The sequence below is a fragment of the Triticum aestivum genome, chromosome 6A, assembly GCF_018294505.1.
Source record: "Triticum aestivum cultivar Chinese Spring chromosome 6A, IWGSC CS RefSeq v2.1, whole genome shotgun sequence".
Lineage (NCBI taxonomy): Eukaryota > Viridiplantae > Streptophyta > Magnoliopsida > Poales > Poaceae > Triticum > Triticum aestivum.
Window position 1 is genome coordinate 12785946 of NC_057809.1, and position 72089 is coordinate 12858034.

The 72089-nt window shown below is 45.0% G+C and overlaps 4 pseudogenes; 1 reads left to right on the forward strand and 3 right to left on the reverse strand.

The window, feature by feature from the left end:
- The first annotated feature begins 29275 nt into the window (after positions 1-29275).
- On the forward strand, positions 29276-30339 carry LOC123129296 (putrescine hydroxycinnamoyltransferase 1-like; annotated as a pseudogene).
- A 1692-nt stretch (positions 30340-32031) lies between these two features.
- LOC123129297 (putrescine hydroxycinnamoyltransferase 1-like) lies at positions 32032-34051 on the reverse strand (annotated as a pseudogene).
- Positions 34052-35402: 1351 nt separating this feature from the next.
- Positions 35403-52813, reverse strand: LOC123129298 (putrescine hydroxycinnamoyltransferase 1-like; annotated as a pseudogene).
- Positions 52814-57108: 4295 nt separating this feature from the next.
- LOC123132794 (uncharacterized) lies at positions 57109-57247 on the reverse strand (annotated as a pseudogene).
- Between the last annotated feature and the right edge of the window lie 14842 nt (positions 57248-72089).

A 72089-nucleotide genomic window follows, 5' to 3' on the forward strand; every position in this document is an offset into this window, starting at 1 on the left:
GAAAGGACACATATTATGGTTACATAGTGGACATATGGGAACTTGACTACGGACCTGATTTTAAGGTCCCTTTGTTTAAGTGCAAATGGGTCAATCTGTCAGGCGGCGGGGTACAGGTAGACCCACAGTACGGAATGACAACAGTGGATCTGAAAAATCTTGGGTACACTGACGAACCGTTCGTCCTAGCCAATGATGTGGCACAGGTTATCTATGTGAAGGACATGTCTACCAAACCGAGAAAAAGAAAAGATAAGGAAGCGAATACATCATATGATGAGCCAAAGCGCCACATAGTTCTTTCAGGAAAAAGGGACATCCTGGGAGTGGACGGCAAGACAGACATGTCTGAAGATTATTAAAAGTTTCACGAAATTCCTCACTTCAATGTCAAGGCTGACCCAAGCATCCTGATAAACAATGAAGATTATCCATGGTTACGGCGCAATAAGCAAATGACACAAGCGGAGAAAAAGTGAAGACTTTCTCCCACAACTATTATGATGATACCATGCCATCTTTGTAACACACGAACATGCTACCATTGTCCATTTTGTACATGCACATGCTATGTGGGTGAAATTATGATACCATGCCAACTTTCAACTTTTTCAGAGTTCATTTGAAATACTTTCATGTCTTATGGTTCGGCCCTCGTAATACCATGACCATTAGTCCCTGGCCCATGCCAACTTTCAACTTTCAACTTTCTAAAACTAATGGCAATAACAGAAAGTTTATAATTTTGCTCCTCGCCCCTGGCCCATGACCATTAGTCCCAGTTTGTGCCACAAACCGGGACTAAAGGGTTGATCCTCGTTGCGGGAAGAGTTTAGTCCCACCTCGCCAACCGAAGGGGGCTCACACCGGTTTATAAGCCCTTCCCTCTCTGCCTTGTTGAGCTCCTCTCAAAGTGAAAATAGATGCCCTAATAGAGAAAAGTTTAACCTAAATTCATAGTGAATTTCTCTGAAATTCATAGAAATTTACTAGGAATTTAGGTTGAATTTTCTCTATAAGCGCATCTATTCTCATTTTTTTAGTAAGTTAATCACAAACTTGTGATTCAAACAATTTTCAAAGAACTGAAATTTTAACTATTCAAATTTGAAAACTAATGGCACTAACAGAAAGTTTATCAGTTTTCTAACACTAATGGCACTAACAGAAAGTTTATAATTTTGCCAACCTAAAAGGAAACAGAATTAAAAATTAAAGCAAAAAACAAAAGAAAATAAATAATGCAAAAAACAAATCAAAAAAACAGGAAAAAACTATTTTTATAGTAAAGTTAATCATAAAATAAAATGGCACTAACAGAAAGTTTATAATTTTTCTAAAACTAAAAGCAAAAAGAATAAAAAAATAAAGCAAAAAACAAAAGAAAATAAATAATGCAGAAAACAAAACAAAAAAACTAGAGAAAAATAGCAACAATAAGTATTTTGTTGTAAGTAGAAACAAAATAAAATAAATAAAGCAACAAAGAAAACAAAAAAACCAAAAAAGGGTTTTCAAATTTGAAAACTAATGGCCTTAACAAAAAGTTTATAATTTTTCTAAAACTAAAAGCATAAAGAATTAAAAAATAAAGCGAAAAACAAAAGAAAATAAAATAAATAAAGCAACAAAAAAACAAAAAAATGCCACCTACTGGGCCCCCATGGCCTGAATACGACTAGAAACCCAACAAAGGGCCAGGATTCAGGCCCGCAGGAGGCCCAGTAGGCCCACAGGCATAGCAGTGACAATTAGGCCCGTAAGCCTGCAATGGAGAGAAGCTCGACAGGGGTGCGGCAGTGGGGCTTATAAACCACTGCGCACCCCTCTCAACTAGCGAGGTGGGACTAAACTTTCGATGCAGCAGCCGCACAAGGCCTTTGATCCTGGTTGGTGGCACCAACCGGGACTAAAGGGAGCCATTGGTCATGGTTCGTGGCACAAACCGTGACCAATGCCCCCTTTTAGTCCGGGTTGGTGCCACCAACCGAGACCAAAGGCCGCCGCTTCCCGCCCTTTGGGCTGCTGAAAAGAGGCCTTTGGTCTCGGTTGGTGGCACCAACCGGGACTAAAGGGGGGCATTGGTCACGGTTTGTGCCACGAACCGTGACCAATGCCTTTGCTATATAAGCCAGCACTTAGGAAAATTTCACATTTCCCTCGCAGTTTCCCCCCGATGACGCCGAGCACATCGACGCCGCCAGGCTGCCCCAACGCCGCCCCCCGCCCCAGCCGTCGTCGTCGCCCGCGCCCTTGCCGGTCGTCGCTCGCGCCCTCGCCCGACGCCGTCGCCCGCTCCCTCGGCCGACACCGTCACCGCGTGCCGCCATCCCCTGCCCCGACGAGCGCCGCCCCTGCCCCGTCGCCGTCGCCGTGCCGTCGTCCCCTGCCCCAAACGTCGCCACCTCTGTGAGCACCACACGTCTGCCGCCCCCGCCGCCGCCGTGCATTTTTTTATTATACATGCTATTTTTTACATGTTTTTAGATTTTCATATATATGTGTATGTATGTATTTTTTAGATATACGTATTTTTGATGTATGTTCATATATGTATGTATGTATTTTTTACATGTTTTTTGTATGTATGTATGTATGTATTTTTTTCAATTGTAATGATGTTTTAAAAATACATATATGCAAAAGTTAGATTTTTAATTAGAAATTTTTATCTATATACATTCTCTCATTTAGTACATTTTAGGTTAGTTTCATTTTAAAAAAAGTTTTATATATTTAGGAACAAGGAATAGAAGGAAGAAAATGTTTTATATATGAGGGTCGAGAGGGGGTCGATGGTCGAGAGGGGGTCGTCGAACATGAGAGGAAGAAAAGGATAAAAAAAGAAGAGGAAGAAGAAAAAAAGAGGTCTCCTCTATTCTTTTTTCTTCTTCTTCCTATATGTATTAGTTTTTTTTATTTAGGTTGTTAATTAGTAGATATTAATTTTGTTCATATATGTATGGATGCATGTGATATGTATGTATGTATGTATGTATGTATCGGGTATGTCGTTGTCGATATACCCCCTACCCGATAACTTCGACATGAGGGGGTCGAGAGGGGGTCTAGGGTCGCCGAGGGGTCGAGGGTCATCGAACATGAGAGGAAGAAGAGGATAAAAAAAGAAGAGGAAGAAGAAAAAAAGAGGAGAAGAAAGAATAGAGGAGTTCTTCTCCTCTATTCTTTCTTCTCCTCTTTTTTTTCTTCTTCTTCCTCTTTATTTTATCGGGAACGAGGGTTGTCGAGGGTCACCGAGCGGTAGAGGAGAAACCCTAAATAGAAAGTATCGTCGGTGTGAGATACATGTACCGTCGGTGTCGGACACTACATCCACGTCCCACAAGTGGCGCGGGCTTCGACGCCCACGTCACTTGTGGGACGTGGATGTAGTGCCCGACACCGACGGCCACATGTATCTCACACCCACGATACTTGCTATTTAGGGTTTCCTCTACCGCTCGGTGACCCTCGACGACCCTCGTTCCTGATAAAAAAAGAGGAAGAAGAAGAAGAAAAAAGAGGAGAAGAAAGAATAGAGGAGTTCTTACTCCTCTATTCTTTCTTCTCCTCTTTTTTTCTTCTTCCTCTTCTTTTTTTATCCTTGAAGCGTTGTCAAGGCCACCCCAAACCCTAGAGAAGCAGCGTTGAGGCCACCCCAAACCCTAGAGAAGCAGCGTCGAGGCCACTATTTAATATTAGTTCTACGTTTGCCACTAATATATCCATCTGTCATGTTTGAATAATAATTGCCATGTTGTAAATATTTGTAGAAACTATGGACACCGCCCGAGACGAAGTACAAGAAGAGTTGTTGGGGGACATAATCGCATGAGGAAGTGATGCCGTCTGCTCGTTGTTTCTCAACGACACCCTCTGAAAGCAGCTGGCTATGATTATGATGGCTCCGGTGACCTAATGCCGGTGCAAGAAGGAGACCGTGAGGACGGCTCCGGTGACCCAATGTCGGTGCAAGAAGGAGACCGTGATGACATCTCCGGTGACCGAACTGAGTCCGGCCAGGTATATATATTTGTTAAGCTTCTGTTGACTACCTAATTGATGCATTCATTGTTTTGGTATGTACACATATTAATTAAGTCTTTGTTCTTTTTTCTAGCCCTCCGGATCGAGCACAACTTCGGTAAAGAGACGAGGCCCGAAGAAAAAGTTGAGCTCGGATGAAAAGTTTGAGATCATAGCAATCACGCCCGACGGCCAACCGATTGAACCCCTCCGGACAAAGAGCGCATTTGTTGCTCAGTGTGGGGTTTTGGTTAGGGACAAGATCCTGATCAGCATCCAGCAATGGTTAAAGCCGGCTACAGAAGACCCTGAGGTGTCTTATGTCAATGATATGCAGAAAACTGATCTTTGGACTGAGCTGAAGTCAAATTTCACCCTACCGCCAGAGGATGATCTAGAGAAGCCAGTTAAAGAGAAATTAATCAAGTCTTTTGCTCTTAAGAGGATGGCAGAACTATTCAGGAGGTGGAAGAAAGAGCTGAATAAGTTTGTCAAAAATAAAGAGACACCAGAATTCAAGGGCAGATATGAGAAGATCAGAGATCACTGGCCTGCATTTGTGGCCCACAAGACATCGGAAAAGAGTAAGAAGATGTCAGCGACAAACAAGCAAAATGCTGCGAAGAAGAAGCATCACCATCGCATGGGGTCAGGTGGCTACCTCGTAGCCCGGCCTAAGTGGGCCAAGACTGAGAATGATCTAGTTGATAAAGGGATCGAACCAGAGACAATTAACTGGCCAGACCGTTGCCGGAATTGGTTCTTCGGGGCTGGCGGAACCTTGGACCCTGTAACAGGGAAGTGCATTTGGATGAACGATCAAATGGACATACCAGTCAGGAAGCTTTAGCAGTATATCGAAGCAGCGCAGCAAGGGACGTTCTTTCCAGATAGAGAGAACAACGAGCTCACAATGGCCCTCGGGAATCCTGAGCACCCTGGACGGACACGAGACCCGCCAGGTTGGTTTCCGGATGCAGGCGGTTACAAATCCCAGGAGAGGAGGAAAAAATTGCAGCAGACCCAAATGCAGGAGCTGCAAGCAAGGGTACAAGCGATAGAGGAACGATAAGAAAATCGCAGCAAACGTACTGCCGAAGCTTCCCCCGAAGCTACCCCGCCATCTCAGCGGAGAAGCAGCGTGGCTTCCACCGAGCTGCTTCAGCCGGAGCATGCCTTGACGGCTCCTGCCAGCTATCCCGTGGATGCTATCACGGAGTCTCAAAATTGCCACCTTATGATGCAATGGATGAATTTGAAGGTCAAGGCGGCTGTTGGCTCTGTTTATCCTACTGAACCCAGTGCAACTTTTCACTGCCGGACGATTCCAGAAGGATATGCTAGGGTGATGGTGGATGAAATAACGGAGGGATTTGAGGACCTCCAGCTTGACCACCCTACCGGTGAAGGGGAGACTAGGCTAGGGTCTGCTCTTAAGACTCCATGCCTATGGCGGAAGGAGCTCATCAACCTTCCGAACTGGACGCCTCCGCCTCCTCCTCCTCCTCTGGCAAGTCAGGGCACTCCGCCTCCTCCACCGCCTCCTCCTCCGACGAGTCAGGGAACTCCGCCTCCTCCTCCGGCGAGTGACAATCAGGGCAGTCGACCGGCTCCTTCTCCGGCGCGTGGCGGCACTCCGCCTCCTTCTCCGCTTGCGCCGACGCACCCGAGCAACCAGCCTCCTCCTTCTCCGCCTCGTCAGCAAGGGCGGAAGAGACCTGCCGCCGCTCTGTCTGCTCCGGCGCGTCGTAGTCCTTCTCCTCTGCCTCGTAAGCAAGTAAAGAAGACAGCCGCTCCGTCTGCTCGGCCGGCGTCTAGCAGTACAGCCAGAGGCGGGAGGACATACAGATTCGGTCCTTCTCTGAAGACTCCATAGAAGTTACCATACGAGAGGACCCCGGAGGAGAACGCGAAGATCGCGCGAACCGAAGTGGATGACTGGTTTCAAGGGTTGAAAGCAAAGAGACATCCACCTCCGGAGGAGAAGGTAGATCCGGTGAAAGCGAAGCGCACTCTGGCTGCCCTGACAAAACCACCCAAGTCTCCACCGAAAGGAAACTATGAGCACATTATTGGAAAGGAATTTGCCGAAGCAGAGCGGTCGGGAAGTACTGTCAGTGATCAAAGGCTGAAAGAACGACGAGCTGGGAAACAAATTGCCCAGCTCAGCGAACAAGCGAAGCAATCGTGCCCCCCGCTCAAGGTGCCTAGCGACAACGTCGCTAATGATCCGAGGATGGTGCCCGGTTATAGCAATCTTGCTGATTACCTGCCCGACAATGTACATTATGAACCCATGGAGGTGTAGATACAAAGATACGAGTCCGGGAAGCCTCTCGTCAAAGATGAAAGATCTCTATCAACGATGATGCAAAGATTGCATGATTGGTACTTGAAAATCTGCAGAGACTCTGGGGGGGGGAGTACTTTGTATGTGAAAGTTAAAAAGGAGCATGACCTCGTTGGAATTGAACTATTGCCTGTTCCATTTGAGGAGTTCTTTCAGTTTTTCAATTAATTGGCCCTCGATAAAACAACGGTCACCTGCTACTGTCTGTAAGTAGTACTACTTCTGTCATTAAGTCTCTCTATATAGCTCAGCTCTTTCATTGCATGTATTTATAATCATCCTCACTATATTATGCAGATTGAAGATCGCCGAATTGAAGAAAAGACAAGTCGGTGATATTGGGTTCATTAACACATATCTCATAGATGCAACTCAGGTTAAATTTCATGCCGTAGATACCGAGGCCAACTTGCTACGATCGTTGGTAATAAATGAAAAGAAAGATATAATACTCTTTCCTTACAAGTTCAAGTGAGTGTTACTGTCTTGTGCATATTCGGTTTCCCTTATATATATTAGTCATGGTTATAGTAATGTAATTGATGAGTTATGCATGTGTGTGCAGTTACCACTATATTCTCCTAGAGATTAAGCTTGAGCAGGGACTAGTAACTGTCTTAGACTCAAAACGAAAAGATCCCCAGGACTATGTGGACATGACTCAAATGCTCGAGAAGTAAGTTAAATCGATCATTATCCAGCATATCAGCAACTTTGTTCATTTCCTGATATATCAAGTAATTGTTTTCTTTGTCTGGCAGGGTTTGGAAAAAATTCTCCAAAAAAGCTCCAGGACTCCCGAAGAAGCTGCAATTTAGACAGCCGAAAGTAAGTTCTATAGTAGCATGTTCCGCGCATCTCCTATTGATTTGGCATTCTTGCTTATCAGTATGATTGACCTCTATTTCTTGTAAAGTGGTTGTGGCAGGAAAAAGGGAATGATTTCTATGGATACTACGTTTGCGAGTCCATCCGCCACATGACCTGTGAGTGGGGCTACACTGACGAACAATATGAAGTACGTAAATAACAACATTCACAATTTTATTTTATTACCATCATTTGTGTTGAGTTTCATTCATTCATATATATATGTATTGAGCCCCTTCTTCAAATTAGATGTTTCGGAAGGGGGATGAACTCCAAGCACCATCTCGCATGCGAGCAATTCAAGAGGTATTGGCGGCATTCTTTCTTGACCACGTGATCACTGAAGACGGAGAATACTATGTGGACCATGAGTCTGTATGATTATATTTGTAAGAGATAATTATTGTATATATGTAGCCGGTAGTGTCGGATAGATATACGAGAACTTGTTGTTCGACCAATCTCTCGGAGAAGGAGAGGTGGTCGATATCACTTCTCTCTGTATGCATATATGTTCATGACGATCTTCTGTTTCCTTTGTTTGCTTACTAGCTAGCTAGCGTGTCTAGTCCTCTCTATATGTATGTATAGTACGTAGTGTCGACCAAGCACGGACATAAGAGAGGACTCTTCTCTCTATTAATTATAGCTAGTTAACACAATATATGAAACACCTAAATTAACCCCCCAAAACCCCCAAACCCCCCCCCCCCCTTTCAAAAAAAACAAAAACCCCAGCCACAGAAATGCTGACGCGTGGATGCCTATTGGTCCCGGTTGGTGCCACCAACCGGGACTAAAGGGTCTCCTGCCTGGGCTCCGCGCACAGGCCACGTGGAGGCCCATCAGTCCCGATTCTGGATTGAACCGGGACTAAAGGGGCAGGGCATTAGTACCGACCCTTTAGTCCCGGTTCAGGCACCGGGACAAAAGGCCCTTACGAACCGGGACAACAGGCCCTTTTTCTACCAGTGATACTAGGTACTACTAGATATCAATTTCATAAAGCATTATAGGCACTAGGTAGTAGACCCTCGGTTCCAAATTACTCGTCGTGGTTTTAGTTCAAATTTGAACTAAAACCACGACGAGTAATTTGGAACCGAGGGAGTACTAGATAATAATTTCATATATACTCAACATGCATCCTCAAGCAGTACAAGGTGATATCGACGACGATCATCATATGTAGTTCTAGATAATATCGACGACGATCATCATATTTAGTTCTACATGATATCGATGATGATCATCATATGTAGTTCTAGATGATATAGCCACACACCCACACACACATGTAGTTCTAGATGATATCGACGACGATCATCATCCTCAAGCCTGGGCGGTGGGTGTTCCTGATAGTAATTAGGATGGACTGTCCAACACGAAGATTCTTTCCAACGAGGAATCTCTTCCACCCAACCGAGTTTAAGTGTGTGTGACCATCTGTGTCCATGCGGTAAGTACAGGTGGCGATGGAGCCCCTTGAGGTAAGGCGTACTCCAGCTGAGCCTTCTTCATCAGGCTCGATACCACAACTCACAGATAGGTTCTTTGGCAATTTCTGAATAAGAAAAACATATCGATTAATAAATAGCCTCGCACATACTCTTGCAAATATATTTCTATTAAGTTTAGATTTCTACGCTATCAAAAGACACAGCACTACGCATTTGTACTAACTAATCATGAATTCTACTAATAAGTATATATGGATTATCTACACTATTAATAGTTCATTGGATTCTACACTAATAAGAGCATGTGATCAGACTCTACACTAAAGCATATCATCGACTAGATTCCACAAAGCGTATCATCGACTAGATTCCACAAAGCATATCATTGGACTCTACACTAAGCATATCATCAGATTCACTAAGCATATCATCAAATAATTTGCATTTGTAAGTATAACAATAAAGCATATATGTATCATCAAATTACTACACGCAATACGTATAACATACCATTTCATGCCGATCGACCATGGTATTTGTCAGGCGGGTCACGAATGGCACCCCGACAAAGTCATCACGTGGCGGAATTATGTCCCATAGGTTGCACACCTCCTCCTCGCTTAGCCTCATTCTTTGAGCTATGATGGCTTCATGAAGTGGGTTCTCATCATCTTCATCGAGTGGGTCCTCATTATCTTCATCATCTTCGTCATCTTCTACCAGGTTGAGATAAATGACAGCCAGCTTGGGTCTTTCTGCTCTCAAGGAGAAGCTGATCAACTCACCACCAGTAAGACGCATGTGGGCAAAGAAACAGGCCCATCCATCTCCTCCAATCTGCGACATATTGCATCCTTTCTCGACCTCCATAGTGTACGGCCCCCTAGGAGTCTCAAATGTCAAAGTGTCTCATGTCAGCTTGTTGAATTTCAACCTCACATTGCATGGGACGATCTGTGTAAAAAAAAGCAAAATGACACAATGCAGAAATGCCAACACTAAAAATAAAATAGTTGTTACATTTCATGTAATTTCTTACCGCCGCATGATGAAAACTCGGCTGGAAGTAGATGCCGAGCAGCTTGCCAGTTGCAAGGCTGCTGGTGCACCTTGACTTGCACAGTCGACATAGTGGTGGTGGTGGTGGCGCCATTTTCCTAAAGCAATATGAGCAAAGGATTAACGATTCACTTCACAGGAAAGAAAAACAGTAGCATGTGATATTTTTGGTTCTTCCGCGAGAAGCAATTTTATGGACAAAGCATTTCGGTGGCACCTATTGCCGAAAAAACTTTTCACAAATATCTACCAAATAAGGGTACCAGCTACCAAGACATTTCATCTCATTTGGCTCCTATTGCCTAAGATAATTGATTAAAAAAACAAGTGGCAAATTTAACTAAATTGGCACCTACATTTTGCCAAAAAATAACTTATTACAAAAAAACAAAAGCATCTATCTATCCATGTATAGAAAAATAACAATAAAATGGTGCATACTAAATCAACTAAATCAACTAGCCTACTAAATCCACTAGCATACTAAATCAACTAAATCAAAATGTTCTAAATCAACTAAATCAACTAGCCTACTAAATCAACTAAATCAAGATGTTCTAAATCAAGTAAATCAACTACATACTAAATCAACTAAATTAAAATGTTCTAAATCAACTAAACCAACTAGCCTACTAAATCAAATGTAGCAGGGAGGAGGGGTTGTGGATGGAGGATGGAGGAGGGAGGAGGGAGAAGGAGGGGCGACTCGAGGAAGGAGAAGAGAGTAGGACGGAGGAGGAAGACGGAGCGAGGAGGGGCCAGCCGGCAGCGAGTGGAGGGAGGACGGAGAAGGAATGCAGAGCGAGGAGGGGCCGGCCAGCGGCGACTAGAGGGAGGACGGAGGAGGAGGCTGTTACCGAGTCCAGCGAGAGGAGGAGGTGGCGGCGGCGCAGATCGGAGGAGGGGCAACGGGGGAGGAACGGCGTGGGGGTTGAGGGGGAGATCGAGTGAGTGTGAGCGGATCGGATAGGTCAGAGAGTGGGGGAGATGGAATGGCTTAGCAGTAGTGCGCTATAGCAAAAGGCGCTACTGCTAAACGACCTAGCAGTAGCGCCTTTCACAAAGAGCGCGCTACTGCTATGTGTCAGCATGTAAAAATAGACATCAAAAATACATTGATCATCAATGATATTTTTGTGTACAATCTGATTTGTCAATATGAGTCCTCACCAGTTTAGGAACTGTTGAAGACTCATATTGCGACCACAAATTTTACACATAGAGTTCAATGAAGACCAAGTGGTTATGAAAGTTTGAGAAGTAACATATTTAAGGTGGTACAAACTCTCTTCACGAAGCGAGGTGGGACTAATTTTTTTAGTAAACTTAGCAGTAGCGGTTATTGTGTAAATGCGCTACTACTATGGTCCGTAGCAGTAGCGCTCTTCATACAAGCGCGCTGCTGCTAGAACTAGCCTCGCAGCGGCGTTGTGGCAATTATAGAAGTAGCGCGTCTTAGAGTGGGCGCGCTACTGATACATTCATTTCAGCAGCAAGGTTTGTGCGCGAGCGCTACTGCTAGTTAGCAGCAGTGCCTTATTTTAAAGCGCGCTGGTGGTAAGATTCTGTGTATAGGATTTTCCCTAGTAGCGGTCTGTTCCGAGCGTTGTTATGCATGTTCCTTTGCATCCATTTGATTAAATACTTGCATGGTAGTTTTATCTTTATGTTATTGCATGGTATTTATTGTTGATGCTAGTGGTCATGTTATGCTATGGGTAGTGTTCTAGTTGTGATATCCATGCTCGCCAGTATGCCATGCTCAGTTGGATATGATTCATTACTGATATGGTTGGTAGTTATGTTGCATCCCCATGCTTATGTTAATATCATGTTCATGCATTGTAGTTGCATCATGTTATTTTTATCATGACTCAGGATATTGCATTCAAGTTTAACCGGATTAAATTGAACTTGAACAACTGTCGGTTGAGTCATGGTGCCACCATATCGAGCTGACCAGTGCAACCATGCTTACCTTGTGGGAAGGTCCTAGCTGGGTCTATTGTCATGCCTCTCGCCGGTGCCTCCCGCAAGGGAAGGTCATGCGCGGGCGCTACCTTGGCCGGGTAGGACGGCATAAGCATTGTGTGCCAATTGTTTTCCTAAGGATCCTTGTCCCCGTTTGGGACCATTTTGCCATGACGGTGACCGTTGGTGCCTTTGGTAGGCACGGGGCCACCCAGGACTTAGCCCAAAGGGGAGTTGGTCCGAGTGACCGGGAGAGTGTCATGGCAGTAGGACGGTTTTGTCAGAACGCCGTTGGTCCACCCGAATGGGAGTGCGAGGACATGGGTTGCGTGGTGTGGGTACAGTGTGCTAACCTCTCCAGAATGTGTGTGTTAAATCTATCGATAGCCATGCCCGCGGATATGGGCCCAGTTCGTGTCGGTCACACTATGGTTCAACAGTAATAATAATAATGATGTGCTTAATAACAACCCCGGTTCGATGATGAAAGAAGTTGGTTGATATTTATGTGATCGTAAGAGGATCACTGTGGTATCGTGAATACTGACTTGTTGGATATTTGTGGTGTTATGCGAGAGTCAAGAGTAAAAGTCAAGCTCCTTGTGGTCATAAATGATTACTACGATATTGTTAATACCAAGCTTGATTGGATCCTGAGATGATCGTGTGATGTCGGTGGTGGTAAGTGATGCATGTGATGGTTATGAGGTAACCAAGCAGAGTAAGTTGGTGCATGATAATTTCATCATGTTGCATGCTAGTCTCATCATGTTCACATGTTTATGCCATGCTCATATTGTTCTAGCTGTACCATTTTGTTCATGCTATGATTGATCTAATAGTATCATGTTTATCCCTGTTAACCTATAATAGCCATGCTATTGTTTTTCTTGATTGCTTTGGTTGCTGTGAGCTTTCATGTACATTCAATGTACTAACCTGGCATGTGATGCCAGTTTGCAGGTCATGCCAGAGTTGATTGCTTGTTTGCCATGGATTCCTTGTTTGTGAGCTAGGATAAGCGTTCCAGCCAGAGTCCCTGCAGAGTGGAGTTCATCACCGCCGTCGCTGTTCTGCTGCTAGAGTTATTCTGCTGCATTGTGTTGTTCTGCTGCTTGCATGGAACAACCGTGGCAGGCGTAGTGTCTCCATGCCGATGTAACCCCTTGTACCCATATAGATTGTAATAAAGAGCTGATTTGTTCAATGGTAAGCAGTGCCGTATTCCAAAAGACTTCTCCTCGATCTCTGGGCTGGAATACAGGGCGTTCCGGTTTCTCTGAGCCAGGGTGCCACACCGGAGGCACGTGGATGAAAACGGAGCGGAAATGGACGGAACTGAGTGCTATCATATTTGTTTTCATATTTTTTTGCAGAAGCGGAAACGAATACAGAAACGCCGGAAATTAAATACGGAAACAGATACTACCATAAACGGACACAGAGCGAATACAAAGCGGATACGGAAACAGAAATAGGCATTGATCGGAACTTAAAAACCCCTTGAATCATAGAGAAATACACACAAAAATAAACAAATTTATTTAGTCGTTAACATGGCTACAAAATAATATCATTATGTTAGCAACTTAGTGTAGTATTGTAGTAGTACCGGACAATTGCGTATAGGGTCAAGCTGAGTACATGTGTGGTAGTAGAAGTTGGGCCTTAGATCCATTCTACTAATTCTTCCATTGTGTTCTCTTTGGTGATTGGGCTACAAAGCAGCTATAGGTCTATAGTAAAAACAGAAATTCCATATTCACGGAAACGGAAAGTTCCATTTCCATGCATGTTCCACCGGAAAACACCGTTCTGTTTTTTGTTTCCATTTCCGCATAAAAAATTCCATTTCCGCTTCCATTTTGAAAATTTCCGTTTCCGTTTTCATATTTCCTCTCCGTTTCCATTTTTCCTCCGGAAAAACGAAAAGTTTCCACTCCATTTTCATCCCTAATCAATGTATGCATGGAAAAGACGTCATACATCATGGTCATGCCAGCTACGCTCTTACCAAAGAAGAGAAGGAAATCTTCATTGAATGCCTTCTCAGTATTAAGGTACCATCTGGCTTCTCGTCTAATATAAAGGGAATAATAAATATGTCAGAGAAAAAGTTCCTGAACCTAAAGTCTCATGACTGCCATGTGATTATGACGCAACTACTTCCACTTGCATTGAGGGGGCTTCTACCGGAAAACATTCAATTAGCCATTGTGAAGTTATGTGCATTCCTCAATGCAATCTCTTAGAACGTAATCGGTCCAGAAATCATACCAAGGTTAGAGAATGATTTGGTGCAATGTCTTGTCAGTTTTGAGTTGGTGTTCCCACCATCCTTCTTCAACATCATGACGCACATCCTAGTTCACCTATGCGAAGAGATTAACGTTTTGGGTCCTGTATTTCTACATAATATGTTCCCCTTTGAGAGGTTCATGGGAGTCTTAAAGAAATATGTTCATAACCGTGCTAGGCCAGAAGGAAGCATCTCCAAGGGCCATGAAGTGTAATGACCTTATTCCTGACCTTAAGCCGATTGGTGTTCCTGAATCGCGGCATAAGAGCAGACTGAATGGAAAAGACATGCTAGGATGGGATCAAATAATATGTATGGACGGGCATTCTCTCACTCAAGCAAACTACACAGTTCTATAGAATTCCGCCTTGGTGGCTCAGTATATGGACGAACACAAGAATTTTCTATGCTCCAAACACCCGGAGCAGTCTGACGACTAGATTACACGTGAACAAACGGGGACTTTCGCCAGCTGGTTGTAGACACGTGCCATGCATGACGCCGCTATTGAAGATGACCTGTGCTTGCTGTCCCAGTTACCATCTTTGAATATAATGACTTTCAAAAGGTACGAGATAAATGGGAATATATACATTTTACACGATCGCCCAAGATAAGAAGAGCACCAACCAAAACAGTGGTGTCCGCTTTGATGCAGCAACCAAGACGGGAAATGAAACATATTATGGTTACATAGAGGACATATGGGAACTTGACTATGGACGTGGTTTGAAGGTCCCTTCGTTTCGGTGCAAATGGGTCCATATGAGGTGGGGTAACGGAAGATCCGCAGTATGGAATGACAACAGTGGATCTCAACAATCTTGCGTATGTAGACGAACCATTGTCCTAGCCAATGATGTGGCACAGGTTTCCTATGTGAAGGACATGTCTACCAAGCCGAGAAAAAAAGAAAAGATAAGGAAGCGAATGCATCATATGATGAGCCAAAGCGCCAGATAGTTCTTTCTCGGAAAAGAAATATCGTGGGAGTGGATGACAAGACAGACATGTCAGAAGATTATGAAAAGTTTGATGAAATTGCTCCATTCACAGTGAATATTGACCCCAGCATACAGTTAAATGATGAAGATTGTCCATGGTTATGGCACAAAGGGACACACCCGAAGAAAAAGTTTCACACCCAAAGATCTGGGATGTGATCGACTTCACTGTCATCACTTTCTTCTGTGTTTCACACCCAGGAGGGAATCTTTGTAATAGTTATGGTACTTATGTGTTTTGGCATTTGAAACATGAAGAAATTTTATGTGCAAACAAATTCTTTCATGCATTTACTAATTTTTTCAGCTAAATGACCCTGAAATTGAAAAACACTTCAAATGAACTCCGAAAAGGTTGAAAGTTGGCATAGTATCATAATTTTAACCTACATAGCATGTGCAAAAAAGTAGAGAGGGTTACGGCAAAAACTGGATGCACTTCGTGTACAAAATGGACAATCTCTTTCGAAGTATCACGGCTCCGGACGAAAACTCATCTGTTACAAAGGCATTTCATTCTTTAAATAACCTAAGTATTACCAAATCTATTATCCATTTATATATAAAAAGTAATTGACGGGTTAACCACAAAAAAGAGAAATAGATTAAATTCCCACAATAATTAGAAAGATCTAACCATCTATTTGGTGGATTAACGATTAATAGCCATTTGATTTAAGTGATTAAAATTACCCACCATTGCCATTACTTACATGGAAATTGGCCTTGGTTTAAGAAAAAAAAACTGCACCTATTCACGTCTAAAATCTCAATCTCTATTGTTGTCCTCCCCTCTTGCCCCGCATACAAGGAATTAGATAAAAAAAGATAACCATAACCGTCAGATCCACATTAAAGCGGAAGAAATTACCCACACTGCCTTCCTCTTTTCATTGCATTACAAAAATCACTTCCGCTTCGGTACAACCCCCCTAAACACATTAACGGAGGAGATCTCTTCATACCCCTTCATAATAAAGGGTATGATGGTGATGGTCTTTTTTTCAAAATACGCCAGCGACGATATTTTTTTTTGAGACAGCTCGCGAAAATAAACAGCAAGTCGGTCTATCTGAAACACTGGAAAATCCTGAAAAAATGTGCACGCGTCAGGAATTGAACATAGGACCTTGCACTGTTAGGAAAATGAGCCAACCACTAGACTGACCCAACTATAATGACAAAGGAGCAGCGCGGTATGTTAAGACTATTAACAGCGACATAGCTGAACAACTTTTTAGAATTTTGAACGTGACTTTTTTGAATGCAAAAGAAATTCAAAATTGATTTTTTTAACATGCATACAAATTTTCCGAAAAGTAGAACAGAGTTTAAACTCTGAATAAATTTTGAAAACGAAGATTTTTTTAAAATTCAGAATAATATTTGGAAACACAAACAATTTTAAAAATCTGATTTTTTTTTCTAAAAATGCGACCATTTTTTGATATTTTCGAACTTTTTGAAAAATATAAATAAATATGCTGCACATTTTGTAACATTGCGATAAATATGAATAAACATGGTCACCCTAGTACTCCATGCAAAAATTGAATGATTCGGACACTAAACATACGCTCCGTCACGTGCGGTAAGTATTTTAGGGACTTTCCACTGAGAAAACCTAGAAAATGCATAGAATAACAAAAAATAATAAAACTTGACATGGATGCTTGCCATGATGATAGAATACAACGGGAAATAAATGGATCCACTTGATGGATGTGAAAAAAATGCTACGTGACAAAAAATACGTCACAGGACAAACAATACAAGAACCAAAAAAGTTAATTTTAAAACAATACAACAGTCATCAATGCTCTCATTTTGAAGAATACGAACTGTTTGTATGAACCTTCCTAGTTCGAAACTAGTGAATATTCATGGTAGCAGTCCATATCATAAACAAAGAGTACATTGAAGACTGATGCTTATGACAAGCAGAGGAAATGGCTATTTCCTTCTCGTTCAACTTTCCTCTTGCTCGGACATAGATCACTACTAGGAAAAGGCCTACTAATGGCGCACCACTTTTGCCTACTAATGGCGCATCACTGGTGCGCCATTAGTAGCATGCCACTAGTAATTTTTATTAATGGCGCACCACTGGTGCGCCATTAGTATCTGGTATACTAATGACGCACCATCTAGTGCGCCATTAGTATACAACACCATGCGCGATTAGTGTGCCTCCCAGGGGCCATATTTAACCATGTACTTTGGCACACTAATGGCGCACTGCGGATGGATGCGCCATTAGTATACTTGGCATACTAATGGCACACTCTATAGTGATGCGCCATTAGTATGAATATTAAGTTTTTTTTTACTTTTCTGATTTTTGCACATGTTACAAAATGTATTATTTGACAGAATATAGACAGTAGCACACAGCAACAGCAAATTCATCGAATACAATAGAAGATTAGTCTCCGAATACAATTAATTATATTAGTCTCCGAATTCAAAAGACCGAACAAAGATAAAACATTACAAGTCTCGAGACCGCGAGTATCGAGTTTGTCGGAAGTAATACTAATCCTAACAAATCCTACTAATCATCATCATACAACTTCTACTCGTTATTCATAACAAGTCATACGATCATCATCTTGATAGTCATCGAACCAACCCTACTTAATTATTCTTAGCACATGATCATCAGTATTAGGCAGGACCTAAATACCCTATTTAAGCTAAAATAGTATAAAACAATATAGACCCTGACTCTCCATTATGGAGAATGGAGAACATCCTGTCTCCAATTCTTGCGCTTCGCTTCCTTTTGCTTCCAAGAAGCTCCTTACGACTGTCCATACATTTTTTCCATCCTTTGATTTTCATGTCTCCACTTCTTTTAGAAATCTCGTATGGACAGTTGAGATTCGTAGGACGACCTGGCTGTATGTTCAAAACATTAACACTACCTTTCAGATACATCATATGAGGCACACAATTCTCTGGGATTATCTGTTGAAAAACATAGTAATAACTTCATAGTTAGCAATGATGTACTAGTTTTAGAAGTATGCAAAAGATGCACGGATGTCGTAATAGTAAAAATCTTACCAGGGTATCTCCATGGTAGTTACCGTAGTTGAACACATGCACTAGTGGCACGTATTTACCATAATGTTGAGGAGTTTGATTGTGGATAGTGTAATTCTCAATGTCAGTACAAAATCCGACCAGATGATTTTTCTCCTTGTAAGTTGTTAATTCGGAGCCATCGGTGTAGTGGGTTTTGTCTACCATCTCCCGCACATTCTTTGAACAATAAAATAAGCTGTCAATGGAAATAAGCTGTCAACTATTTTGAAATAAACAATATAAATTAGCTAATAACTATGTTTGAGAAACTCACATAGCGGTAGAACTGGAGGCGTATCAACAAGGACCCAAATGTCCATATTGTCTTGGTTGATGTCAGGATTACCAAGATCCATGGTGATAAGCATACCCTCATCAAAACCATACATCTTGCAAAATGCTTCCCAATTTTTGCAACCAAAATGGGTTACGCTCTCAGAATTATATAGATTTACTTCAAAGTCCACATCGTGATGAGTCCTTAGGTGAATTTTCTTTGTTTCAGAAATTTCATGGTCTTCAAAATCCATCCTCTCCAAGACATAGCGTCTTGCATGGCATGGGATAAGCTATACTCGAATTGTAAAAGATGAAAATTACACGTTGAAATAGTTGAAGTCATGCTTAATTATGAAAATAACACTTGTCGTCGTTGTGTACCGTTTCAACTTCGAAGGTCTCCTCGAGCTTAATGCTGAAGCGCCGATCATCGTCCAGGTGAGGCATGTCGCACAGACCTCGATCGTCGTGGCACCAGTCGCACTCCGCCGGGAGACTTTCGTCGTCCGATGATGATGACGACATATCCTACATTCATAATTCAAAACTACATCATTTAGGGTTTGTCGACACCGAGGCATCCTAAAAGCTAAGCTTTTATCATTTAGGGTTTGTCGACGCCGAGGCACCCTAAAAGCCTAAGCTTTCATCATTTAGGTTCTTATCGACACCGAGGCACCCTAAAAGCCAAGGTTTTATCATTTAGGGTTTGTCGACGTCGAGGCACCCTAAAAGCCTAAGCTTTCATCATTTAGGTTTTGTCGACGCCGAGGCACCCTAAAAGCCTAAGCGTACATCATTTAGGTTCTCATCGACACCGAGGCACCCTATAGAAGCCAAGTTAAGTTTTCATCATTTAGGGTTTATCGATGCCGAGGCACCCTAGGTTGGGCCTAATCACTTGGCACTAATCACTTGGCTCTATTGCCACCTATGTTGGGTTTATCATCTAGGGTTTATCGATGCTAACGAGAATTCTAAGTTGGGCCTAATCACTTGGCTCTATTGCCACCTATGGTTTAATGCAGCAAGAATGGCGGGGCAGTTGATCCTACTTAATTAAGTACTAAGATACCCCGGCCCATGCATTAGTAGCAAGTACCCCATATGTCCGATTTTTAGCAAAGTCATGCTAAAATTCACGGAAAATTTCAGCATGACCTTTGCTGAAAATAAGACATATGGAGTACCCGAATTTTCTGGAACGGAAGTTAATCGACATTCCGGCAAACTCAAGGGCCTCTCGGGGTACCTGCAAAATCATCACGACACGATGGTCGGAGACAAAACCCAGCAAACTAGCACCACAATGTGCCTCTACTTCATATGGATGAAAGGCCACAGACCATATGGTCCTCTGCTTTCATATGGACAAAAATCAGCTCAACTTATGTGAGCTTCCATTCTAGATCTAATAGGTCACCCAATAAAAAATCATGAATAGTTTTAGCTGAAAAAAATCATGGATTGCTATTAACTGAAAATTAGTGAAAGAAACTGTTGCTGATCATGGATTACTGTTAATTAAAAATAGAGCATCTGGCTTGTCTTATCATGTTCACTAAGTCCACAAAAATGAATAGGTTCAGTAAACTTGAAGTACTCAACACTAAACATGGTTCAGAGCTCACTACACTACACTACATCGTGCAATGGTTCAGACCTCACTACACTAGAACAAGCTCACTACACTACACTACACTACACATGCTTAAACTCTGAACATAAACAAACACCAGCAATGCAATATGTAAACTACCTCTGTTTCTAGGCAACAAGAGTTATCATCAATGCTTTTGAGTTTATTAAGTACCTTCAGTTCTGAGTTTTAAATGTCAAAAGAGCTTCACAGAATCTTGAATCCTCCAAATCACTCTTAACAGTTCTGCATTGCACAAAGGCAGCAATGAGCCAATGATATCAGTAGCAATAATAGGTGCTTACATTCTCATAACGTCAGTATTAGTTAACCAAAATTCAACCTACAGAGTTCTAGTACAGTGAGTAACTCCCAATTCTTTTAATAGAAGCACAATTAACAACACAACTAGGGAGTCTAGGACAATGCCACCAGATAGAATTTGAAGGAAAAACGTTCTTCCAGAACCTTCAAGCCACAATCATACATAGAGTGGCTGATCATATAAGCTATATTTAAATAAACATCAACTAAACTTGATGACAAGAAAAACTACAATCACATTGATACAAACTAGAGCATATAGCAATAGTAAATTGCTGCTCCATATAGCAATAGTAATGCACCTAATCAACATTGTAGAGCATCCTGTTACAAACTTGTTCTGATCCTGCAAATTAATGGGGAGGAAGAACTAGGGAGGGAGGGAATGGTAATGGTTCAGAGAAGAACAATAGTAATGCTCCATATAGCAATAGTAATGCTCCATATGTTCTGATCCATATAGCAAGAAGAACTAGGGAGGGAGGGAATGGGGAGGAAGGGTGGAGAGGGAGGAAGGAGGAGAGGTACCTGGGCGGGCGTGGCCAGTCGCCGGAGGGGTCGGGGTCGGCGGCGGCGTCGAAGGGGTGGCTCGAGGGCGTCCGAGCTCGTCCGGGTCCTCGTAGTCGAAGAGGAAGACGACGGCGGTCCTCCTGGGCGCCTCGGTTGGTCGTGGGGAGGCCGGCGGCCACGTGCTTCGCGGGTCGGGGGGCGCGGGGGGCGGCGGCGCGGGGGAGCCGGAGCGGGTGTGGTGAGGGATGGAAGGGGATCTGGCGAGGGAGAGGGGAGAAGGTATCGGGCGAAGGGCCGGGTATCCAGCTATAGAGGGGGGAATGTTAGTAATGGTGCACCATCGAGGGGTGCGCCATAAAAACACTCATAGTAATGGCGCAACCTCCTCTGGTGCGCCATTAGTAACTATTTTTCTGATAGCAATGGCGCACCCTCCTCTGGTGTGCCATTAGTAACTTCTTTTTTTCATTATTTCTTGTTGCATCTAATAATTTGTTTTTTTATCAAATTTGTTATTTTCATGAGGACTAGAACAAAATATATCATCAAATATCATCAAATTTATTTTTTTAATATCATCAAATTTGTTTTTTATTTTTAATTGAAAATATCATCAAATTTGTTATTTGAAAATATCATCAAATTTGTTATTTGAAAATATTATCAAAAAGCGGGGGAGGGTGCGGGGTGTCGGCGGCCGCGGTGGAGCGGGCCGGGGGAGGGTGCAGGGGGTCGGCGGCGGCGGTGGAGCGGGGGAGGGTGCGGGGGGTCGGCGGCGGCGGTGGAGCGGGGGAGGGTGCGGTGGGTCGTCGGCGGCGGTGGAGCGGGGGAGGGTGCGGGGGTCGTCGGCGGCGGCGTGGGTCGGGGCAGCGGGGGGAATTAGCTAGGGGGCGAGGGAGAGGGATGAAGGGGATCTGGCGAGAGGGAGGGAATTAGCTAGGGGGAATCTTACTAATGGCGCACCAGCGGTCGGTGCGCCATTAGTAATCTTTTTTTTACATAGTAATGGCGCACCGGGCAGAGGTGCGCCATTAGTAATCTTTTTTTTACATAGCAATGGCGCACCAGGCAGTGGTGCGCCATTAGTAATCTTTTTTTATATATATAGCAATGGCACACCAGCCAGAGGTGCGCCATAAGTATTTTTTTTGTTGCATGTAATATTTTTTTAGAAAATGAATATGAATATGAAACAGTAATATTTTTTTATAAAAACAGTAATAATTGTTGTTTAACAACAATTGTAGTCTACACTTTTTTATTATTATTTTTTAAAAAATGAAGAGGGGAGAGGAGGCACGGGTGGGATCGAGATCGAGATGGAGGGGGAATCGAGATCGAGATGGAGGGGGATCGAGATCGAGTGTCCTCATGAATATTCAATATTTTATCATATTGAATATGAAAAAATATCATCAAATTTGAAAAAATATTCATGAATTCAAAAAGTGCCCATGAAATTTAAAAATATTCATGATATCAAAAAGTGCCCATGATATTTAAAAATATTCATAATATCAAAATATATATTAATGGCGCACTTCTACAAGGTGCGCCATTAGTAGTTTAAACTAGTAATGGCGCACTGTCAGGTGGTGCGCCATTAGTAGTTTTGCAAAACAAAAAAATCAGTACTGGCGCACTCCCAACTAGTAATGGCGCACTTCGGTAGGATACGCCATCACTATGTATGTAAAAATGAAAAAAAATTATCACTAGTAGCGCACCTGTTTTCTGGTGCGCCATTAGTGTGGAAGACACTAATGGCGCATCACCAACTGGTGCGCCATTAGTATATATAGTAGTGGCGCACTGCCTCCCTGGTGCGCCATTAGTGTCAATCCTATCTATAACCCTTTTCCTAGTAGTGGATTGTTCGCACGAGTTTTTGGAAAAAAAATCATGGGTTTTAGAAAAAGTTTGTAAAAATTAAGACAGGTTCGTGGATCTGAAAATCGTTCATGTATTTGAAAAAAATCAGTGATTTCAGAAAAAGCTCACAAGTTTAAGAAATTAGGCACGGACTTAAAACACAGTTCACGAATTTATGAAAATTTCTGGATTTTAGAAAAAAATCGTGAATTTTAGAAAGGAAAAGAAAATGAAAAAAGAGAAGAAGATCGAGAAAAAAACAGTAGAAAATTGGCTAGACAAAACCGGGAAAAAAATTAAACAAGGCGTTGCCTTTCTTGTTTACGTCACGTCCGAGGGCACGGCTGCGGCCGAGAAACATTTGTAGAACGCATGGGTACATAGGTTGTTCACGAGTTGTTTAGCATAAGAAAAAGAAAAGTCGTACTCTGTACGCCAGCATCAGCTCTACCAGTTGGTTTGTGCACTGTATGAATACAATGTGGTAATGAGTTCAAATCACACTACCCGCATCTGTTTTTGAATATTAAAAAATATATTAATGGGACAACCTGTGGGTGTTAGCACATAAATGGGCTACGGCGTGCAACGGAACATGCCTATGAAAAAGGATACGATGCGTGAAAAGACTATATTACCCTTTATACGTTTTGGTGGGGGATTGTACCGAAGCGGGACTCCCTACAAAAATATATATCCTTGAATTCTCCCGTATAGGTAAAAAAGTTTTGTTTCGTGGGCTTGGAAAACATAAACGTGGAGGCTGCCCTACGACCTTCTACTGTAGCCGCCGTTGCGATGTCAAGATCTCACGCAGCTCCCGCTCCATAGACTACAGAAGGTCGTCTGGCAAGGTAGCAGGGACTATAGAAGGAAAGAAGCATGATGCAGAGGAAGGGGGGAAGAGCAACATGACAGCGATGGGCTGCAGGATCCATGGCGGGATGGAACTTTGCAGATGATCTGACCAAGAGATTTGGGAATAGTTCTTCCTTCAATTGCCGAAGCTAGCACAGGGAACGATCATGTCATTTGGCTAAGGCTACAATTGTCCTTGCAGAAAGCTCAGGTTTTGAGCAAGTAGAGCACTCTCCAAGGCGGGTAAAAATCTTGCTTCCTTTCTCATGTATCTATCAAACCAGCGTGAGTCGACTGTGTAGACAGTTCACTGGATGCAGGATCAGGTATAAACCCACCTCTACTTAGTTTATTTTAGTGTCAAGTTATCAAAGATGCAGACTGCCGCCTGCAAAAAAAAAAGGGCAGACTGCCGCCGAAAATATTTGGAAACATATGCAGCCGTAGAGGTTGAGGAGGACAATTGCAGCATGCACCCCACATAGCTGGAGCACGTGGACATCGATCCAGTATGGCTGCATGTGTAGACGCTCCAGTGGCTTGGATACACATGTTTTCTCTCTCTTTTTACTGGTCAATTAATGATTTCATGGATTCAGAAAAAAATCTTTGAAAAACAGGCCAACATGAGATGTGTAGTGTACATGCACGTGTATGTAATGGAATTTTAGTGATGCGAGGACACAAGCACCTGAACGCTGTAGATAGTGCTTGATAGTTTGTGTCATACTCTCAGGTCGTATGTTGCACATGACCCAAGCAGCCTCACCGAGGATAAAAAACGCTCTCAGTCATACATTCCACCCAACACATCAAAATATACTGACCTACCTACTGTGTCGTCATGCAAATAATAAATAAAATTATGGTGCTTAAGTTGAATACTGAACTAGAGGCCTTGATATTCATGTTGACGGTGTACATTATTAGTTCACATGGAAGAAAGGGAGCATCTCTGATATAAATTTTCAAGCAAGCAGTCAGTATATATACATATGAATGCTACATCTCTCTCTCTCTCTCTCTCTCTCTCTCTCTCTCTCTCTCTCTCTCTTTCTCTCTCTCTCTCTCTCCATTTTATCGGAAGGAACGAAAGTGTTGATATAATCGCACCATAACTAGGTACCTTTTTTTCAGGAGAATATTTCATGATCAATTTTATCCTTGTAACTTTACTAATTTCATTTCTATTTTCCCTACTTTTCAAGTGATGGACATGTTAATTGCATTTGCATGATCTGCATTGCAAGCTTTAAATAAACCTACACAAGTGTGTGGAGTTCATGTCACAATTCTATCAGATTTTTCATGCTGATAGGTGAGATATTATAGGCTTCATCCATTCCTTCAAATAGAATAAACTGCGCAATTGTTTACATTGCCATTATCAACATTTTTGTCTAAAATTTTAGGGGATATACTTTTAATATGCCGGACATTGGTAATTTATCTTGCGTCACATTTGAAAGATTTCAGCTCTTAGTTGCATGGCCGCACAGGGACATGAGATAAATGGGCCTCAACCATCAAAGACAATATTCTAATATTTGCTTCGCTTCACCTTTTCCACTGCAACCTATATAGAAAATTTTACTACTGTAGCTTTGAGAAAATTATTTTGTATGTTGAAAAGCACTTTTCTCCCTTACCGAGTGCATTATTTATTTGTAAATTTTGGTGTCATTTTTTTAACTATGCAGTCTACGAGACGAGTGTGTCGTCTTGGAATGTAATATGATCCCTCCCATTTGTATTGACTTCAGCCTTATTGAATACACACCATCTTGGATGTCTTTACATCAAAATATTTTTCTAAATAACTTATAATATAGGAATACATTACGAACTGAATAGTGACATGAGAATAAGTTTGGTTTGACAATATCAGTGTTTCAGCAAGACATGGATCGAACTGGTGTTCGGTCCAATAGGGATGTAGAATTGAAAGTAGTGGTGATAGAGAAACAGCAAGTCTTTTAGAGCTTCTTATAAATCAGGTGGAAGAGGAAAATTGCATGACAATACGATCTCACAAGAAGTAGCAATTTTCTCGATGGATAATATATTTTGCTACTAAACTTTCAATGTTTTCATGTAAGGATATATACATGACACACTATTCACATGTGATATGTTCTATGTAAGTTAATTCGGAAGCTCTATTCATGGAGACGTATCTTCTATATGTTCTTTATGCTTCTCCTACATATTGTCTTTGATATTTAATGTGGCAGGCTTTGATTCATTGCTATTAGTTAGAAGGTGCGCGAGATTATTTTGCTATTCTTATATTGAAGTAATACATGTTACGGTAATACTGGGGACCAACATATGTTTTTCGAAGGAGAAGCTCTGTTATTCCTTGCATCTCTAAATCACACTTGCAGTGGGATCCCTATGGTTTTAGAAGATGTTGTATCGACGCCAAAATAAAATTCAAAAGATTGGTATTTTCAGGAGAACTGCAAGCACTACACTTAAATCTTAGCATTCAACTTTTACATATTGTGAAGGAGAATTCACTTTCTGACAATTTTTAATCTTATATTGGTGTCGTGTGACCATGTTGTTATAAAAGTACAGAAGCATCTTTTCCTGTTGTGGGCAGAGGTCACACAGAGCTAAAGATTTATTATCTGCTCAATTAGGTTCACATATGTTTAATCCTTTCTTTTGCCGGGAACACATATGTTTATTCACGTGATGTACATTTTGGATCTTTTCCACCATGTATTTTATCTATTACTGACCATGCATGTTCGCCAAAAGACTACATGGACACCTCTTGTAATGTTAGAAGTGCCGATCATGCTCAGGATAATGTGTTTTTATGCCAAGCAAGAGGTTGAATAAGTCATGCTTTTAGCACAGTTTGCAAGACATGTACTGAGTTGCATCATCTATTCTAAGTTATATTTAACCTCGGCATGTTGGATATTTGAAACTGTTTGAATCATTTTGATTATTATCCGCACGAGCAATCAAAGTCGGGGGAGAATGTTTGGACACTTGGAGAATTATTGTAGTATTTGTGATAACCATATATGTATACGAATTATGTTCTCCTATGTATCTTGATATTGTTTAATGAAATGTGCCAGTGAATGATGTTGTATAACAGTTTTGACATTAAATGTAGTTGCATTTATCCCAAAGTACAAATGCGCTTCATAAATGTAAATCAACTATTCGTTGGGTATTGTTTTTGTAACTACAGAAATGATATTTTATATTCACAGTTCCGTCTGATTTTTTTTCAGAAATCAAATAATATGCTCATTATAAACTTTCTGAAGTTCTAGCCCGCGCATCGAGCAGGCCACTTTGCTAGTTTCCAGTAACAGCCAATGAATCCAAACTACCGTAGGCGATCAGAAAATGAAGATGAATTCGTTTTTCTCATACACCCTACATTAGATGGCAGTAGCTCATCCACAAAAATGCCAATACATACATCCATCCTCACAGGATCCACATACATGCATGAAACACTTGCCGGCCATGAGGTCCTGTGCCAAAGACGATTCCACATGGAGAGAGAGAGAGATCTTTCAAGCCTTAGTTCAAAAATTGTGTGAGAAGTGCAATCTTGCAGACTGAACATGTGTATCCCTGGAAGAGCAAGTAGGTATATTTCTATACCCAATATCAAAGAATGCAAGCAATCGGACGGTGCAAGATATATTCCAACATAGTGGATCAACGGTCAGTTTATTATCTTCGAGTTGTGCTTAACGCGATAACATCACTATCATGCAACTACATACGCTTGCCATCCTTACACCCACATCGCATCTTAAGACAGCGAAAATTTGCATACTTTCAGGTACTACTTATGTTCTATTTTGACATGGTAAATTCATAGTAGGGAAATTTGATGTGTGCATATCTCTAATTTCAGCATGAAATTTACAGAACTGTCTTGGAGCTATTGACGGCACTCACTTTCCCATGACCATTCCACCTGGACAGCAAGATCCATATAGAAATAGAAAACAAGGACTGTCACAAAATTGCATGGTCGCATGCGACTTTGATCTAAAGTTCGTGCATGTACATCCTGGTTGGGAGAGTTCTGCTTCAGATGCAAGAGTTCTACAAGACTCACTTAAGCATGGTTTTAGTGTACACCCTGGTAAATTCTATCTTGTAGATGCGAGCTATGCAAACACACCTGAATTCATTGCTCCATATAGGGGAACAAGGTATCATTTGCAAGAACAAGGAAAAGTCCAGCAGAGGCCAAAGAATTGTTCAACCTCCACCATGCTCAGCTTCGGAATCATGTTGAGAGAATTATCGGTATATTAAAAAAGAGGTATCCCATACTAAAGGCTGCTACGTCTGATATTGACACTCAGGTTGATATTTCTATGGCTTGTTGTGTGATGCACAATTTCATACGACTACATGATAGTGACATTTCATTACCGGACAGATGTACAGAAGATATAAATGAAAGCAATATGGAAGATGTACCAGATGGAGATACCAAATACAATGTTGATGTGCCCTTATTTGACAGCATGCGGCAAGCTGGGAATGACATGCGAGATGCCATGGCAAATGCAATGTGGGCTGACTACAATGCAAGGCGATGAGCCCTATGTAATAAAGGTAAAACAATTTGGTTTGTACTGGAAGTAATTCTAGTCAATCAAAAGGATTTGTGATCAAGTTTCATTTAACATTGCATTAGTACTAGCACATCTAACCAGGAACACATACACAAAAGTCACGTACCCTTTCCTATCCTAGTACCTTAGCACTACATGATAATTTGGTACCATTAAAATTGCATTAGTAGTACTACAAGTGCCTGCAACAACATACAAAGCCACTTTTGTAATTAACACAAAAGCCTTCTCCAAGGAGCATATTCCCATAGCAAGTATACTAGGTGTTTTGAATTTTATTTCTTAACCATCCCAGTCATAATGCATTAGTTGAAACCGAGAGGAAGACTTCCCTGTTGTCCTTGTTGACGGTGAAGAGGTCAGCTGCTTTTAGCATATCTTCCATTTGTAAATTCAGCAACCCCTCAAGTGCAACAATGCATTTTTGTATGCTACAGGGATCCTCCAATTTCTTCTCCTCGATGGCTTGCAAACCATTCCATCTCTTCTGTTTTGAGGTTCAGGTACCTCTCATGGGAATCATCAATACTAGAATTAATCTTCTGTCTTTTCCTCCGCTTAGCACTAGTAAGCTCAGGAGCAGAATGAGATGGTTGACAATTTCTATGTGTTGGTAGTGCATCTTGTGATTGAACATGTAATACGGAATCTTTCACCTGAGTTGAGTTCACAACTTCTAGGTCTAATGGATCATCTGTGCAGAACCAATCAGTGCTTCCATTGTCCTCTTCAGTATCAGTATGCATGCACGAATCCCCAGGAGCAGGTAGGTTTGGTGTAGGTGAGCAAAAATGCTCCTCGGGACCTTCCAACTGCTGCGAATATGATGTAGTGACCTTAGAGAATTTTGTGGCCTTGTTTGCATAATAGTCCATGCCACGACAACTCCTTCCTTGAGTGTAGCGCCCTGCATGGATTATGTCCAGAAGAATCTCACTTAAGATCATTGTACAAGACAAACCGTACCTCGAGTTAAGGATTTAAAACTCACCATCATATAGAGCAAATAGATCATTATAGTATGGGAATGACTTGTCTTGCCATCGGAGGGCATGTTTGTTCTTACGGGCCTTTAATTCTTCCCAAACACTGCCCCAGCCAGTTTTTCATTCATTCTAACACAATCAATTGTAGTTATACAGACATATACTTCATGAAAAACTTGTGCCGCAAATCCATATATGTAGGTGACATTTTTGAAGTTTGGCAGCTTGGTCTTAGGGACGGCCAACGCACCATGGCGCCATGGACGGCACAGCCATGTTCCACTTCCTCCAGACATGGACCACTTTCACTAGGGATGGCGACCGGGCTTTGGTGAATCTCCCATGCCATGACCGCTCCCGCTTGTATGCGCGTGATCCCCCTGCTATTCATCCCGATGCCCTCTCTGTTTTTTGTCCCAAGATGATCCTATCCCAGACCTCTGTTGTCAACAAGCTTGAGGTTTTCACCCTCCATAAGGACCATCTTTCCACTCTTAAGCACATGTGCGGCGGCGTTGGCGTGAGCACCTTCGGTGTCCTCAGCGCCCACGTGTGGCAGTGCATGTCTCTAGCCCGGAGGCTAGCGTCGGACTCCACAAAGCGCCTCACGTTCATGGCCTACGTCCGAAGCAGAATAACACCACCACCCCTAGATAACTACTTCGGCAACACGATATTAGATATAAGTGTTGCCGAAGAAGCACAGAGCATCACCTCCGGCGACCTAGACTACGTCGCGTGCCGTATCAAACACACCATCAGTCGGGCGGATGATGAGCTGGTGCATTCGGCGGTCGACCATGTTGAGCTAGCGTTAGCAGAGAGGGACAACTTGCCGTACCCCTGCGACAGGCAATCTGCCGGTGTCCGACATCAGAGTGGTCAACTGGCTTGGCTTGCCGTTGTATGATTTGGATTTCGGCAGGGGAAAGCCACTGGCTATGTTGCGTGCTGAATCAAGCCGTGGAGGTCTGTGCACCTGATGAACAGCACAAAGGGGGATGATAGCGTGCACCTAGTCATCTATACAGAGACTGCAATTCTCAAGGAGTTCAAGCGTTTGTTTTATGCCAAGTTTGACGGCATGCTGCATTCCAAGTTCTAGTTGGCCGGCTAGTGTCCCATGCACTTCCATTTTATTTCTTTGAACATCTCCAATCGTATGTGCCTTAGCTGTTTTTGTCTAAGTGTATGTCTAGTTTCAAAATAAGTCCAGATCAAATAATGTGGGTGTCTTTGAGTGTATTGGAGACGCACATGGACAATTGTTTAGCCAAGGCAGATAAGCAGCAAAAGATCGCATTTCACAAGCATCTTTTGTCATGTAATAGGTCAAGTGATCTCTAATCCTAAAGGAACATAAATAAATTTGAGACAGATCAGCAATCTCCAACCCACAAGATATTATGATGACATAGGTGCTTTTTCTTTAGAGGAGACCAGAACCGGACCAAATTGAAGGCAAACAGAAGTAGTTGGTGCCGATACCAAACTTCATCGTTTTCCTTCTTTCCCTTGAGCGGAGTGTCTCATGTTGATGGAAATAGAACACATGGTTTTGGTGGCCCATCTCTACCTGAATCATTTGATAACTTCAGTGCAACAAGGTGTCACCTACATACGTACATATATGAAAAGCTTCCTCTCTCAAAACAAGCTTTCGTCCTGCTTTATATATAAAGCACCAACGATAGTAAACGATCGATCGATACGAATCAGTGGCGAAGATCGCATACACATCAAAACAAAAGATAAATGGACAATATAAATCGCACGGAAAAACTGTTTAAGTGCGCAAAAACTACATGACTACGCCACTGAGCAAGAGCAGAGAAAGTCCAGTAGGAGACACAGCACCATGACCCAGGGCACATGGACTGCACAACAGAGCCCCAAGAGGGTAGTCGCGCAGGGTGTCACCGCTGTGGAGTCCATAGCGGACATGGGTTTTCACCAAATGCCCTGGCATGAAAAAGATGATCACAACAAAATTATCAAGAGAAAACAGACACCCGTGCTGGCGCCAAAGCGCAGACCTTTCGCCGGTCTCTTTCCCGAGCCATAACGAGTGCTCAACAACCTTCCTCCCCTCCTCGGTATATTAGATGGATTCCAATAATTTAACCTTTGTTGCCATGGCCCATGGCTAAGGTAACCGAGCAGAGTGAGCACCATTGCAGAAATGATTTGGTTTTTAACAGAACATCACGGATTCATTCTTTGCCGGTTATTTTCCAAGCTACGGCACTGATCCGTTCGTGGTCGCTACTCACTCCGATGGAGGCCAGGGAGCATTTGGTTACTGGATCTATCCGCTGGGAGATGGTAGCTCGGGATATCTTCAACCGGTTTGGATGGCGGTCATGTAATAGGATAGGCAATTAGTTTCCCTATCTATTTTTAGCCAGCTGGTTGTGGCATCTTTTTCCGGCTAGTCTCTGTATCTAGCCGCCTGTCGCTCTGTGTGAGCGGCATTTATCCTTTGCTTTTCGTTTGGCTGGAGACTGTGGAACCTTGTTGGCACCTTTTGTTATTTGGTTAATAAGATGGCCGTATGCATCGTTCTGATGCAGAGGCCGGGGAGACCCCCCTTTTCGAAAAATAAATAAATAAAATGAACCAAAAATGCTTTAGCCCGTAAAAGTCCATTTCATTAGAATTATTTGTCTTTACCACGCTAAACAAATCGAGCAGCCCACGAGCAACTACTCTACTCTGCACCTGAGACTAGAACGAGTAAATTCACTAGGATAAGCCTAGTATAAGTTGCTTAAGATTATTAATCAGGGTACAAACATCCAATAGGTTAGAAACATCAAACATCCGTGTCACTAATACTCTGGGACATGCAAACTATTTGATCTAGGCTAACTAACATTATATTATTCGATAGAGACCATCAAAATATAATAGTCCTCGGCACATATGAGGTGCTCGAAGAACACAAAGAGAAACGGGGGTGCGAGAAAACACTAGCTCCGGCCGGCTAGAACTTGGAATACACCATGCTCTCGAACTTGGCATACAACAAACGCTTGAACTCCTTGAGAATAGTAGCGTCTATACACATGACGATGTGCACGCTGCCATCCCCATGCGCGCTGTCAATCAGGTGTGCGTAGCCTCCACGGTTCGATTCGGCGCGCAGGCCAACGGCTTTCCCCAGCTGAAATCCACGTCGTACAGCGGCATGCCAAGTCAGCTGACCACTCTCATGTCCGTAGCCGGCAGATTGCCTATGGCAGGGCTGTTGTCCCTCTTTGCTTGGTCTAGCTCGAGGTAGTCGACCGCTGAACGTACCAGCTCGTCGTCCACCCGGCCGAGGGTGTCCTTGATCCGGTGCGCGATGTAGGCCAGGTTGCCCGAGGCAATGCCACACGCTTCATCGGCGACACTGACGTTTATCACCACGTTGCCGAAGTAACCATCCGGGAGTGGTGGCGTCATGGCACGCCGGATGTTGGCCGCGAACACGAGTCGCATTATGGAGTTTGGTGGGAGTCGTCGGGCTAGACACATGCACTGCCACAAGTGGGCGCTCACGGCACTAAAGGTGCTAACACCGGAGCCACCTCAGATATGCTTGAGGGTGGAAAGTTGATCCTTCTCAAGGGTGAAAACCTCGTTAACCACTGGCCCCAGGGCTGCGATAGGTTGATCTTGAGGCAAAAAAGGGAGAGGGTGTCGATGAACAACGGGTGGGTCACGCGACACAACTGGGTGCGGTCAAGGTAGGGGAGCTTCATCACAGCCCGGTCGCCATCCCTCGAAAAAGTTGACCATGTTTCGAAGAAGTGGAACGTGGCAATGCCATCCATGGTGCGATGATGCCCAGTAGCCAGTACACATATTACTAGCTGCTTGTAATTATATGCATGTATGTAATATATAGTATAGCAGTGCACTACTATATATAATATAGTTGAGTTGGTTAGAAAGAAAGAAAGATGGACAAAAATAAAAAACAACTCTTTAAGTATGAATCAGACTGACCTGGGTGGCACACGCCTCAGTTGAGAGCATTTGGGGAACAAACAACCTCCTCAGCCTTGGTGATGACTTCAAATCGCTAAAGTCGTCCATGGTGAGATGGGAGCTAGCCACAAGGAAAAGCATGCCCTTGCTGTTGCAATGTATCTCTAACCTGCCGTTGGCGTCCACCCTGAGGGGGCCGGCCATGGGGTAGAAGGCCACAAGGGAGCTCCTGGCTCCGGGCAAAAGGACTTTGCGGATCGCCCGGGCCGCTCGCGCGGGCGGCTGGGAGAAACCCTAGCCGCCACCGCCCGCACCTCCTCTCCGCCTCCCCTCCCCTTGCCGCTGCCGGAGGGCGTCGCTGGGCGAAGCCCAGTTGGCGTCGGCAGCAGCGGGGCCCTTATCCCTCCTCCCCTGATGGCTACGACGCGGGACGTGGCGAGCAGGCGTGGAGCGTGGCGCTCCCGCAGGGCGTTGCGGCAGCGTCTCAAACGGACGGGCCTTGGGCAAGATCGTGCGTGGACGCGGCGGCGGCTGCGTGGCGAAGGTGGCGGGATGGGCCGACGCGGCGTGATGGCGGGGGGGTTGGTGCCAGTTCCGTCAGATCTGGCACTTGGAGTCGCGGGCTATGAGCAGGGAGGGCCGATGTCCTCTGTCGTGGCGGAGATGGTGTCAACGTGATGGAGGCAGCTGTGTGGTGGTGGTCCTTGTACTCCCGTTGCATCACGGACGCGATTAGCATGATCGATCCTTTTCGATCAGGTTGTCGACGTGTTCCGGAACTACTGCTTGAGATCTTGCCCAAGGATATCTGGACCGGATAGTATCCGGTCGTGCACGTCCATATCAGCCTAAGTGGCTTCAGGAGGGCGCATCGCGAAGCTCTGTTGTTTGTTGACACTATGGGACATATATGGGCATCTCAATTTCCATGACACAGACAGCTCTCTCCCTCCCGTTCTTTTTCCTTCTACTGCTAACTACTGGTTACAAATTATTTAAGGAGAAGGATGGCTTTCCACACGCAGCAATTATTTAAAAGCATCCTTCTTTTGATATATGATCTGAATCAACCAGGACCAGACAATTAAAGGTAAATAAAAGTTGATGGAGACATTCATGGCGATTTGGGATCCCATCATTTTCTTTCACTACAGTGTTCTCTTTCAGCATCTCCGCGCCCCTCTTCACCATCTCTTCCATCTCAGGTTTCTGGAGGCCTGCCCAGTATATGAAAAAAGCACAAGCTGTGAACACAATCTCAAACGGAGAGTTAATCCATTTATACTCAAAGGTGGCCCATCTCCATCGTCAACTACTATTACCTCAGTGTCTCGGTTAAATGACAACATGTTTCTTACTACGACTACTGTATGCTGGACTAGTGAATATCATACATGAGTAAATGGTGAGATGGCCATCAGGGTCTACATCCAAAGGAGGCTAAATCCAACCTGACACAAAGACTAGGGGCAAGCTTCAATGTTTTTAATAGTTTCTTCCAGCAGTATCAAATTCTAGATCTTTTTTTAGAACAAGTATCAAATTTTGGTGAAGACATTGATCCTGCCTGGCTGGACCCATATGATATTTGAGTAGAAACAACATTAATTTACATTACTTACATTATTACAAGTAAAATTCATACTTTTCAGCCGGCAATAGCCTCGCTATAGCCCGCCGTAGCCTTTTCAGTAGGGTGCCACTAAATGGTCTCATGTACAAATAGCTCGCTATAGCTCCGCTAGAGCTGATTTGAAGGTCCGCTGCTATTTAGCATAACCTGCTAGTTATACATTGATAAAAATTAGTCCCTCGCCGAGTTCAGCGACCCTCCTCCCCCTCCTCAGTATATAGATGGATTCGAATAAATTAACTTTCGCTGCCATGGCTGAAGGTGACCGCCTGATAGGGCAGATTGGAGCACCACCACAGACAAAGCACAGGGACTAAAGAAAAAGAACCAAGAGTGACTGAGCACCTAAACCATTCCATTTGCATTAATTCGCTTCATCGCACTAAACAACATCATGCATTCCACGAGCAACTACTCTACTCTGCAGCTGCTACCAGAAGGATTGACTTCAATTGGATAAGCATAGCGTAAGCTGCTTGAGATTATTTCTCGGGCTACAAACACCCCAAAGGGTACAAATATCAAATATCCATGTCTCGAACACACCTGGTAAATGCAGGTTAAAACTTGGAATACAACATGTTGTTGAATTTGGCATACAACAAACGCTTGAACTCGCTGAGAATTGCAACCTCTATAGACATGATGATGTTAGCTTTTTTAATCTTGATTCACATGTATCTGCATATTAGTTTGCTTGTCCATGCATATAGGTAGTTGTAGCAGGTTAAGCCTCGGAGAACATGCAGGAGGTGAGATGCGAGGCGCCGTGAGATATGGCGCATGGCGAGATGCCGAACGGTGGCGAGAGGCTGCTGTGTATGCATGTCCGAGGTTGTTAGCTGCTGCTGCATGAGTGGTCGGGTCGTGTGGTTCCTAGAGTGATTCTAGGAGAAGATCAAGTCATTAGTTAGTGGTGTGCGTGGGTGCGTGCATGCAGTTAGTGGGCGAGTGTGTGGCCCGGCTACCTGAGCGTGATTCTACTTAAGCACTTGTATGCATATTTGCTTTCAGGAGAGAAATACAGAGAAGAGAAAAGGGTCGGCTGTGTGATACAGCGGCCACCAAATATCTGTGTTCTTTTGTTCTTCCGTGAGCTTTGAGAGGTAGCTAGAGGAAGAAGAAGAGGAGCTGGCGATCAGCTCCAACAATTGGTATCAAAGCTAGGTGATGACGAAGACGATGCCGCGTGACTCTTCAGCGAGTGGAGCATTGGTGCCGAGCAACTCGGCGGCGATGGCGGCTGTCGCGACGGCGGCGGCGGGGAAACTCCCATTCTCGCTGCTCACGAAGACGAACTACGCGGCGTGGGCGATGAGGATGAAGTACCTCCTGCGTGCCAACGGCGCATGGGCTGCCGTTGATCGCGAGGCGTCGTCCATGGAGGTCGACAAGGGTAAGGAGGAGATGGCCATGACGATCATCTCCCAGTCGATCGACGACACAACGCTGCTGCGAGTTGCGGAGAAGGAGACCACCGCCGATGTGTGGGGGGCGCTACGCTCCATGCACGTGGGCGTCGAGCGCGTCCGAGAGGCCAGGATTCAGTCCTTGCGCTCGGAGTTTGACGGCCTCAAGATGGGTGATGCGGAGTCCGTGGATGACTTCGCGGCGACGTTCAAGACGCTCGTGGGGCGCATCCGTGAGCTTGGTGATGCGATGGAGGAGAAGTACGTCGTGAAGAAGGTGCTCCGAGCCGTCTCCAACAAGTTCATCCATGTTGCGTCGTCAATTGCGTTGTTCGGCGACACCAACAAAATGGCCATGGAGGAGGCCATTGGTTCACTCAAGGCACACAAGGAACTCGTCAAGGGGCGTGAGACGGGACGCAAAGAAGAGCAGCTCCTCATGGCGAGAGGACACGACTCGTCGCGAGGACGGGGTCGTGGCCGTGGACGCAGTGGAGGGCGCAGAGACAAAAGTGAGGTACAGTGTTACAATTGCCGCAAACTTGGTCACTTCGCTTGGGAGTGTCCCGAGAAGAAGGAGAACGAGGAGGAGAAGGCGCTGCTGGGGCAGTCCGTCGACGACGAGCCAGCTCTCCTTTGAAGTTCCATGAAGAATTGGGAATCAAGATTATTGTTTGGCAATGCAACTCTTAATTGATTTGGGTGCATACACGCACGTATATATTTACAATGAGCAGCCCACGGCCTCGACTGTACATGGTAACTAGGAGGCGGGGTAAGGTAGGAAATGATCCTACATATACATGCGATATACTGCCTATACAAAAGATATTCAACACCCCCCCGCAGTCGATACGTCATTAGTGACGCATAGACTGGACCGAAACTTCTCAAATGTAGTCGTCGGTAACCCCTTGGTCATGACATCGGCGAACTGCTGAGCGGTGGGGACATGTAAGACCCGTATGTGTCCGAGAGCCACCTGCTCACGCACGAAGTGAATGTCGAGCTCGATGTGTTTCGTGCGAGATGATGAACGGGGTTGGCGGAGAGGTAGACGGCAGAGACGTTGTCGCAGTAGACAACGGTAGCCTTGGCCACGCCAAGGTGCAACTCCTGAAGAAGCTGCCGTAGCCAAGAGCACTCTGCAACAGCATTAGCCACAGCGCGATACTCAGCCTCGGCACTCGACCTGGACACCGTGGGTTGTCGTTTAGACGACCACGAGATGAGGGAGGGCCCGAGGTAGACGCAGTAGCCAGAGGTGGAGCGCCGAGTGTCGGGGCAGCCGGCCCAGTCGCAATCGGAGTAGGCCACCAGATCCGTGGAGGAGGACGCCGTCAACGTGAGAGCAAGACCCATAGTGCCGCGGATGTAACGGAGAATCCGCTTCACCAAGGACCAGTGAGAGTCACGGGGAGCGTGCATGTGGAGGCACACCTGCTGAACCGCGTACTGTAGGTCGGGACGAGTGAGCGTCAAGTACTGCAGGGCCCCAACAATGGACCGGTAAAAGGCGGCGTCCTGCGCCGGGGTGCCTTCAAGAGCGGAGACCTTAGCCTTCGTGTCGATAGGCGTAGGTGCGGGCTTACAGTTAAGCATGCCGGCGCGCTCGAGTAACTCCTGGGCATACTGTTGCTGATGAAGAAAGAACCCGTCCGCACGACGCACTACCTCGATCCCGAGGAAGTAGTGTAAAGGACCGAGGTCCTTCATCGCGAACTCGGTGCTGAGGCGAGCCGTGAGCTGTCGGAGAAGCTCAGTCGTGGAAGCAGTCAGGATGATGTCATTGACGTAGAGCAGCAGGTAAGCCGTCCCAATGGCGTGCTGGTAGACGAACAGAGAGGCATCCGAGCGGGTGGCCACGAAGCCAAGCTGCTGAAGGAAGGCAGCGATCCGCTGGTACCAAGCACGAGGAGCCTGTTGGGGAATGTAGTAATTTCAAAAAAATTCCTACGCACACGCAAGATCATGGTGATGTATAGCAACGAGGGAAGAGTATTGTCTACGTACCCAACGCAGACCGACTGCGGAAGAGATGACACGACGTAGAGGAAGTAGTCGTACGTCTTCACGATCCAACCGATCAAGCACCGAAACTACGGCACCTCCGAGTTCGAGCACACGTTCAGCTCGATAACGATCCCCGGACTCCGATCCAGCAAAGTGTCGGGGAAGAGTTCCATCAGCACGACGGCGTGGTGACGATCTTGATGAACTACAGCAGCAGGGCTTCGCCTAAACTCCGCTACAGTACTATCGAGGTATATGGTGGCAGGGGGCACCGCACACGGCTAAGGAATAGATCACGTGGATCAACTTGTTGTGTCTTTGGTGCTAGCCCTGCCCCTCTATTTATATGTTGAGCCCCGGGGTCGAAACTTGGAGCAAAAGCCTCCTCAAAGTCGGTTTTTCCCGAAAGGCAAGAGTCCCACTCGGACTCCAGGACCAAATGCCACAATCCTTGGCGTCTGGCCCAGACGCCATGGGCCTCGGCGTCTGGCCCAGGGCCAGACGCCAGGGTCTCCGGCGTTTGGCCCCCTGGCCTCCGCAAAACTCCTTTTGCACCGACCTAAAGCCTCATGGGCTTGACCCCTTGGCCTAACCATATCATCCAATATATGAATCTTTACGTCTCGACCATTTCGAGACTCCTCGTCATGTCCCCGATCTCATCCGGGACTCCGAACTCCTTCGGTTCATCAAAACATGTAAACTCATAATATAACTGTCATCGTAACCTTAAGCGTGCGGACCCTACGGGTTCGAGAATAATGTAGACATGACCGAGACACGTCTCCGGTCAATAACCAATAGCGGGACCTGGATGCCCATATTGGCTCCTACATATTCTACGAAGATCTTTATCGGTCAGACCGCATAACAACATACGTTGTTCGCTTTGTCATCGGTATGTTACTTGCCCGAGATTCGATCGTCGGTATCCAATACCTAGTTCAATCTCGTTATCGGCAAGTCTCTTTACTCGTTCCGTAATACATCATCTCACAACTAACATATTAGTTGTAATTCTTGGAAGGCTTATGTGATGTGTATTACCGAGAGGGCCCAGAGATACCTCTCCGACAATCGGAGTGACAAATCCTAATCTCGAAATACGCCAACCCAACATCGACCATTGGAGACACCTGTAGTACTCCTTTATAATCACCCAGTTACGTTGTGACGTTTGGTAGTACCCAAAGTGTTCCTCCGGTAAACGGGAGTTGCATAATCTCATAGTCATAGGAACATGTATAAGTCATGAAGAAAGCAATAGCAACATACTAAATGATCAGGTGCTAAGCTAATGGAATGGGTCATGTCAATCAGATCATTCAACTAATGATGTGATCTCGTTACTCAAATAACAACTCATTGTTCATGGTTAGGAAACATAACCATCTTTGATTAACGAGCTAGTCAAGTAGAGGCATACTAGTGACACTTTGTTTGTCTATATATTCACACATGTATTATGTTTCCGGTAAATACAATTCTAGCATGAATAATAAACATTTATCATGAAATAAGGAAATAAATAATAACTTTATTATTGCCTCTAGGGCATATTTCCTTCAGTCCCTCACTTGCACTAGAGTCAATAATCTAGTTCACATCGCCATGTGATTTAACACCAATATTCATATTTGTATATGATTAACACCCATAGTTCACATCGTCATGTGACCAACACCCAAAGGGTTTACTAGAGTCAATAATCTAGTTCACATCGCTTATGTGATTAACACCCAAAGAGTACTAAGGTGTGATCATGTTTTGCTCGTGAGAGAAGCTTAGTCAACGGGTCTGTCACATTCAGAGCCGTATGTATTTTGCAAATATTCTATGTCTACAATGCTCTGTACGGAGCTACTCTAGCTAATCGCTCCCACTTTCAATATGTATCCAGATTGAGACTTAGAGTCATCTGGATCAGTGTAAAAATTTGCACTGATGTAACTTTTACAACAAACACTTTTATCACCTCCATAATCGAGAAACATCTCCTTAGTCCTTACTAAGGATATTCCTGACCAATGTCAAGTGATCTACTCCTAGATCACTATTGTACTCCCTTGCCAAATACAAAGCAAGGTATACAATAGGTCTGGTACAAAGCATAGCATACTTTATAGAACCTATGACTGAGGCATAGGGAATGACTTTTCATTCTCTTTCTATTTTCTGCTGTGGTCGGGATTTGAGTCTTACCCAATTTCATACCTTTGCAACACAGGCAAGAACTCTTTCTTTAACTGTTCTATTTTGAACTATTTCAAAAACTTGCCAAGGTATGTACTCATTGAAAATCTTATCAAGCGTCTTGATCTATCTCAATAGATCTTGATGCTCAATATATAAGTAGCTTTTTACTGAGGTCTTTTCTTTTTAAAGAACTCCTTTAAAAACACTCTTTTATGCTTTGCAGAAAAATTCTACATCATTTCTGATCAACAATATGTCACTCACATATACTAATCAGAAAGGCTGTAGTGCTCCCACTCACTTTATTGTAAATACAGGCTTCATCGTAAGTCCATATAAAACTATATGCTTTGATCAACTTATCAAAGCGTATATTCCAACTTCGAGATGCTTGCATCAGTCCATAGATGGATCGCTGGAGCTTGCACATTATGTTAGCACCTTTAGGATTGACAAAACCTTCTGGTTGCATCATATACAACTCTTCTTTAATAAATCCATTAAGGAATGCAGTTTTGACATCCATTTGCCAGATTTCATAAAATGTGGCAATTGCTAACATGATTCAGATAGACTTAAGCATCGATACGAGTGAGAAAACCTCATCGTATTCAACACCTTGAACTTGTTGAAAAACTTTTGCAACAAGTCGAGCTTGGTAGATAGTAACACTACTATCAGTGTCTGTCTTCCTCTTGAAGATCCATTTATTTAACATGGCTTTGCTGATCATCGAGCAAGTCAATCAAAGTCCATACTTTGTTGTCATACATGGATCATATCTCAGATTTTATGGCCTCAAGCCATCTCGCGGAATCTGGGCTCATCATCGCTTCCTCATAGTTCGTAGGTTCATCATGGTCTAGTAACATGACTTCCAGAACATGATTACTACACCACTCTGGTGCAGATCTTACTCTGGAAGACCTACGAGGTTCTGTAGTAACTTGATCTGAAGTTTTATGATCAATATCATTAGCTTCCTCACTAATTGGTGTATTTGTCACAGGAACTGATTTCTGTGATGAACTAGTTTCCAATAAGGGAGCAGGTACAGTTACCTCATCAAGTTCTACTTTCCTCCCACTCACTTCTTTCGAGAGAAACTCCTTCTCCAGAAAGGATCCATTTTTAGCAATGAATATCTTGCCTCTGGATCTGTGATAGAAGGTGTACCCAACAATTTCCTTTGGGTATTCTATGAAGACGTACTTCTCTGATTTGGGTTCGAGCTTATCAGGATGAAACTTTTTCACATAAGCATCGCAGCCCCAAACTTTAAGAAACGACAACTTGGGTTTCTTGCTAAACCATAGTTCATATAGTGTCGTCTCAACGGATTTAGATGGTGCCCTTTTAACATGAATGCAGCTGTCTCTAATGCATAACCCCAAAACGACAATGGTAAATCAATAAGAGACATCATAGATCGCACCATATCCAATAAAGCGCGGTTACGACGTTCGGACACACCATAACGTTGTGGTGTTCCAGGTGGCGTGAGCTGTGAAACTATTCCACATTGTTTTAATTGAAGACCAAACTCGTAACTCAAATATTCGTCTCCGTGATCAGATCGCAGAAACTTTATTTTCTTGTTACGATGATTTTCCACTTCACTCCGAAATTCTTTGAACCTTTCAACTATTTCAGACTTATGTTTCATCAAGTAGATATAACCATATCTGCTCAAATCATCTTGTGAAGGTCAGAAAATAACGATACTTGCCACGAGCATCAACACTCATTGGATCGCATACATCAGTATGTATTATTTCCAATAAGTCAGTAGCTTGTTCCATTGTTCCGAAGAACGGAGTTTCAGTCATCTTGCCCAAAAGGCACGGTTCGCAAGCATCAAATGATTCATAACCAAGTGATTCCAAAAATCCATCTTTATGGAGTTTCTTCATGCGCTTTACACCGATATGACCCAAACGGCAGTGCCACAAATAAGTTGCACTATCATTATTAACTTTGCATCTTTTGGCATCAATATTATGAATATGTGTATCACTACGATCGAGATCCAACAAACTATGTTCATTGGGTGTATGACCATCGAAGGTCTTATTCATGTAAACAGAACAACAATTGTTCTCTAACTTAAATGAATAATCGTATTGCAATAAACATGATCAAATCATATTCATGCTCAACGCAAACACCAAATAACACTTATTTAGGTTTAATACTAATCCCGAAAGTATAGGGAGTGTGCGATGATGATCATATCAATCTTGGAACTATTTCCAACACACATCGTCACTTCACCCTTAACTAGTCTCTGTTTATTCTGCAACTCCCGTTTCGAGTTACTAATCTTAGCAACTGAACTAGTATCAAATACTTAGGGTTTGCTATAAACACTAGTAAAGTACACATCAATAACATGTATATCAAGTATACTTATGTTCACTTTGCCATCCTTCTTATCCGCCAATCACTTGGGGTGATTCCGTTTCCGGTGACCAGTCCCTTTGCAGTAGAAGCACTTAGTCTCGGGCTTAGGACCAGACTTGGGCTTCTTCACTTGAGCAGCAACTTGCTTGCCGTTCTTCTTGAAGTTCCCCTTCTTCCCTTTGCCCTTTTCTTGAAACTAGTGGTCTTATCAACCATCAACACTTGATGTTTTTCTTGATTTCTACCTTCATTGATTTCATCATCACGAAGAGCTAGGGAGTTGTTTCCGTTATCCCTTGCATATTATAGTTCATCACGAAGTTCTACTAACTTGGTGATGGTGACTAGAGAATTCTGTCAATCACTATCTTATCTGGAAGATTAACTCCCACTTGATTCAAGCGATTGTAGTACCCAGACAATCTGAGCACATGCTCACTAGTTGAGCGATTCTCCTCCATCTTTTAGCTATAGAACTTGTTGGAGACTTCATATCTCACAACTCGGGTATTTGCTTGAAATATTAACTTCAACTCCTGGAACATCTCATATGGTCCATGACGTTCAAAACGTCTTTGAAGTCCCGATTCTAAGCCGTTAAGCATGGTGCACTTAAACTATCAAGTAGTCATCATATTGAGCTAGCTAAATGTTCATAACGTTTGCATCTGCTCCTGCCATAGGTCTGTCACCTAGCGGTGCATCAAGGACATAATTCTTCTGTGCAGCAATGAGGATAATCCTCAGATCACGGATCCAATCCGCATCATTGCTACTAACATCTTTCAACACAATTTTCTCTAGGAACATATCAAAATAAACACAGGGAAGCAACAACGCGAGCTATTGATCTATAATTTGCAAAATACTACCAGGACTAAGCTCATGATAAATTTAAGTTCAATTAATCATATTACTTAAGAACTCCCACTTAGACGGACATCCCTCTAATCCTCTAAGTGATCACGTGATCCAAATCAACTAAACCATGTCCGATCATCACGTGAGATGGAGTAGTTTCAATGGTGAACATCACTATGTTGATCATATCTACTATATGATTCACGCTCGACCTTTCGGTCTCCGTGTTCCGAGGCCATATCTGTATATGCTAGGCTCGTCAAGTATAACCTGAGTATTCTGCGTGCGCAACTGTTTTGCACCCGTTGTATTTGAACGTAGAGCCTATCACACCCGATCATCACGTGGTGTCTCAGCACGAAGAACTTTCGCAACGGTGCATACTCAGGGAGAACACTTCTTGATAATTAGTGAGAGATCATCTTAAAATGCTACCGACAATCAAAGCAAGATAAGATGCATAAAAAGATAAACATCACATGCAATCAATATAAGTGATATGATATGGCCATCATCATCTTGTGCTTGTGATCTCCATCTCCGAAGCACCGTCATGATCACCATCGTCACCGGCGCGACACCTTGATCTCCATCGTAGCATCGTTGTCGTCTCGCCAATCTTATGCTTCCACGACTATCACTACCGTTTAGTAATAAAGTAAAGCATTACATCGCGATTGCATTGCATACAATAAAGCGACAACCATATGGCTCCTGCCAGTTGCCGATAACTCGGTTACAAAACATGATCATCTCATACAATAAAGTTCAGCACCATGCCTTCACCATATCACATCACAACATGCCCTGCAAAAACAAGTTAGACGTCCTCTACTTTGTTGTTGCATGTTTTACGTGGCTGCTACGGGCTTAAGTAAGAACCAATCTCACCTACGCATCAAAACCACAACGATAGTTTGTCAAATAGACTCCGTTTTAACCTTCGCAAGGACCGGGCGTAGCCATACTTGGTTCAACTAAAGTTGGAGAGGCAGTCGCCCGCAAGCCATCTCTGTGCAAAGCACGTCGAGGGAACCGGTCTCGCGTAAGCGTACGCGTAAGGTTGGTCCGGGTCGTCTCGTCCAACAATACCGCCGAACCAAAGTATGACATGCTGGTAGGCAGTATGACTTGTATCGTCCACAACTCACTTGTGTTCTACTCGTGCATATAACATCAACATAAATAACCTAGGCTCGGATGCCACTGTTGGGTTTCGTAGTAATTTCAAAAAATTTCCTACGCACACGCAAGATCATGGTGATGTATAGCAACGAGGGAAGAGTATTGTCTACGTACCCAATGCAGACCGACTGCGGAAGCGATGACACGACGTAGAGGAAGTAGTCGTACGTCTTCACGATCCAACCGATCAAGCACCGAAACTACGGCACCTCCGAGTTCGAGCACACGTTCAGCTCGATGACGATCCCCGGACTCCGATCCAGCAAAGTGTCGGGGAAGAGTTCCGTCAGCACGACGGCGTGGTAACGATCTTGATGAACTACAGCAGCAGGGCTTCGCCTAAACTCCGCTACAGTATTATCGAGGTATATGGTGGCAGGGGGCACCGCACACGGCTAAGGAATAGATCACGTGGATCAACTTGTTGTGTCTTTGGTGCTAGCACTGCCCCTCTATTTATATGTTGAGCCCCGGGGTCGAAACTTGGAGCAAAAGCCTCCTCAAAGTCGGTTTTTCCCGAAAGGCAAGAGTCCCACTCGGACTCCAGGACCAAACGCCACAATCCTTGGCGTCTGGCCCAGACGCCATGGGCCTCGGCGTCTGGCCCAGGGCCAGACGCCAGGGTCTCCGGCGTTTGGCCCCCTGGCCTCCGCAAAACTCCTTTTGCACCGACCTAAAGCCTCATGGGCTTGACCCCTTGGCCTAACCATATCATCCAATATATGAATCTTTACGTCTCGACCATTTCGAGACTCCTCGTCATGTCCCCGATCTCATCCGGGACTCCGAACTCCTTCGGTTCATCAAAACATGTAAACTCATAATATAACTGTCATCGTAACCTTAAGCGTGCGGACCCTACGGGTTCGAGAATAATGTAGACATGACCGAGACACGTCTCCGGTCAATAACCAATAGCGGGACCTGGATGCCCATATTGGCTCCTACATATTCTACGAAGATCTTTATCGGTCAGACCGCATAACAACATACGTTGTTCCCTTTGTCATCGGTATGTTACTTGCCCGAGATTCGATCGTCGGTATCCAATACCTAGTTCAATCTCGTTATCGGCAAGTCTCTTTACTCGTTCCGTAATACATCATCTCACAACTAACATATTAGTTGTAATGCTTGCAAGGCTTATGTGATGTGTATTACCGAGAGGGCCCAGAGATACCTCTCCGACAATCGGAGTGACAAATCCTAATCTCGAAATACGCCAACCCAACATCGACCATTGGAGACACCTGTAGTACTCCTTTATAATCACCCAGTTACGTTGTGACGTTTGGTAGTACCCAAAGTGTTCCTCCGGTAAACGGGAGTTGCATAATCTCATAGTCATAGGAACATGTATAAGTCATGAAGAAAGCAATAGCAACATACTAAACGATGAGGTGCTAAGCTAATGGAATGGGTCATGTCAATCAGATCATTCAACTAATGATGTGATCTCGTTACTCAAATAACAACTCATTGTTCATGGTTAGGAAACATAACCATCTTTGATTAACGAGCTAGTCAAGTAGAGGCATACTAGTGACACTTTGTTTGTCTATATATTCACACATGTATTATGTTTCCGGTAAATACAATTCTAGCATGAATAATAAACATTTATCATGAAGTAAGGAAATAAATAATAACTTTATTATTGCCTCTAGGGCATATTTCCTTCAGAGCCTGCTTGAGCCCATAGAGTGAGCGCGAGAGTAGGCACACATGATCCGGCTGAGTGGCATCGACGAAGCCGATGGGCTGCTGACAGTAGACCTGCTCGGCGAGATGGCCATGAAGGAACGCGTTGGAGACGTCCATCTGGTGGACGGGCCATGCGCGGGAGACCGCCAGCTGGAGGACAGTGCGGATAGTGCCCGGTTTGACAACCGGGGCGAAGGTGTCGGTGAAGTCCACACCGGCGCGCTGACGGAAACCACGAATGACCCACCGAGCCTTGTAGCGCTCAAGGGTCCCGTCAGGCCGGGTCTTATGCCGAAAGACCCATTTGCCGCTGATCACGTTAGCATGCGGCGGCCGAGGCACCAGCTGCCAGGTGCGGTTACGCTGAAGAGCGTCGAACTCCTCCTGCATCGCGGCGAGCCAATGAGGGTCTCGAAGAGCCGCTCGAGCCGATGATGGGAGGGGAGAAGGCGCTGAGGTGGACGGCACCGAGGCCGCAAGCAAGTACTCGTCGGCAGAGTACCACTGACTCGGGCGGAGCGCACCGGTCCGGGCATGAGTCACCATGCGGGAGGGCGGCGGGGCCGGTGCGGCGGGCGAGGGTGAAGAAGAGCCCGCCGAGACCGAGCCGGCCGAGGGCGCAGGGGATCCCTGCGCGGATCCGGGCGACGCAGGCGCTGGAGAGGCCGGCGGAGAGCCCTCAGCCGAGCCCGCTGGTGAGGCGGAGGCGGGCGTCGGGGGCAAGGTCGCTGTAGAGCCCGACGCGGGGGCCCGGCGGAGGGCGAGGAAGGCGCCGAGGCGATGGGTGTCGCGGAGGACGTCAAGGACGCCGCGGCATCGGGCGAGGGGACTGGGCCCGAGGCCGATCCCGCAGCCGCCGAGCGGGGCGTCGAACCCTCCGAAGCCTCAGCCGCCGAGCCGGCATCCCGCGAGGTGGGGAGGGGGCCAAAACCAGGAGGCGGCCCGAGGGAGGCCCGAGGGCGCGGGGGCGCACCAAGGAGGCCCGAGACCGAGCCGCCAGTAGCAGAAGGTGAAGACGCTGGCGAGTCGGTCGGTGGTACCTGCTGAAACGGAAAAACCCTTTCGTCAAAGTAGACGTGTCTAGAGGTGAAGACACGGTGAGAAACAGGGTCGTAGCAGCGGTAGCCCTTGGTGTTGGCAGGGTAACCCAAGAAGATGCACGCAAGAGAGCGAGGAGCGAGCTTATGAGGGGTGGTAGAGGCGATGCTGGGATAGCAGAGGCACCCGAAGATGCGAAGATCGTCATAGGATGGGGGGCTCCCGAAAAGCAAGTGGTGTGGTGCAAAGTTGCCACGGACGCGGCAAGGCCGAATGTTGATGAGGCGTGATGCGGTGGCAAGTGCATCGGGCCAGAAGCGGGGTGGCACATTAGCATGAAATAACAAGGTGCGGACACAATCGTTAAGAGTGCGTAAGACCCGTTCTGCGCGCCCATTTTGTTGCGAGGTATAGGGACAAGTGAGATGAAATATCGTGCCATGTGTGGTGAGGAGGGTGCGAACCGCGAGGTTGTCGAACTCCTTCCCGTTGTCGGTTTGGATAGCGTGGATGGGGCGACCAAACTGGGTGGTGACATAGGAGTAAAAGGCGGTGAGAATGGATATGACATCAGATTTCCGCCGCAACGGGAAGGTCCACACATAGTGCGAAAAATCATCTAAAATGACAAGATAATAGATGTAGCCGGTATTACTCGCAACTGGAGAAGTCCACACATCACTATGAAGTAGTTCAAACGGATACGATGCAACTGACGAGGAAGTGCTAAAAGGAAGCCGAGTATGTTTGCCTAGACGACACGCATGACAAGTGTGACCGTCGATCTTATTACAAGTGAAAGAAAAACTCCGAAGAATATGACGAAGGGTGGTGTCGTTCGGATGTCCCAAGCGAGCGTGCCAAAGATCCACACCGACGGAGAGGGCGACCGGAGAGGTGGAGGTGGAGGCGGGTGGGTGGACTGGGTAGAGCTCGTCGGGGCTATCACAGCGGTGGAGCACCATCCGGGTACGGGCATCCTTGACAGAAAAACCACACATGTCAAATTCAACGGTGACAGGGTTATCACGAGTAAGGGAACGAACGGAAACAAGATTAGTAATGAGTTCGGGAGAGACAAGTATGTTAGATAATGAAATCGGTGTAGATGTGGATGGAAAGTAAGCATGGCCTATGTGCGTGATAGGAAGAGATGACCCATCGCCAACAGTAATACGATTGGAGGTATGAACAGGATATGAGAAGTGGAGAGTACCGGGGTTGGCAGCCATATGAGAGGTGGCGCCACTATCCATGTACCAATCGCCGCCACCCGTGTAGTTGGCTGGTGAGGGGGCGGACTGAAGCGCCGCGAGAAGGGCCGGATCCCATGGAGCCGGCGGGAGCGGCGGCGCCGACGGTGGCAGTGCGGCATAGGGCGCCGCGGCATAGGGCACCTGCGGCGGCGCGGTGTAGGGCGCCATGGCGTAGGCGCCTGGAGATGGCGCGGCGTATGGCGCTGCTGGAGGCGCGGCGTACGGCGCCTGTGGCGCGGCGATCAGCGCCTGGTGCGCTGCGGGACGTGGCCCCAGAAGGCCAGGAGCGGGCGGGCGGGGCACCGACATGCTATACGCATGCACCAGGCCCGTCCACGGGTTCTGGGCCGCGGCCCAGGGCGCGGTGGCCTGCTGCTGACGAGGCTGGCCCCCCTGGCCGTTTCCCTTGCGACCGCGACGCCCACCACGGCGGCGATCGGAGGAGGCAGGCGGGGTGGCGGCCCCTGGAAGTGGCCCGCTGGTGGCGGCGGGTACGGCCCGTAGGAGGCTGCCGGAGGAGGGAACCGCGGCGCGGCGGGCGCCTGTGGAGCCGGCGGGGGCGGGCCGCCGCGGGAGGTCCCGGCAGCGAGGGCGACGTGGGTCGCCCTAGTTTTCGCCATCTTCATGCGACGTTCCTCCAGACGCAAGTAAGCCACAACCTTGGCAAAGGTTGGCTCCGGGATCAAGGTGAGGTTGGAGGCAGCGTTGCCGAACTCTTCATTGAGCCCGGCGGAGAGGGTGCTGAGGAGGAGATCGTCGGAGATGATTTCGCCGAGATCACGGAGCTCATCTGCAAGTTTCTTGAGACGCATGCAATAGTCATCGACAGAGGAATCAAGTTGATGCGACCCAAAAAACTCTTGTTGAAGAAAATCCCGGCGTTGGAGTTGGTTGTCGGTGAAGAGCCCGTTGAGTTTGGTCCAAACGGCGAGGGCGTCATCCCCGTCGCTGACCACCGTGTGGAAGAGATCCTTGGAGATGGTGAGGTAGAACCACCGGATGAGTGTAGCATCGATGGTCGTCCACTCTACATCACCGAGCATGAGGCTGGAATCCACGGAACCGTCGACGTGATCATGGAGATGATACTCGCGGAACACTAGAGAGAAATAGGTCTTCCAGGCATAGTAGGTGGAGGTGGAGTAGTCAAGGCACACGGGGACACGGCGGTGGATGTCAAGATCGCGGATGAGCACGGGATCGGGGCCGGCGAAGGGGTTGGGGATGACGGAACCGGATGCGGAGGAGGCGGGTGAGGCCATGGCGATGTCGGGTGGGAGAGGGAAGGTGGTGGTGCGGCTGGAGGGGAAGCAGCGGCAGGGAGAAGAAGCGGCGGCGGCGGCGCAGCTAGGGGGCGGCGGCGGCGGTGATGCGGCGGCGGCAGCCTAGGGCACGGCGGCAGCAGGAGCGGAAGCTGTTTAGGAAGAGGATCGTGTGAGGAAAACTGTTACCATATTGTTTGGCAATGCAACTCTCAATTGATTTGGGTGCATACACGCACGTATATATTTACAATGAGCAGCCCACGGCCTCGACTATACATGGTAACTAGGAGGCGGGGTAAGGTAGGAAATGATCCTACATATACATGCGATATACTGCCTATACAAAAGATATTCAACAAAGATTAGGGGGGTGATTGTTAGCTTTTTTAATCTTGATTCACATGTATCTGCATATTAGTTTGCTTGTCCATGCATATAGGTAGTTGTAGCAGGTGAAGCCTCGGAGAACATGCAGGAGGTGAGATGCGAGGCGCCGTGAGATATGGCGCATGGCGAGATGCCGAACGGTGGCGAGAGGCTGCTGTGTATGCATGTCTGAGGTTGTTAGCTGCTGCCGCATGAGTGGCCGGCTCGTGTGGTTCCTAGAGTGATTCTAGGAGAAGATCAAGTCATTAGTTAGTGGTGTGCGTGGGTGCGTGCATGCAGTTAGTGAACGAGTGTGTGGCCCGGCTACGTGAGCGTGAGTCTACTTAAGCACTTGTATGCATATTTGCTTTCAGGAGAGAAATACAGAGAAGAGAAAAGGGTCGGCTGTGTGATACAGCGGCCACCAAATATCTGTGTTCTTTTGTTCTTCCGTGAGCTTTGAGAGGTAGCTAGAGGAAGAAGAAGAGGAGCTGGCGATCAGCTCCAACAGATGATGCGCACACTGCCATCACCCTCTGCACTGTCAATCAGGTGCACAAAACCTCCACGGTTTGGTTCAGCACGGAACATAGCCAATGGCCTCCCCAGCTGAAATCCGCATCGTATGACGGCATGCCAAGCCAGCTGACAACTCTTATGTCGGTCACCGGCAAATCACCTCCAGCCGGGCGCTCGTCGTCTCTCTTTGCTAGCTCGAGGTAGTCGATTGCCGAATGCACTAGCTCATTGTTCACCCGACTGTGGGTGTCTCTGATTCACCGCATGATGTATGTCAGCTGCTCGCACGAACTGATGTCACGCACTTTGTCGGTGACACTTAGGTTTATTATAGCATTGCCGAAGTAGCCGTCTAGGAGTGGTGGCCTCATGATGCGACGGATGTTGGCTGAGAACATAAGCTGGGTCGTAGCGTCCGGCCGTAGCATCCGGGCTAAGCACATGCATTGCCACAGGTGGGCACTGACTGCACTGAAGGTGCTCATGGCATCCCCACCAGAAATGCGCTTGAGACTTGAAAGTTGGTCCTTGGAAAGGGTGAAGACAACAACCTCGTTGACGACATGCCCCGGCTGTGGAGGTAGGTTGATATTGGGGCTAAAAACAGCAAGTGCTTCGGGATGAACAATGGGTGGATCACACGCACACAAGCGTGTGCGGCCATGGCAGGGGAGGTTCACCATAGCCCAGTCGCCATCCCTGGAGAAAGCTGACCATGTCCGAAAGAAGTGGAATACAACAGAGCCGTCCATGGCAGCATGGTGCGTTGCCGACCCTAAGACCACCCCACCACACTTCAAAAATGTCACCTACATACATAGATGTATGGATTAATTTGTGGTACATATTACTAATTGCTTCATAATAGTAAATGTTAGTAGTACTGTTAATTGTAATTGATTTTGGATAGAAAAAAAAGGAGCAATTAAGAATCAAACGGACCTGTGCAGCCCACAAGAGGCCGTCTGAGTTGTCGACGTGGGGAACAAACAACCTTCTTTGCTTTGAGGATGGCTTGAAGTCGCTGAAGTCATCCATGGTGAGACGAGACTGAGCCACCAGGAAGAGCATGCCCTTGCCGTTGCAGTCGATCTGTAACCGGTCGTCGGTGCCCGCCCTCAAGCGGCCGACCAGGGGGTAGAAGGGCACAAGTGCCCTGCCCAATGCTGTCTTCAACCTTGTCACATCGAAGAAGTCGTCGCAGGCGGTTTCTGGTCGGCGGTAGAAGTGGACGAGTGGGGTGTAGCCTCTGTTGGCTAGCATGAGGTCGAACGGCGATAGTGGCAGCTGCGAGCTCATCAGCCAGGGACCTCATGTGGGCGAAGTAGGTGGCCACCGACTGCGTCCCCTTGTGCGCAGTGGAGAGCGCGACTCTGATGTTGTTGACGCGCGCCCTGGAATACGACGAGAACATGTGGGCAAGGGCTGCCCAGAGCTCGTGCGGCGTAGCTATAGATGTGACCTGCACGAGGACTTCCTTGGTGAGGTTATTGAGCAAGTATCCAAGTACCTGCTGCCCTTCTTTGAACCAGATCGGATGGAGAGGGTTGGGTGTTTTCTCCTCTTTCCCGTCATTGTCCTTCGTGATGATGAACTTGGCTGGCTCCGGCATCGTCCCGTCGACGTAGCCGAAGTAACCCGCACCTCTCTGTTGCGGCATCACCTGGGCACGCCACAGAACGTAGTTGGTGCGGGTAAGCTTCTCAGCGACCTGCCCCATGGAGGCGGTCTGAACGGAGCTTGAGGAGGACGACATGGCTGGGGTAGGTTTTTCTAGATGTAGTGGATAGAGGAGGCTCTGATACCATGTAAACGAGCGGAGAATGTCGTACCTCGTTGGAGGCGACGGTTGCGTGTTATATAGGCAGGGGCATCTCCCTGATAAGCATACAAAGTTGTTGGGATTACATCTTGAGAAACAAGGAAGATCTAGAGAGATAGAGAGATAAGAAGTTACAACAAGATAAACTCTAACTATCTAGCCGGGCCAGGTTCGGCCGGTGCGCCCTATGGGCCTATTGCAATATGTTTAACACCCTCCCATAATCACAACTTGGACAAGTTGAGATTACGCTTAAATTTCTCAAAACTTCTTGTAGGCAAGGCCTTGGTAAATCCATCAACAACTTGATCTTGAGAATGAATAAACCGAACATCCAATTTCTTGGCTGCAACCCTTTCTCTGACAAAGTGAAAATCTATTTCGATATGTTTAGTTCGTGCATGAAAAACCGGATTAGCAGAAAGATATGTAGCACCAAGGTTATCACACCATAAGCATGGAGCTTGTTTGCAGCGTATGCCAAGCTCCTTGAGCAGAGAATGAACCCAGATAATTTCAGCAGTAGCATTTGCTAGTTCCTTGTATTCTACTTCTGTGCTGGATCTAGACACAGTAGCTTGCTTTTTAGCACACCAAGAAATCAGATTTGGACCAAAGAATACTGCAAAACCACCAGTTGATCGTCTATCATCTAGACAGCCTACCCAATCAGAATCAGAGAATGCACTGACAAGTGTTGATGGTGACTTGCTGAAAGTTAGTCCAATACTCAAAGTATTTTTAACATATCTAAGTATGCGTTTTGCGGCCGTCAAGTGTACTGTAGTAGGTGCATGAAGGAACTGACATACTTTGTTCACAGCAAAAGAAATATCAGGCCTGGTCAGGGTTAAATACTGTAATGCACCAACCATACTTCTGTACCTGGTGCTATCCTCTTGGCTCAAGAGTTCTCCCTCTGACAAGGACAATTTTTCTGAGCTGGACAAAGGTGTCAATGCTGGCTTGCATCCTTTCAACCCTGCTTTGGCTACAAGATCAGTTGCATACTTTTCTTGGGTAAGATAAAGGTCATTTCTTGCTCTCTTTACTTCAATGCCAAGAAAATAATGCAGGTCTCCCAGATCCTTGAGAGCAAATTCAGAATTTAAATCTTTTAACAATCCTGTGACAGCCTCATCTGATGAACTTGTGACTATAATATCATCAACATATATAAGTACAAATATGGAGGTATTTGACTTATTATAAATAAATAATGAGGTGTCAGATTTGGAAGGAGCAAACCCAAGTGCCTGAAGTTTTGAGCTCAACCTGGAATACCATGCTCTGGGAGCTCGTTTTAATCCATACAAGGCCTTATCAAGCTTGCAAATGTGAAGAGGTTTACTTTTGTCCTCAAACCCAGGAGGTTGTTGCATGAACACTTCCTCTTCCAGAACACCATGGAGAAACACGTTCTGTACATCTAGCTGACGGAGACTCCATCCCCTAGACATGGCAATAGACAAAACAAGGCAAATAGTGGCAGCCTTTACAACAGGACTAAACATGTCCTCATAGTCTAAGCCATACCTTTGCTTAAAACCTTTTGCAACTAGCCTGGCTTTGTAGCGATCAATGGTTCGATCAGACTTCTTCTTTACTCTGAAAACCCATTTACAATCTATCACATTTTTACCTTTTCCTTGACGTGCAGAGACTAAATGCCAGGTTTTATTTTTGTGAAGCGCCATGCACTCTTCTTCCATGGACTTTTTTCCACCGTGGATCATTCAAAGCTTCTGTTACAGTACGTGGAACAGTATCTGCATCATGTGTGTTACAAGCATAGCCAAATTTTGCTATATGTTTGTAGTTTTTCGGTTGAATTACTCCCCTTTGAAGTCTGGTCCGAAATGGCGAAGAGGCAGGCACAAAGGATCCGGCGCCTGGAACAGCAGCAGATCCCGAAGTCGACCTGTCGGGTGCCTCAGGCACGGGTGACGAGGCATGATCCTCTGCAGCCAAAGAGCATGACGTGTTGGAGGATGGCGGCATAGAAGATCCCGCAGCTGTGCCAGCCGCCGCGTCCAGCTCATGATGAGGTAATGATGAGTGGGCCCCTGTAGATGCGGCGCGGGACCCCACACCCGGATCCTGCCGAGGCGCGCGCCGCGTGTAGTGACGCGGTTCGGGGCCGAACCGACCGGACGCAGGCGGCGCGTGGTCCATCCGCGCGGGCGTGCCGTGATTGGCTAGGCCGCTGCTGTCGTGGCGTGGCGCGGGACCGCGGCTGTTGTGGCGTGGCACGGGGCTCGGGGCAGATTCGTCTGTCCCGTCCTGCGCGGATCCCGCGGCTGATGCGCCTTGATCCCGAGGCGGATCCGCCTCGATGGCGCTGCTGCTGCATCCAGGAGGCATAAAATGACAGTTTTGGCTGATTTCTTCATCATTTTCTGTCCCATTTTTTTCTTCTTCATCACAAAACTCATCACTACCATTAGTAGGAGAATTAGTCAATAAATGATCATTAGTAGTAAAACCATCCCCATTATCAGAACCGGTGAGATGAGATGGAAGAAGAAGGATTTCCTTTTGAAGGAGAGCGCCGACATTTGGGTGGAGATGTGCAAAAGGGAAAACAGTCTCGTCAAACACAAAATCACGGGATATATAGACACGACCCGTAGATACATCAAGGCACTTGACACCTTTATGTTGCGGACTGTAGCCAATGAAGACACATTGTTTTGACCGGAAAAGGAGTTCGCGATTGCTATAGGGACGAAGATTTGGCCAGCACGCATAGCCAAACACTCGGAGGGGTGTGTAATCGGGTTTGGTGTGAAGAAGGCGTTCTACCAGAGTTTCATTGTTGATGACTCTCTTGGGAAGAATATTAATAAGATGAACTACGGTGAGAAAGGCTTCATCCCAGAATTTTATTGGCATAGAGGTAGCTGCAAGAAGAGCTAGACCTACTTCGACGATATGCCTATGCTTACGCTCAGCGGATCCGTTCTGTTGGTGAGCATGAGGACACGATATGTGGTGAGATATGCCAATCTGCTGGAAGAAGGAATTGAGGTTTCTGTATTCCCCTCCCCAATCAGATTGGATAGCTAGAATTTTGCAATTGAACTTTCTTTCTACAAGTTCTTGAAAGTTGTGAAAAACTTGAAACACATCAGATCTCTTTTTGAGGAGATAAATCCACGTGTACTTACTAAAATAGTCGATGAAGCTGACATAATAAGTGTGGCGCCCGACTGAGGTAGGCGCGGGACCCCAAACATCTGAGAAAATGAGTTCAAGAGGCTTGGTAGAAACACTTGTAGATATAGGATAAGCTAACTGGTGACTTTTAGCACGTTGGCATGAGTCACAAATAGTTTCACAATTATGCTCACCAACAAACGAGAGCTTATTCTTTTTAAGAAATTTCTCAATCAAAGGAAAAGATGCATGCCCTAATCTATCGTGCCATCATGTTGAAGACACTTTGGTGACACCATAGGCTTGTTTATTCAATCTCCTAAGCTCCGGAATCAATGGGTAGAGCCCTCGAACGCATCTACCTCGATAGAGGATTTTCCTCGTGACCTGATCCTTGATCAAAAAGAAGAAAGGATGAAACTCAAGGAATACATGATTATCGAGAGCAATGCGATGAACGGAAAGGAGATTCTTTGATGCACTAGGGACATGCAAAAATTTACTGAGACGAATATTTTTGTGGGGAGTTTTTATTACTGAATGACCAATATGACTAATGCTCATACCTTCTCCATTGGCAGTATGGACTTGGTCTTGCCCATGATACTTCTCGCGCATGGTCACCCTCTCCAACTCCCCTGTGATGTGATCTGTCGTGCCGCTGTCCACGTACCAGTTCGTGTCGACGCCGTAGGAGCCGTCGGCTGCCCCAGCAACCTTCTCATCTTGGGAAGATTCTTCATCTTCTTTGTAGTGGTACCAGCAGTCCCGCGCGGTGTGGCCTGGCTTGCCACAGATTTGGCAGCGCGGGACGTCACAAGCAGCTCCTGGGCGGCCTCCTCTGCGACCCTTGATGCTGTTGTTGTAGGGCCGACGGCCGCCGTCGTTGCCGCTGCGTGGAAGAGGGTTGCCATCACCACCTGATGGCTTGCCCTTGGTGCGCTGCGGCCCATGGTAGCAGGATGAGCTGCCACCAGCGCGTCCGCCATGGCCACGGCCGCGAGAGGCCGCGTTAGCAAAGGATTTGAAGCCTCCACCGGATCCCGTCGTGCTGTAAAGGGCGAGACGTTGATCGAAGTTACTCATCTGGGCGTAGAGATCGTCGATGCTGATGGGCTCGGTGCGGGCTTCGTTGGCGGAGACAAGAGGTTGGTACTCCATGTCGAGGCCAGAGGTGATGTAGGAGATGAGCTCATCATCATCGATGGGTTTGCCGGCAGCTGCTAGCTCATCAGCCAGGGACCTCATGTGGGCGAAGTAGGCAGCCACCGACTGCGTCCCCTTCTGCGCCGTGGAGAGCGCGACTCTGATGTTTTTGACGCGCGCCCTGGACTGCGACGAGAACATGTGGGCAAGGGTTGCCCAGAGCTCGTGCGGCATAGCTTTAGATGTGACCTGCACAAGGACTTCCTTGGTGAGGTTATTGAGCAAGTATCCAAGTACCTGCTGCCCTTCTTTGAACCAGATCGGATGGAGACACTACTAGGAAAAGGGCTATAGATGGAAATGACACTAATGGCGCACCAGACAAGTGGTGCGCCATTAGTATATACTAATGGCGCACCACCTGTTGGTGCGCCATTAGTGTGGAAGACACTAATGGCGTACCAGGCACACGGTGCGCCACTAGTAACAAAATGTTTTTTTTTCATTTTTTCAAACATACTAATGACGCATCCGGGCAGAGTGCTCCATTAGTAGTTAGAACTACTAATGGCGCACCAGCCATAGAGTGTGCCACTACTGTATTATTATTTTTTACTTTTTTGCAAAACTACTAATGGCACTTCTTTTTTACTTTTTGATATCATGAATATTTTTAATTTCATGGGCACTTTTGGAATTCATGAATATTTTTTCAAATTTGATGATATTTTTTCATATTCCATATGAAAAAATATTGAATATTCATGAGGACACTCGATCTCGATCCCCCTCCCTCTCGATAGCTATCCCCCTCGACAGATCCCCCTCGCCGCCGAGCACCCCCCCCCCCGCACCCTCCCCCCGCTCCACCACCGCCGACGACCCCCCGCACCCTCCCCCGCTCCACCGCCGCCGATGAGCACCCCCCGCACCCTCCCCCGCTCCACCACCGCCGCCGTTGATATTTTCAAATAACAAATTTGATGATATTTTTTAAAAAATTATTACTGTTTTTATAAAAATATATTACTGTTTCATATTTATATTCATTTTTCAGAAAATAATAATAAAAAAGTGTAGACTACAATTATTGTTAAGCAACAATTATTACTGTTTTTATAAAAAAATATTACTATTTCATATTCATATTCATTTTTTTTAAATAATAATAATAATAAAGGGTAGACTACAATTGTTGTTAAACAACAATTATTACTGTTTTTATAAAAAAATATTACTGTTTCATATTCATATTCATTTTTTTTAAATAATAAAAAAATTATTACTTATGGCGCACGAGTGGCTAGTGCGCCATTGCTATCTAAAAAAAGAATACTTATGGCGCACTGTCCCGCTGGTGCGCCATTGCTATGAAAAAAAACATTGTAATGGCGCACCGCCTGGGGGTGCACCATTAGTAATCTTCCCCCATCCATACATTTCATCCCTCCCTCGTCCCTCCCTCTCGCCAGACTACTTCGTCCCTCTCCCTCCACCGCGCCGCCGCCGCCGCTGCCCCGACCCACTGCGCCGCAGCCGCCCACGCGCCCCCGCCGCCTCCCTCTCCCTTCTTCCCCCTCGAGCGCCGCCTCCCCCCCGAGCCCCGCCTCCCCCCCTCGAAATCCTAGAAACCGCCGGAGATTTGGAGCCTCGGAGCCGCCGGAGCCTCGGAGCCCCACGTCCACCAGGAGAGGAGGCCCCACGTCCAGCAGGAGAGGAGGCCCGCGACCTCCCCGCCGTCCAGCAGGAGAACAGGTTACGAATCCCTCTTCCCCTTGTCTCTTGCTGATTTTCTTCTTCATCTCCTCCAATCTCTGACGCGTTCTCTGTAGGGTTTCGTAGTAATTTCAAAAAAATTCCTACGCACACGCAAGATCATGTGATGCATAGCAACGAGAGGGGAGAGTGTTGTCTACGTACCCACGCAGACCGACTGCGGAAGCGTTGACGCAACGTAGAGGAAGTAGTCGTACGTCTTCACGATCCAACCGATCAAGTACCGAAACTACGGCACCTCCGAGTTCGAGCACACGTTCAGCTCGATGACGATCCCCGGACTCTGATCCAGGAAAGTGTCGGGGAAGAGTTCCGTCAGCACGACGGCGTGGTGACGATCTTGATGCACTACAGCAGCAGGGCTTCGCCTAAACTCCGCTACAGTATAATCGAGGAATATGGTGGCTGGGGGCACCGCACACGGCTAAGGAATAGATCACGTGGATCAACTTGTTGTGTCTTTGGTGCTAGCCCTGCCCCTCTATTTATATGTTGAGCCCCGGGGTCGAAACTTGGATCAAAAGCCTCCTCAAAGTCGGTTTTGCCCGAAAGGCAAGAGTCCCACTCGGACTCCAGGACCAAACGCCACAATCCTTGGCCTCATGGGCTTGACCCCTTGGCCTAACCATATCATCCAATATATGCATCTTTACGTCTCGACCATTTCAAGACTCCTCATCATGTCCCCGGTCTCATCCGGGACTCCGAACTCCTTCGGTACATCAAAACTCATAAACTCATAATATAACTGTCATCGAAACCTTAAGCGTGCGGACCCTACGGGTTCGAGAACAATGTAGACATGACCGAGACACGTCTACGGTAAATAACCAATAGCGGGACCTGGATGCCCATATTGGCTCCTACATATTCTATGAAGATCTTTATCGGTCAGACCGCATAACAACATACGATGTTCCCTTTGTCATCGGTATGTTACTTGCCCGAGATTCGATCGTCGGTATTCCTATATCTAGTTCAATCTCGTTACCGTCAAGTCTCTTTACTCGTTCTGTAATACATCATCCCGCAACTAACTCATTTAGTTGCAATGCTTGCAAGGCTTAAGTGATGTGCATTACCGAGAGGGCCAAGAGATACCTCTCCGACAATCGGAGTGACAAAACCTAATCTCGAAATACGGCAACCCAACATGTACCTTTGGAGACACCTGTAGTACTCCTTTATAATCACCCAGTTATGTTGTGACGTTTGGTAGTACCCAAAGTGTTCCTCCGGTAAACGGGAGTTGCATAATCTCATAGTTATAGGAACATGTATAAGTCATGAAGAAAGCAATAGCAACATACTAAACGATCGGGTGCTAAGCTAATGGAATGGGTCATGTCAATCAGATCATTCTCTTAATGATGTGATCCCGTTAATCAAATAACAACTCATTGTTCATGGTTAGGAAACATAACCATCTTTGATTAATGAGCTAGTCAAGTAGAGGCATACTAGTGACACTCTGTTTGTCTATGTATTCACACATGTATTATGTTTCCGGTTAATACAATTATAGTATGAATAATAAACATTTATCATGAAATAAGGAAATAAATAATAACTTTATTATTGCCTCTAGGGCATATTTCCTTCAGTCTCCCACTTGCACTAGAGTCAATAATCTAGATCACATCACCATGTGATTAACTTCGATAGTTCACATCATCATGTGATTAACACCCATAGTTCACATCGCCATGTGACCAATACCCAAAGGGTTTACTAGATTCAGTAATTTAGTTCACATTGCTATGTGATTAACACCCAAAGAGTACTAAGGTGTGATCATGTTTTGCTTGTGAGAGAATCTTAGTCAACGGGTCTGCCACATTCAGATCCGCATGTATTTTGCAAATTTCTATGTCAACAATGCTCTGCTTGGAGCTACTCTAGCTAATTGCTCCCACTTTCAATATGTATCTAGACCGAGACTTAGAGTCTTCTAGATCAGTGTCAAAAACTTGCATCGACGTAACCCTTTACGACGAACCTTTTTTGTCACGTCCATAATCGAGAAACATATCCTTATTTCACTAAGGATAATTCTGACCGCTGTCCAGTGATCTACTCCTAGATCACTATTGTACTCCCTTGCCAAATCAGTGCAGGGTATACAATAGATCTGGTACACAGGCTGACATACTTTATAGAACCTATGGCCAAGGCATAGGGAATGACTTTCATTCTCTTTCTATCTTCTGCCGTGGTCGGGCTTTGAGTCTTACTCAACTTCACACCTTGTAATACAGGCAAGAACTCTTTCTTTGACTGCTCCATTTTGAATTACTTCAAAATCTTGTCAAGGTATGTACTCATTGGAAAAACTTATCAAGTGTCTTGATCTATCTCTATAGATCTTGAAGCTCAATATGTAAGCAGCTTCACTGAAGTCTTTCTTTGAAAAACTCCTTTCAAACACTCCTTTATGCTTTACAGAATAATTCTACATTATTTCCGATCAACAATATGTCATTCACATATACTTATCAGAAATGTCGTAGTGCTCCCACTCACTTTCTTGCAAATACAGGCTTCACCGCAAGTCTGTATAAAACTATATGCTTTGATCAACTCATCAAAGCGTATATTCCAACTCCGAGATGCTTGCACCAGTTCACAGATGGATCGCTGGAGCTTGCACATTTTGTTAGTACCTTTCGGATTGACAAAACCTTCTAGTTGCATCGTATACAACTCTTCTTCAACAAATCCATTAAGGAATTCAGTTTTGTTTATCCATTTGCCAGATTTCATAAAATGCGGCAATTGCTAACATGATTCGGACAGACTTAAGCATAGATACGAGTGAGAATCTCTCATCATAGTCAACACCTTGAACTTGTCGAAAAACCTTTTGCGACAATTCTAGCTATGTAGATAATAACACTACTATCAGCGTCCGTCTTCCTCTTGAAGATCCATTTATTTTTATGGCTTCCCGATCATCGGGAAAATCCATCAAAGTCCATACTTTGTTCTCATACATGGATCATATCTCAGATTTCATGGCCTCAAACCATTTCGCGGAATCTGGGCTCATCATCGCTTCCTCATAGTTCGCAAGTTCGTCATGGTCTAGTAACATGACTTCCAGAACAGGATTACCGTACCACTCTGGTGCGGATCTTACTCTGGTTTACCTACGAGATTCGGTAGTAACTTGATCTGAAGTTACATGATCATCATCATTATCTTCCTCACTAATTGGTGTAGTAGTCACAAGAACAGATTTCTGTGATAAACTACTTTCCAATAAGGGAGAAGGTACAATTACCTTATCAAGTTTTCTACTTTCCTCCCACTCACTTCTTTCGAGAGAAACTCCTTCTCTAGAAAGTTCCCGAATTTAGCAATAAAAGTCTTGCCTTCGGATCTGTGATAGAAGGTGTATCCAATAGTTTCCTTTGGATATCCTATGAAGACACATTTCTCCGATTTGGGTTTGAGCTTATCAGGTTGAAACTTTTTCACATAAGCATTGCAACCTCAAACTTTAAGAAACAACAGCTTAGGTTTCTTGCCAAACCATAGTTCATACGGTGTCATCTCAACAGATTTAGATGGTGCCCTATTTAACGTGAATGCATCTGTCTCTAATGCATAACCCCAAAACGATAGTGGTAGATCGGTAAGAGACATCATAGATCGCACCATATCTAATAAAGTATGGTTATGACGTTCGGACACACCATTACATTGTGGTGTTCCAGGTGGCGTGAGTAGTGAAACTATTTCACATTGTTTTTAACTGAAAGCCAAACTCGTAACTCAAATACTCTTCTCTACGATCAGATCGTAGAAACTTTATTTTCTTGTTACGATGATTTTTCACTTCACTCTGAAATTCTTTGAACTTTTCAAATGTTTCAGACTTATGTTTCATCAAGTAGATATACTCATATCTGCTCAAATCATTTGTGAAGATCAAAAAATAATGATACCTATCGCGAGCCTCAATATTCATCGGACCACATACATCAGTATGTATGATTTCCAACAAATCTGTTGCTCGCTCCATTGTTCCGAAGAACGGAGTCTTAGTCATCTTGCCCATGAGGCATGGTTCGCAAGCATCAACTGATTCATAATCAAGTGATTCCAAAAGCCCATCAGCATGGAGTTTCTTCATGCGCTTTACACCAATATGACCTAAACGGCAGTGCCACAAATAAGTTGCACTATCATTATTAACTTTGCATCTTTTGGTTTCAATATTATGATTATGTGTATCACTACGATCGAGATCCAACAAAGTATTTTCATTGGGTGTGTAACCATATAAGATTTTATTCATGTAAACAGAACAACAATTTATTCTCTTAATTAAATGAATAACCATATTACAATAAACATGATCAAATCATATTCATGCTGAACGCAAACACCAAATAACACTTATTTACGTTCAACACTAATCCCAAAATTATAGGGAGTGTGCGATGATAATCATATCAATCTTGGAACCACTTCCAACACACATCGTCACTTCACCCTTAACTAGTCTCTGTTTATTCTGCAACTCCCGTTTAGAGTTACTAATCTTAGCAACTGAACTAGTATCAAATACTGAGGGGTTGCTATAAACACTAGTAAAGTACACATCAATAAGATGTATATCAAATATACTTATGTTCACTTTGCCATCCTTCTTATCCGCCAATCTCTTGGGGTAGTTCCGCTTCTAGTGACCAGTCCCTTTGCAGTAGAAGCACTTAGTCTCAGGCTTAGGACCAGACTTGGGCTTCTTCACTTGAGCAGCAACTTGCTTGCCGTTCTTCTTGAAGTTCCCCTTCTTCCCTTTGCCCTTTTCTTGAAACTAGTGGTCTTGTTAACCATCAACACTTGATATTTTTCTTGATTTCTACCTTCGTCGATTTCAGCATCACGAAGAGCTTGGGAATTATTTTTGTCATCCCTTGCATATTATAGTTCATCACGAAGTTCTACTAACTTGGTGATGGTGACTAGAGAATTCTGTCAATCACTATCTTATCTAGAAGATTAACTCCCCCTTGATTCAAGCGATTGTAGTACTCAGACAATCTGGGCACATGCTCACTAGTTGAGCGATTCTCCTCCATCTTTTAGCTATAGAACTTGTTGGACACTTCATATCTCTCAACTCAGGTATTTGCTTGAAATATTAACTTCAACTCCTGGAACATCTCATATGCTCCATGGCGTTCAAAACGTCTTTGAAGTCCCGATTCTAAGCCATTAAGCATGGTGCACTAAACTATCAAGTAGTCATCATATTGAGCTAGCCAAACATTCATAACGTCTGCATCTGCTCCTGCAATAGGTCTGTCACCTAGCGGTGCATCAAGGACATAATTCTTCTGTGCAGCAATGAGGATAAACCTCAGATTATGGATCCAATCCGCATCATTGCTACTAACATCTTTCAACACAATTTTCTCTAGGAACATATCAAAATAAACACAGGGAAGCAACAACGCGAGCTATTGATCTACAACATAATTTGCAAAATACTACCAGGACTAAGTTCATGATAAATTTAAGTTCAATTTAATCATATTACTTAAGAACTCTCACTTAGATAGACATCCCTCTAATCCTCTAAGTGATCACGTGATCCAAATCAACTAAACCATGTCCGATCATCACGTGAGATGGAGTAGTTTCATTGGTGAACATCACTATGTTGATCATATCTACTATATGATTCACGCTCGACCTTTCGGTCTCCGTGTTCCGAGGCCATATCTGTATATGCTTGGCTCGTCAAGTATAACCTGAGTATTCCGCGTGTGCAACTGTTTTGCACCCGTTGTATTTGAACGTAGAACCTATCACACCTGATCATCACGTGGTGTCTCAGCACGAAGAACTTTCGCAACGGTGCATACTCAGGGAGAACACTTCTTGATAATTAGTGAGAGATCATCTTATAATGCTACCGTCAATCAAAGCAAGATAAGATGCACAAAAGATAAACATCACATGCAATCAATATAAGTGATATGATATGGCCATCATCATCTTGTGCTTGTGATCTCCATCTTCGAAGCACCGTCGTGATCACCATCGTCACCGGCGCGACACCTTGATCTCCATCGTAGCATCGTTGTCATCTCGCCAATATTATGCTTCCACGACTATCGCTACCGCTTAGTGATAAAGTAAAGCATTACAACGCGATTGCATTGCATACAATAAAGCGACAACCATATGGCTCCTGCCAGTTGCCGATAACTCGGTTACAAAACATGATCATCTCATATAATAAAATTTAGCATCATGTCTTGACCATATCACATCACAACATGCCCTGCAAAAACAAGTTAGACATCCTCTACTTTGTTGTTGCAAGTTTTACGTGGCTGCTACGGGCTTAAGCAAGAACCAATCTTACCTACGCATCAAAACCACAACGATAGTTTGTCAAATAGACTCCGTTTTAACCTTCGCAAGGAACCGGGCGTAGCCACACTTGGTTCAACTAAAGTTGGAGAGACTGTCGCCCGCAAGCCACCTATGTGCAAAGCACGTCGGGGGAACCGGTCTCGCGTAAGCGTACGCGTAATGTTGGTCCGGATCGTCTCGTCCAACAATGCCGCCGAACCAAAGTATGACATGCTGGTAGGCAGTATGACTTATATCGCCCACAACTCACTTGTGTTCTACTCGTGCATATAACATCAACATAAATAACCTAGGCTCGGATGCCACTGTAGGGTTTCGTAGTAATTTCAAAAAAATTCCTACGCACACGCAAGATCATGTGATGCATAGCAACGAGAGGGGAGAGTGTTGTCTACGTACCCACGCAGACCGACTGCGGAAGCGTTGACCCAACGTAGAGGAAGTAGTCGTACGTCTTCACGATCCAACCGATCAAGTACCGAAACTATGGCACCTCCGAGTTCGAGCACACGTTCAGCTCGATGACGATCCCTGGATTCCGATCCAGCAAAGTGTCGGGGAAGAGTTCCGTCAGCACGACGGCGTGGTGATGATCTTGATTCACTACAGCAGCAGGGCTTCGCCTAAACTCCGCTACAGTATTATCGAGGAATATGATGGCTGGGGGCACCGCACACGGCTAAGGAATAGATCACGTGGATCAACTTGTTGTGTCTTTGGTGCTAGCCCTGCCCCTCTATTTATATGTTGAGCCCCGGGGTCGAAACTTGGAGCAAAAGCCTCCTCAAAGTCGGTTTTGCCCGAAAGGCAAGAGTCCCACTCGGACTCCAGGACCAAACGCCACAATCCTTGGCATCTGGCCCAGACGCCATGCGCCTCGGCGTCTGGCCCAGGGCCAGACGCCAGGGTCTCCGGCGTTTGGCCCCCTGGCCTCCGCAAAACTCCTTTTGCACCGACCTAAAGCCTCATGGGCTTGACCCCTTGGCCTAACCATATCATCCAATATATGAATCTTTACGTCTCGACCATTTCGAGACTCCTCGTCATGTCCCCGATCTCATCCGGGACTCCGAACTCCTTCGGTACATCAAAACTCATAAACTCATAATATAACTGTCATCGAAACCTTAAGCGTGCGGACCCTACGGGTTCGAGAACAATGTAGACATGACCGAGACACGTCTCCGGTCAATAACCAATAGCGGGACCTGGATGCCCATATTGGCTCCTACATATTCTACGAAGATCTTTATCGGTCAGACCGCATAACAACATACGTTGTTCCCTTTGTCATCGGTATGTTACTTGCCCGAGATTTGATCGTCGGTATTCCTATACCTAGTTCAATCTCGTCACCGTCAAGTCTCTTTACTCGTTCTGTAATACATCATCCCGCAACTAACTCATTTAGTTGCAATGCTTGCAAGGCTTAAGTGATGTGCATTACCGAGAGGGCCGAGAGATACCTCTCCGACAATCGGAGTGACAAAACCTAATCTCGAAATACGCCAACCCAACATGTACCTTTGGAGACACGTGTAGTACTCCTTTATAATCACCCAGTTACGTTGCGACGTTTGGTAGTACCCAAAGTGTTCCTCCGGTAAACGGGAGTTGCATAATCTCATAGTTATAGGAACATGTATAAGTCATGAAGAAAGCAATAGCAACATACTAAACGATCGGGTGCTAAGCTAATGGAATGGGTCATGTCAATCAGATCATTCTCTTAATGATTTGATCCCGTTAATCAAATAACAACTCATTGTTCATGGTTAGGAAACATAACCATCTTTGATTAATGAGCTAGTCAAGTAGAGGCATACTAGTGACACTCTGTTTGTCTATGTATTCACACATGTATTTTGTTTCCGGTTAATACAATTATAGCATGAATAATAAACATTTATCATGAAATAAGGAGACAAATAATAACTTTATTATTGCCTCTAGGGCATATTTCCTTCATTCTCATCTATAGTTGTGTTGTGTTGTTGTGTTGTCTGAAGGAAGGACTTGGTTCAACAGGATACAGAGAAGCTGCTACTGTGGGTTCGACTTGTTTGGATTTCGTTCCCCTGTCACCAAGGTGACCACTTGTCTCGCCTCTCTCCCCCTCTGTACAAGTTCATGGCTGTGGATTGCTATGGTCGATGCTTGTCTCAGCTGTATGCATTTGATTTCAGACTATATAGCTTGTATATGCAAAGTGCAAAAATTTCCGAGCAATGTTGTACTTTTACCTGCTAGTTTCTTTGGCATGGTTTTTATTCAAGTGAAACCAAACCTTGACAGTAACACATTTGCTTCTTATTGTACATGACTATGTTTATTGTGTTGAAACATCTGTCTGATCTAATTAGAATGTATATGTGAGTTAAATAGGTCTGATTTTTGTTTTACGGGGTGGTAGAGGCAGCATCCATGTATTTGGGTAGCTAGTGGTTGTTTTTTGCTGTGTTGCAGGAAAGGAGATAATGTTGGCTGAATGTGCTTAAGGAAGAAAAGTAAAAAAGTGATTGGAATCGCATGCCTAGAATGTTGTTCACTTATTGTCTTCATATTTAAAATCATCTGTTTTAAGTAAAGTAGGCTCTGAGAAAAAGCTAAACAGCACAAATATACTGCTCTTGGATCTATGATTTGATTATGTAGCATAACCAGCACAGAGTAAGTGAGAGACGAACATGAGGCTGCACATTTTTGTACCAATAGTTGCACAAACTTGGGGCTGCACAAATTTGGTGTTGCACAAACTTGCTCCTAGGCCAAGAGAGAGATTGAAATTGAGTACTCCTAGGCCAAGAGAGAGATTATGTTAAAAATTCAGTTAAGCAGGCATGTTACTCTTATTTTGAAGTAAAAATTCAGTTTAAAAGTCAGTTAAAAGTCCAGTTTTAGAGCTTGGCTCCTGATCTGAATACACATGATCTGCTTGTGCTTGTGACTGACATGGACACATGATTCTGACACACATGTATTCAGACACACATAGCATGTCTGAAACTCCTAGGAAATCATTTGCATATTGTCAACCGAGTATTTGTCATTCTGAAGAAAAATGCACTATATCATGTATTTGTCCATGGTTTATAGATGAAATTTGCCATGGTGCATATAGTAAAAACAATGCCATGGTCTGTAAAATACATTTGTCATGCTCCATGAAAGTAAATTGCCATGGTCCAAATGTAGCAGAAGTTTCAAGTAGTGTTTTGTTTCTGTGTTTGAATAGGCAGCAAACTTTCTATTCTTTCTGTGTTTGTACAGACTTGCTAAACTATTGATGATTTTTTGTTGGGTGACCTATTAGATCTGGAATGGAAGCTCACATAAGTTGAGCTGATTTTTGTTCATATGAAAGCAGAGGACTATATGGTCTGTGGCTGGGTTTTGTCTCCGATCATTGTGTCGTGATGAATTTGCAGGTACCCCGAGAGGCCCTTGAGTTTGCCGGAACGTCGATTAACTTCCGTTCCGGCAAATTCGGGTACTCCATATGTCCTATTTTCAGCAAAGGTCATGCTGAAATTTTCCGTGAATTTTAGCATGACTTTGCTAAAAATAGGACATATGGGGTACTTGCGACTAATGCAATGGCCGGGGTATCTTAGTACTTAGTTAAGTAGGATCAACTGCCCCGCCATTCTTGCTGCATTATACCATAGGTGGCAATAGAGCCAAGTGATTAGGCCCAACTTAGAATTCTCGTTAGCATCGATAAACCCTAGATGATAAACCCAACATAGGTGGCAATAGAGCCAAGTGATTAGTGCCAAGTGATTAGGTCCAACCTAGGGTGCCTCGGCATCGATAAACCCTAAATGATGAAAACTTAACTTCGCTTCTATTGGGTGCCTCGATGTCGATGAGAACCTAAATGATGTATGCTTAGGCTTTTAGGGTGCCTCGGCGTCGACAAAACCTAAATGATGAAAGCTTAGGCTTTTAGGGTGCCTCGACGTCGACAAACCCTAAATGATAAAACCTTGGCTTTTAGGGTGCCTCGGTGTCGATAAGAACCTAAATGATGAAAGCTTAGGCTTTTAGGGTGCCTTAGCGTCGACAAACCCTAAATGATAAAAGCTTAGCTTTTAGGATGCCTCGGTGTCGACAAACCCTAAATGATGTAGTTTTGAATTATGAACGTAGGATATGTCGTCATCATCATCGGACGATGAAAGTCTCCTGGCGGAGTGCGACTGGTGCCACGACGATCGAGGTCTGTGCGACATGCCTCACCTGGACGATGATCGGCGCTTCAGCATTAAGCTCGAGGAGACCTTCGAAGTTGAAACGGTACACAACAACGACAAGTGTTATTTTCATAATTAAGCATGACTTCAACTATTTCAACATGTAATTTTTCATCTTTTACAATTCGAGTATAGCTTATCCCATGCCATGCAAGACGCTATGTCTTGGAGAGGATGGATTTTGAAGACCATGAAATTTCTGAAACAAAGAAAATTCACCTAAGGACTCATCACGATGTGGACTTGAAGAAAATCTATATAATTCTGAGAGCGTAACCCATTTTAGTTGCAAAAATTGGGAAGCATTTTGCAAGATGTATGGTTTTGATGAGGGTATGCTTATCACCATGGATCTTGGTACGTAATCCTGACATCAACCAAGACAATATGGACATTTGGGTCCTTGTTGATACGCCTCCAGTTCTACCGCTATGTGAGTTTCTCAAACATAGTTATTGGCTAATTTATATTGTTTATTTCAAAATAGTTGACAGCTTATTTCCATTGACAGCTTATTTTTATTGTTCAAAGAATGTGCGGGAGATGGTAGACAAAACCCACTACACCGATGGCTCCGAATTAACAACTTACAAGGAGAAAAATCATCTGGTCGGATTTTGTACTGACATTGAGAATTACATTATCCACAATCAAACTCCTCAACATTATGGTAAATACGTGCCACTAGTGCATGTGTTCAACTACGGTAACTACCATAGAGATACCCTGGTAAGATTTTTACTATTACGACATCTGTGCATCTTTTGCATACTTCTAAAACTAGTACATCATTGCTAACTATGAAGTTATTACTATGTTTTTCAATAGATAATCCCAGAGAATTGTGTGCCTCATATGATGTATCCGAAAGGTAGTCTTAATGTTTTGAACATAGAGACAGGTCGTCCTACGAATCTCAACTGTCCATACGAGATTTCTAAAAGAAGTGGAGACATGAAAATCAAAGGATGGAAAAAAATGTATGGACAGTCGTAAGGAGCTTCTTAGAAGCAAAAGGAAGCGAAGCGCAAGAATTGGAGACATGATGTTCTCCATTCTCCATAATGGAGAGTCAGGATTTATATTGTTTTATGCTATTTTAGCTTAAATAGGGTATTTAGGTCCTGCCTAATACTGATGATCATGTGCTAAGAACAATTAAGTAGGGTTGGTTCGATGACTATCAAGATGATGATCGTATGACTTGTTATAATACTGAATAATGAGTAGAAGTTGTATGATGATGATTAGTAGGACTTGTTAGGATTAGTATTACTTCCGACAAACTCGATACTCGCGGTCTCGAGACTTGTAATGTTTTATCTTTGTTCGGTATTTTGAATTCGGAGACTAATATAATGAATTGTATTCGGAGACTAATCTTCTATTGTATTCGATGAATCTGCTGTTGCTGTGTGCTACTGTCTATATTCTGTCAAATAATATATTTTGTAACCTGTGCAAAAATCAGAAAAGTAAAAAAAAACTAATATTCATACTAATGACGCATCACTATAGAGTGCGCCATTAGTATGCCAAGTATACTAATGGCGCATCCATCCGCAGTGCGCCATTAGTGTGCCAAAGCACATGGTTAAATATGGCCCTGGGAGGCATACTAATGGCGCACTGGGTGGTGCGCCATTAATAATAAATATTAGTGGCGTGATACTAATGGCGCATCAGTGATACGCCATTAGTAGGCAAAACTGGTGCGCCATTAGTAGGCATTTTCCTAGTAGTGAGAGGGTTGGGTGTTTCCTCCTCTTTCCCGTCATTGTCCTTCGTGATGATGAACTTGGCGGGCTCCGGCATCGTCCCATCGACGTAGCCGAAGTAACCCGCACCTCTCAGCTGCGGCGTCACCTGGGCACACCACAGAACGTAGTTGGTGCGGGTAAGCTTCTCAGCGACCTGCCCATGGAGGCGGTCTGAACGGAGCTTGAGGAGGACGACATGGCTGGGGGTAGGTTTTGCTAGATGTAGTGGATAGAGGAGGCTCTGATACCATGTAAACGAGCGGAGAACGTCGTACCTCGTTGAAGGCGACGGTTGCGTGTTATATAGGCAGGGGCATCTCCCTGATAAGCATACAAAGTTGTTGGGATTACATCTTGAGAAACAAGGAAGATCTAGAGAGATAGAGAGATAAGAAGTTACAACAAGATAAACTCTATCTATCTAGCCGGGCCAGGTTCGGCCGGTGCGCCCTATGGGCCTATTGCAATATGTTTAACAGCTGTGATGCATGCAGAATCAAGCCGCAGAGGTCTTGTGCACCTGATGAACAGCACACAGGGGGATGGCAGCGTGCAGCTAGTCATCTATACAGAGGCTGCAATTCTCACGGAGTTCAAGCGTTTGTTTTATGCCAAGTTCGACGATATACTGCATTCCAAGTTCTAGTTGGCCGGCTAGTGTCCCATGCACTTCCATTTTATTTCTTTGAACATCTCCAATCGTATGTGCCTTAGTTG